We start from the raw sequence: 72,089 nt of genomic DNA, 5'->3' as shown, positions 1-72,089 counted from the left end.
GGTGGTCACAAGGTGAGAACTGTGAATAAACTGACTCTTTTCTGAATGCTAACCCTCTAGCAATTAGCTAACTTTTAGGGAGTAGATCACTCCGGTAGAAAAGAAAGGTTATTAAAAATTCTAATTCTAATTCTAATTGGCACCGCCACAAAAGATAGAAGAGTACAATTTTGAAACGTTGACAATGTCACCTATCTGGGATCGAAAACCACAACTGATGGCAGTTATGACGACAATGCCTACTTTAGCTTACAAGAACTGTTCCGCTTGAAGCGCTTCACCATAGGATCAAAGATCCTACTCCTTGGACTCTTAACAAGAAAAATTACCAACTCTTAGCTGTGTTAAAGAGAAAATCCAACGACTGATTTCTAGTCCCCTATGGATGAACGATTCCCTAGTCTATATAACGATGAAATTGATGACCGTTTGAAATCCAGCTCAGTAGGATGCGACGACGTATATTAGTGAGGATAATCCAGCCCGGATAGTTTATGAGAGTAATATCTATGGTAGATGAAGAAGACGAGACAAACCCTGGCTCAAATGTGATGTGATGCCATAGGAAAAGATGCTAGACAGTTTCAAAGGGTATCGAATTTTTGGAGCTCGGCGCAAAACCGGGATGTTTAGAGTTTCTTAGTAAGGCAAGCCTAGACCGGACATCAGTTCTTATGGTCTTCATAATGATGGTGATAAATATTTGGCATCCAATTTTCCAGTTCTTCGCACCAGATTCTCTGGTACGAGCACCTCTCCTAGAGTCTCCTCTAGGATCTTCCTTTCCTCCACAAACCTTGAACAGTGGAAGAATACATGCTCTGGGTCTCTGGGACTCCATCGCAGTTTGGATAATCGGGTGAGGTATCTAGTTTAAACCTGAACAGATACTGGCGATATCCTCCATGCCCCGTGAGAAACTGAGTAAGATTATAATTAATCTCACCGTGCCATCTCTTCAACCACTCCTGGATGGCAGGGATGATCCTGTGTGTCCACCGACCCTTTCCCGAGCGTTCCCAATGCTCTTGCCATCTATTTAGCGATCTCTCCCTTTCGGCGTTCTTCGTCTGTGATAAAGGAGAGATAGACTTCGCATTATATATATTCGTCATCTCATCTCCCAAGATGCCAATCATTCCAGAAATGACGAATGCTGCACCATCTGAGACAGTCCTGAATGCCGAGCACACCCTTAGAGCTGTTCTTCTGTAGACTGAACTCAGTTTGTTAGCGTTAAATGTAACCTGCAATACCTTTCCCCAAACTGGAGCTGCATAGAGCAGGATCGAACTCACTACCCTAGCTATAAGCAACCCGGAAGCATGCCGTGGCCCTCCCACGTTCGACATCATTCTTGCCAAGGTCACACTCGCAGTGGATGCTTTGCCATAGACATACTGCACGTGTGGCTTATAGCTAAGCTTCCCATCTATCATCGCTTCCAAGTATTTGATCGCAGGCTTAGAAGTGATGATATGATTCCCAATTTGAATACGGGCAATATTTCTTTTACGCCGCATGGTGATGAGGACCGCTTCCGTTTTTCCTCCGCAAGTGTCAGACCAGAACTCTCTAGCCAACCCTTAGCACTGATCGCTTCGCATGAGCATAAGTCAGCATCTTCGAGATGCTTTGCGACAACAACCAGCGCTATATCATCGGCGTAGCCCACCACCGTGGCTTCCTCCGGAAGGGGAAGATTAAGAACATCGTTGTACAAGATGTTCCACAGCAGTGGGCCCAGTACGGACCCCTGTGGGACACCCGCGGAGACAACGTACTCTTGGGCTCCGTCGTCGGTGTCATATCAAAGCCTCCGTTCTTGTAAATAGCTGTTGACAATAGCTACAAGATAAGCGGGAATACCAATCTTCGCCAGAGATTCCCGTATTAGGTTCCAATAAGCCGAATTGAATGCATTTATCACATCCAGGGTGACTAATTTTTGCTAGTACTGCCCTTTCCGTGGATTGCACCTTTGGCCAAGCCAGTAACCATTTTGATGGCATCAATGGTTGGTCTGGCTTTACGGAACCCATACTGCCGATCTGAAAGACTTCCCTGGCTCTCAACAACCGAGAGTAATCTATTATAGATTACTCGCTCTAGCATTTTGCCCAAAAGGCAAATAGGTCTGTAGGAGGTTGGCTCACCTTAAAGTTTGCCAACCTTAGGCAGTAGCACCAACTTTTGTCGTTTCCATGATGCAGGAAATATCCCCTCGGACATGCACACTTCGAACAACTCAGCGAACATGTCTGGTCTGGATTTCACGGCAAGCCTAAGGGCCTTATTCGGCACGTCATCCAGACCCAGAGCTTTGTTATCTCCTATCCTAGTGCAGATCTCCAGTAGCTCGTCACTGGTGACTGGCGGTATTGCCGTGTCGTTCAGAGGTCGCTGAAAGCTGTCTATGCCCTCCTCTTGCTGAGGGAATAACACTTGAATAATTTTTAACAAGAGTGAAGGGCACGTGATCTGCGGAGATGATCGGACTCTGAATCGCCCCATCACGATTCTATAGGCGCTCCCCCACGGGTTTACGTCCGCTTCTAAACAGAGCTCCTTAGAGCATTCCCTCTTGCTACGTTGGATGACGAGCTTGAGGGTTTTGCGAGCTTCCTTATAGGCCCTTAGTCGATTCTGCCTACCACTCTTTGAGCCGCTCTTCTGGCTCAGTGATAGGCTGATCGAAGGCTGGCCAGTTCAGCATTCCACCAGTAGTTTGGTCTTCTACTGGGGAATGAGCACCTCCTCGGCATGGACGCGTCACACGCTTTGGCGATGCATTGGACCCCATGGGCAGCTCTTTCCGTAGAGGCGCCTGCTTTATTAGGTTGAAGGTCTACTCATCCAGAGCTTTAGCAGACCAGCCTGACATCTTTCTCGGTTTCGAGCATGATGATCTTATGCCCGGTGACTTCACCCATAGCCCAAAGAAGATTGCCTGGTGAACGCTGTGGGTGTAGTGCTTGCTGACGCACCAAGACATACCACGTGCCTGTGCAGGGCTGACAAAAGTCTACGATTGAGGTAGCCCCCCCTTTCTGAAAGGTGTTTGCATATCCTTCGTTCGCCAAAACGACATCCAACTGTGGGAAAGCGTCTAATAGACTGCGGCCCCTTGTCTCTCTGCTACCCCACACACGGGCCCAAGCATTGAAGTCACCAGCAATCACTCTGGGACTAAGACCCCTTGCGTCGAGAAAAGGACTGTCAAGAATTTCCTCGAATTCGGGCAGTGTCAGGCTTGGTGAGGCATACCAGCTGTACACATATACCCCGTTTATTTTCACCCACACAAATCCGCTGTATGTCTGATTCCCAGTACAGTGTATAGCTTGTCGACCGCATCCCCATATTGCCGCTCCACCAGTCGAATCTATAACCCACACGCCACCGTGACGACAACTACCGCTACTGGTTCTGCAGATATGCAGACGTGTGTTGTTCATCCATATGAACAATGCCTCTTCCGCTGCAAGGCCATTGTTCAATCATAATTGCATTTTAAGGAGTTGCTTTTGGTAAGCGCGCATCAATCCAAGTAACAATTACAATATTTTACGTGCAAAATAAGTTAAATAAAAGTCTTCCAGTTATAGTAGTAGTTATAGTATTCCAAATGCCTCCCCGATTGTAAGCCAAGTTGGTTGCGTCTTAAATAAAATATCAAGCAAAATAGTCAGCGATTCTGATAACCGTGAGAACGTCTTTGGGTCAAATTCAGAACGCATTCGCTCTCATCCTATTTAACGTTAACAACCAACTGGAAGGAACAGGACACATACTGAGATCCAAACAAAAGATACGACCGTATCTACTGCTCATTCAACCGTTGCTCCTCAGCAGTGGAGCACATGAAACTATTCATCGACGAATTCCGTGTGGATTTCCATAGTTGCAGGCAATCAACTTAATTGCCCCCAAACTGTTTTGGTTCAGCATTATACACTCCTCGGGCTAATTAGGTGAAGCAGGTGAGAAGAACACCCACTGCGCCCGACCGAAATAGAAAGTGTAAATAAGTCAAATCAATTTCAAGGTGATATATCGGTTAATCGTTCCAAGAAGGATATTTTTAGAATCCTCTCATAAGGACGTGACTCCCCCGTTGTCAATGTGAATGCATGTCCAGAAGTGAAATAGCCAAACATGACTTCAATGACCATTGAATGGCAAGGAATCGTTTAAGGGTTTGGGATGATGACAAGGAAACACAGTAAAGATATTCTCTCAATTGCTTCATAGGAAGTGAGAGTATGTGGAATCTTGAAAAATAGATAAATTGAGATACATTCGCAGTGACCACAGGTAATTTTCTGTAAAGAGGAAATAATATTCTATCGTTAATGATACATTCACCTCATAGGGATTAGAAAAGAGGAAAGGAACGATTCTGCAAAAGTGTTAACCCAGTGTTTTCTTAAGAAGGGCGGAGAAGTAGGTGTTTCCCCATCATTACCTTCTTGCTTGAAAACGATAAAAATCCTGAGGTACACAAGTCGTACAAACAATTCTTGAAGTAGCTAAAATAATGTCCTTCATTGAAGGCTAGCGAACGTAAACAAAATAGTTTTTATTTAGACCATTCGATTATACAGGTCCGAGGAGATTCAATCAGTTGTAGTATAGAATATAGTATTTTGCCTATGCTACTTGCTATGTTTGGAACCTTTCATGTTGTGTTCGCACTTTGGACGTAAACATGAAGAAGCATAAATAAGTGGTACGCGAAATCAATTCAATAGTATTAAGATCGTACGCCAGTTGCAATTTATAGACGACGTAAGTTTCGGATATTGAAGGAGTATAATGATGGCTTTCCTATTAGCACTGAGTAACGACCACGACGAGCATCAGCCTTTGCCAGACTCATCACTACCTGTTCTCGACAATGGTGTTGGAATCTCTAAGACAATTCTCAAGAAACCCACACTCCTTAACTCTTTCGAACTATTTAGAAAAAGCTCTGCTCTCTCAAATTTAACTAATCCCAAGACAAGCACAACCTGCACCTAACTGTCAACAATATGCTGAGAGTCATCAGGATAATAATAATAATACCGCCGAAGCCGGACTCAAGCCCGGTTGTGAAAGGAGGAGGGATGGATAGCTTCAGTCTGAATGGCCACCGCAGCGTCTCAGGGGGTAGGTGAGGAAAATGCAGAAACTTTGCAGTGTTGCAGATTACTGACAGAGGAAGCTATCCCCACACCTGGCAGTTAGGTATAAAATGCAAATCCATCCAATGAGAAGACGGAGAAATTTGAGGTCCGGTACGGATAACCGGCGGCAGTCGTCTGACTTGGTGACTGGGTCGGGTTCCCGTAATGGACAGCACGGCGTCGAAACCGCTAGTCGTGGGGCGGTTCGACGTCTAGGCGCCACGACGACCAGGAGCACAACTCCGCCTACTGCAGCTGTTTCACCACAATCTGTGGTGACCACTTCAGCAGGTTCGCGTAGGCAGCGGATGAAATGGACTGAAGAAATAAACCTCTTCACCATCCGCTCCTACTACGAAATAACGACGGGGCGAGTACATCTTTCCGCCCCTTGTTGCACCAGAGATTCGTCGAGCGTTTCCCGCAATTCGCGCACGTGACTGTGCAGCGAGTCGCAGACCAGTACCACTCTATTACTCACAGCGATACAATCCCGGCCACCATCAGGGAACGTGTTCGACTTGAGGTCATCGGGGAAACTGGTGACCGAGAGTCGATGGGGGCAGAGGCGGCGGCATCAACAACACCACGCCGCACTGCAGGCAACAGGTTCAGTACTCGCCGAAGCACTCTTCTCCACCGTCCAGCTGAGTTTCCGCTGAGGTTCGGGATGAATTCCAAAGAGCGTGTATAGAATTCTCGGATATGGATCCTTTGCATAGACCAGATATTCCCAGGCTCTATGCATCTCCAGTAACTCCGGAAATTCTATCTCAAATCAAGGATTAGATTGCATCTCGACTGTGTGCTGATATGTCCTTGCTGGAACTACAATCACTTGTGTATTGTGGTGCAGTTGCGGCTATCAGATTGCACGGTCAGAAGATTCACTTTCCTATTATTGGTTTGAGTGACCAAAGAGGTCCACCATGGAAAATTCGTCTGGAACGTCGGTGGAACTCACTAAGGCAGGACATTGCTAGACTGATTCAAATCAGCACTGGCAATGCCAGCAGACGGGTGAAAAATAAAGTGCAGAGGGTTTACCGGAACTATGCCATCCCCAGTGAGAAACCCGTAGTTGAAATTCTGGGCACACTAAAACAGAAACTTTTTGTCATATGCAGTCGGTTACGACGGTGTGGCGAAAGTCATTCCAAACGTGTCCAGAATGCAATATACGCGAGGAACCAACGGAACTTTTTCAGATCTCTCAACGAATCCCAACAGAGCGTCCAGACTATACAGTTATCGGTGACGGAAGCGAAAGGGTATTGGGGCGGACTTTGGGGGTTACCCGCCCAGCATGCTGAGTGGATCACCGCCGAAGGCACCCGCCATATCAATACGCCTGGCATGATTTTTGCGGATGTTACCGAAGAGAAAATTCGACGGGCCATAAACAGCTCGAAGAACTGGAGAGGCCCAGGTCTGGATCGGGTGCAGAATTTCTGGTATAAGAAATTTACCAGCGTACACAGTCGGTTGGCACGCAGTATAAATGAGGTCATGAGTCGGCCGGAGGAATTTCCACCTTTCCTCACTGCGGGGATTACCTACCTTATCCCTAAGAAGGACACGGTGCAGGACCCTGCAGACACAAGACCGATTACTTGCTTGCCAACCTCTACAAATTCATCACGTCCATTCTTAGTGGAAGGGCCAATACGCACCTGGAGACCAACAACATTCTCTCCGAGGTGCAGAAGGGCTGCCGAGTTGGGTCAAGGGGTTGCAAAGAGCAACTCATTAATTACCCGGTAGTTGTAGGACAAGCAACTAGAGGTCAGAGAAACCTCTTTATCGATTATGCCAGGGCTTTTGATAGCGTTCCGCATACCTAGCTAATTGATATCCTTCATCTGTATCGCATTGATCCGAAACTAATAAAGTTTTTGGCGACAGTCATGGAAAGGTGGCATACCGCCTTATCGGTGCGTACATCAGAGGGTGCTAATACGTCAGAGTCCATCCGTATACGGAGAGGCATCTTCCAGGGGGATTCGTTGAGTCCCCTTTGGTTTTGTATGGCACTGAACCCCCTTTCATGGCTGCTGAATGAAGCTAGAGGGCATGATTTTGCAATAAAGTATGGCCTACGTGCTAAGTGCAAACTGATACACTTGATGTGCTTAGATGACATCAAGCTGTATGCTGGGACTGACAACCATGTTAGAAGTCTATTGCGAATAATAGATATGTTCAGCCGTGATATTCGGACGGAGTTTGGATTAGACAAGTGTCGAATCCAAACCATCCGCAAAGGTCATCACAAGCCGCATGCCGGACATAGCATTGGTGACTTCCACATCGAAGCTATGACCAAGACAGATTTCTAAAAGTTCCTAGGAATTCTGCAAGGAACCCATGCTCGAGTTGGTGATCGGAAGGATGCTCTGCTGTCCGAATTCCTGCGACGTGTAAAGCTGGTGCTGAAACGTCCAGCGGCGGATACAGACAACTATGTCCAAAATCCGAATGCATCATCCAAAGTCTGCCGTGGAGCGGATGAACGTGCCTCGTGACATCGGAGGTAGGGGCGTGGTTGACGTGGCGGCACAACATCATCGCCAAGTCGACTCGCTGCGCGCTTATTTTTACAGCAAAGAACAAGCGAGTCTCTTGCACGCGGCTGTCTGTAAGGCAGACTGTGGGCTGACTTGACAGATCGATCTTTCAATCCTCTGAATTGTCTTTGGCAGCCATTTGTCAATTTGCATTTGTCGAACAGATGGCTGTGTGCTGGGGAGCTCTTCGCTGAGACGAAGGGGTTCATGTGTGCCATTCAGGATGGCATGGTCGCCACTCGAGCTTATAAAGAGCTCATCATGAAAGAACGGGTGGAGAACGACCAGTGCAGAATGTGTGGTTCGCCGTTAGAGACGTTGGACCATCTCATTTCTGGCTGTACTGTTATGGCACCGGTGCAATACATCACCAGGCATAATGCTGTATGTAAGGTTATCCATCAAAACCTTGCATACAAGCATGGGCTGATCACGATATCAGCCGCAAGAAGTACTTGATAGTTCTGCTTACAGCAGCCATTGGCTCGGGAAATCAAAGAAATTTGGCATCTCGAGCGGGTGGTTGTAGTTCCCGTAATATTGTCAGCTACAGGTATTGTACCTAAATCCCTCACGGCTTCCCTTGTTGTCCTGGGACTTTCAGTAACAGACTGTTACCCACCGTAGGGAGGGCAATGTCCTGCCGGAGCCCTAGTATGTGTTTTGCCGCAGCCACTCTATGGTGGATACAGTAAGCACGGTGATGAATCTGGTGGCTGCTGAGCCGTGGTGGCAATGGATGTCGAGAGCATTTAACTCCGCAAACTGGATCAGAATTAAAAGCGTATTGGCTGACATATATGTTCCTAGATATTTGGCGAGTCAAAGGACTCTCTGGTACGAAACGGATAAGGGTTCCAAAGAGTACATCGTCACAGGACTCAGTACTAGGTCCCCCGCAATGGAATATCATGTATAATTGAATACTTTTGCTTCCCGTCCAAAGGGAGGCACCGATTGTTACTTTTGCCAATAACCTGGCTGTAGTTATTCTAGCAGCAGAGTGGCGAGAGAAGGGAGCGGTAGCTGGAGGATCAGATTAGCACTGATGAGGAGGCAAATGAGTCTGAACAAGAAGGCACAGTCGATAATGTGGATCTGCGGGGGGCTATCAGGGGAAACGTTACTAAAGCCACACGGATTAAGAAAAATAATGGCGGAACGAGGAAGAGTGGGAAAAGCGGACACTCATCTGATGGTGGAAAGATCGCTGAAAGTGATAGCTCTGGAAAGGGTGAACCCGCTCCAATTATGCGAAAAGTGAAGGACGTGGAAAAGCGAAAGCATAATGAGATGGCGAGGGTAGCAAGTTATTCTACTGACGAGTGATGTTTCATCAGAAGTAATTGGCGAAGTTACCAGAGAGGCTATCTTGAAATTCAGTTGCAGAATAGCCGAAGAGATTACTATGCTTAATAGCAAATGGTCTTCAAAGTTGAAACAGGTGGTGATGGAGGTGGATTGGTGGACGCCACCCCGCCGGTTGTTCCGAAACTGGCTAAAACAGTAGTCGGCCCCGCACTGGGAGTCAGTATTCACACTATGAACTACGGACGGTTTAAGAAAAAGGCAAATATTGTTAATCACCCTATAAGATCGGGTCCAGAGGCAGTCAGCAATGCTGTCGTTGAGGGCACATGTCGAGATAGACAAGCTAACGTCCCCGAAAGGGTGTACGTCAGGTTAATTAGTTATAGGTTCAGGTCCAAGGACCTGCTTCCTGCCTGCTTTAGATGTTTAGGGTTTCGATCACAGGCTAAGAACCATGTCCACGTTCATTGTTCGCAGATTGACCACATGGCTTCTTTTCGCAGCCAGGCGGTGCACTGCTGGAACTGTACCTTCCGCCCACTTCCGGCCGGGCATATGCTAAAATCAATGCTGTGCACTATTTACGCCACAAGGGCAACTAAGCACTATGTGTGATAGAGTAATGGCTATAGCGGCTGTGGTGCACAGCCACCAGTTCCGTGTGGCTTATGTTTGTGTTGTCTTGTGACCTTTCGTGCGTTGTATTCTACGCAAAGCGGTGAAAAGGTTTCGTTGTGGTTCTCCGCATCGAGGCTAAATCCCGTCAACCTGTTGGGGAGTGCCATCCCCGCGTATTCGAGGAAGGCGATCAGATCCAAGTCTGCAATCAGACTCCCTTGCCACGAATGCTCACCGGAGGTTGTCTGATACCATAGGAACCGGGGTAGTCTTCTGAGAGCATATGCATGTTCCAGGAGAATTCCTGTGGAATATATTCCCGACCCGATTATTTACGTTTGGTACCCTTGTGGGAGTTACATGGTGCCTCAGGGCTAGTCAGAGATCCTTAATGTGTTGCTTACGATACGGGGAGGAGCGTCAACGTGCAAGTAATCCCCCTACTTGGCATCATACTTATGTCCGATAAATTCTCTCAGTGTATGAGAAGCCATCCCCTTCGGGACCTTGGTAAGATAATGTGTATTGGACCCATATTAATAGACTGCGTTGCCCCAAGCGAGCGCTTATCCGTCCATGAATTGCGGGATCAGCTTAACGTCGTTCACCCTTCAGGGAACTGGGGTAAGAGTTTTCTCCCCGAGGATATACCCGTTAGTAATGGGCCGCGCGGCCCGCTCCCTTGCACATGCTGCGGCTATAAAAACTTTTATAGAAATCAAAAACTACAAAATTAAGGTAACAATAGGGATGGCGAAAGAGGCTGTGTTTTTTCGCAACACGAAACTTAGGGATGCGGAAAGACAATTAAAAAAGAAGACTCGCAAAGTGATGCGGCACTCGGGCACGAGACGGCAACTGCTGCTGACGGCTGCTGTTCTCAAACGAGGCACAGAAGAAGTCGCTGAAACTGGGCAGATGTCTTTGGCAATAAACCCAGTAATAGCGCAGTCGACTGTGTAATATCAACAAAGGTGTCAAAAACCGACCTCGTGGATCACATTTCCTTTTGCACGCGGACGTGAGGCGCGGAAGAAGAGTCAACCGCACTTCCTGCTTAGAGCAGAAAGAAGAAGGACAAGAGACATGAATTGTGGAGCACCAAAAAAAGATGGGGAGACGAAGAGAAACTAGATCGCCAGCGCTACTTATTAAGGACAAGGAAAGCAAGACCTTTGCGGAAGTCCTCAGTGAGATCCGTTATAAGATCAAGCCCGAAGTCAGTGGTGCAGAAGTATCTTCCATTCAGAAAACGAAGGGTGGTGGGATCCTCGACGAATTAGGTCTGTAGATAACAAAGCTATGTTCTGTGAAGCGATCATAAGACTACTTGGGGGGAAGGTGTTGGTTTCTAGCCTGGAACTAAAGTACTCTCTAAAAATCTCAGATTTTGACTGACCCACAGAAGAGCCCAAGTAGGAGAGACTATCAAACGCGAATGTCTGGAGGTAACCAATGTCCGGATTTGTATCATCTCTCTTGTTTACATATTTTTTCGTATCCTGATCATATTCCAATCGTCATAAATTTTCTAAACAGGAGGAATTTTGATAATGGTGTGCAGGTCTCAGTAACTTTAATGAATATTTTAGGGACAGCGGAAGAACCTCGAGAAAAGGAGCGGATTGGATGCTTACCGGAAAACTGACAAACATATGTATGTAACAATGACCAATATCCGTATAACTACGAAATGAATTGTTGTTTAAAAATATATTGTTTTACAACAAAGACTCAAGCAAAAATATTCGCTTTATTCCTATAAAATGCATCATAAAACTCGCCAAAAGTCGCATGGCTAATGCTTGGCTTTGATAAAGTGGGAATTTAAATTAAACTTACTTTGCAATGGCTGCCTACATAGTCGAATAAAAGCATTTGTGCTGTTGTTAGATGAGATAGAACTTAAAAACTCAAACCTCATCCTCTGCCATTTACAAATCATTTCACTTCCGGATTAAATTTGCGTCATTATAACCAAAGAGACAAATTCAGACTAAAGTCATTCTCGTTATAGGTAATCCGATCTTCCCCTAGTAAATACTAGATAGAGGGAGATTTGTGTATTTCCGGTCGACATAAATTTTGAATTTCAAAAGGGAATCTACCGGTCAATTTATTCAAACTGAAATAACGAAGATTGTCGACGCTATTCTCCGCAAGGTGGCTCTTTCGTTAAAAACGATTTCCAAGCTAGCCCTAAAATCGCTTTGTTTGTTTGCAAAAAAATATGGCGGACGTTGTATATGTTGTCGCTTCATGAACTAGAGTTTCGCGAAAATACAGTGAATTTACCCCATAAAAAGTGTATCTTGTGCAATTATCATATCTAGCAAGCAAAGAATCATTCAGTTTCCATATCCTTATTGACTTGTGCGGGTAATGCCGAGAAATTTCGCGATTTGACTTAATCGCAGAGAAATGTCATCGTCGGGTGGCAGAGACTCAAGCAGTGGCACGGCGAACGCCACCGCCACTAATGGGGTCGCCGGTGGCGCCGCTGCCGCTTCATCGCCAGGATCCGCGAACGGTACCAAGTCGCGGGGGCGTCCCGCGAAAAAGCCCGCGCTTTGTACATGGTGCAATGAGGGCAAAACGCCCCTGCAATATGTCCTTCCCACTCAGAACGGCAAAAAGGAATTCTGCTCGGAGTCGTGTATCGTGGAATTTCGCAAAGCTTACCGCAAGGGCGTCTGCATACATTGCGATAATGTAATACGCGGGACTACGCCGCACAAGGAGTTTTGCTCGAACGTTTGCATGACGAAGCATCAGAAGAAGAACGGGACCAACTCCCGCCACAATAACAACAACAGCCACCGCGAGCAGGAGCGGAACTCGTCGAGGATCAGCCCGGCCCCAACGCCAACTGGACCGTTCCAGTACGAGAGCTTCCACGTTTTCGACTGGGACGACTACTTGAAGGTAATTGAATTGCGCGAATTTGTTTATGTAAAGCGAATCGAATGGTTACAAGGTTGGAATTGATTCGCCTTCGGTCGTCTCTGCTTCCGTCCCGATGGATTCTCAGCGGCATTTGCTTCCCAATGGGGACACAAATGTAGTCGTTAGGGGCCTGCATTAGCGCTAGATGCTCTGAGGGACGTGTGGGAGGCAAGCGGAGTCACGTAGAATCGAATTCTAATGATGAATCGATTTTTCCGTGAACTTGGGGTTGGAAATTTATTTCTAATTTAGCGCGAGATTATGGAGAATGGAAATTGAAATTCAGGTTTACACGAGAAACCTATTTTAGAGATAATTCTGACTTACCTGCGAACAGTGGGGTGAATGTGGAAGCCACCACGTTTGTCCTTCGAGGGAATTAGCACCAATTACCCAACTATCTAGGCATGTTAGCATGAAGCTCCGCTTATTCATCGCGGTCTGTGATTCAATATAATAAAACCGTGTTCTCCCTCGTCCTTTTTATCTGAGTCGGGAGTCATCTTGATCAAACGTTGACCCCTCAATGAAAGGTTGCGTTTAAGTAAGGACCATAGGCTATGCACATCCTATTGGAATGTATAAATCATGCCCTGGTAACGAAGGGGAGTCACCACAAGGAAGCCAGAAGAACATATGAATGCTATGCTACCCGTTGTAAGAGCACCAGATTCCACTTCCTCGTTGCAGGATGGGCAATGCGATCTAAAAATATGTCCAGCTGGTGAATTATGGCCCGTCCGAATGCCCGCAATATTGCTTCATATCTTGCCGCTTTTCTTGGTTTGGTTTGTTTGATCATGATCCATGACTGCTATGCCTAGGGCAGCGAAATCCAGCTTGTATCTTTAGAACCAGCATGTAATGTTTCCTTGGGAGAACTTCTTCCCATCCTGCAAACAGGTTTTTCTTTGAGGTCTTCAAAGAATTATTTACCTAGGGTCTCCAGCATGTCCCTGGTTAGAGGTGGGCAATTAGAAAGAAATTGCCTGAGGTTTTCACCCAACTCTTCTCAACTCTTTCTGTATGCCGCGTTTGGTGGCAGTAATCTGTGCAAAACTCCACAATCTACAACGAGCCGGCTCCACTTTTGCAGGTGATAGAGGCTGCAAAAGAAAGAATGCAGGCTGAATCCACTCAACTTAGAAGATCGATCTTCAAATCTTATGAAGGGTGGGTGTGTTGCCAGAAAAAGAGCGCTGAAAGAGGTAAAAAAAATCACAATTTTTTTATGGATAGAGGTAGAAGAGATTCTTCTGCGCCAAATTGGAATGCTGTGTGGGATTCCCATTCCCTAAAACCACCGACATTTCTCCGGCGGCACAAAGGGCTCTGGTCTACACTAGCGTCATTAAATCCTATCCCCGTCCTGCTCCCTTAGGCAAAATCCAGTTCCTGGAGTTTGTTTAGTATCGTGGCTATTGTTTCGTTTGCGGCGTTATAATTTTAATCCCACTACAGAATCCATGAGATAATGTGGCCTCCCTTTTTTTCATCGACGTGTCTCGATCATGAGAACATAACGTGTTCCGGTTCCTCAGATGTAGCGACTCAGTTCATCTCTTTAACACACGGAATCAGTAGATCAATCCAGCGATGCTTGTCCTAATCTTTCCATCGTCGCTACAATCTCATGTACAGTTCTTCTCTAGTGTCTTTACGCCCTTCTCCTTTAATAAGGATCTAAGGGGATCATTCCCTCGAGCACTAGCAGCTTTCCGCGATCCTATCCTATACGCACTGCATACCCTAAAGAGATTATGCTGCACTTCACAGTGCTTCTTGTGGATTGTGCACTTGCTTTGTTCCTGCGTAAATTTCGACGTTTCGAATGAGCAAACAGCTGACCTGTGAGTGCCCTAATTGGATCTTCGGAATTTGGCATATAAATTCCAATATGCATTGTGCAGAAAACACGATTACTCACCTGCTTTGTTCGCTTGCCTTATAATGACCTAGTTGCGCGCTCTTCGCATACACCAATCCCAAAAAGGTTCAGAGTCCATCCGTTGAATTGGATTTCAAAATCGAATCCCGGAATTCAAGTGCCCGCCTTCGACCCCGCGTCAAAAGACCAGGCGGAAAATTGGGTTCGGTCCGCAGTCAACGACGACGAGAAGACAACGGCTGCATCGTGTACTTTGTTTCAGCATAGTTACAGTTTTAATTTCATCATCGCAAGAGTCGGCGCGACCTTTTTCTTTTGATCGGGTTCGTGTTTTTGCGTTCACTCTATTTCAGGTTGCTCCGCTGTAGTATTCCGCGATATAAGATAATGTCGCGCGAGAGACGAGGATATTACACGTTCCTTCTGCGGCCCTAATCGTCGTTTTGGCGGCGGAACCCGGAGATGTGATTCCTCCAGTTGGAGGCACAACCACGTGTTGGTCGGCCAGGATAAGAAATTCTTCGTACTCATCGCCAACTTGTTGAGCGAGTGCTTGCTTCTACGTCCTACTGAAGGACCAACTCATCAAGCTTCTTTCGTTAAGTGAGATAGCCAAGCTGAATCACTCACTGGCGGATCTAACGCTTAACGACCGCATACCCAACCACTTACTTCAGGAAATGAAGCAGCTGAGTGGGGACAAAGTTGGCTCGTAACTCCTAAACTCCTTGTGGTTCAGCGGCTACCAGAGAGTACGCATGCCTGTGCCGACGTCGGTTCTCTAGAGGTTCTGGCCGCAAATGCGATAAGATACACGAGGTACATTCGCCCTGTGATCGTGGGGGTGTGTCGCGGGTCCATCGACTATACGGAATTGAGGAGGCAATTGGCCGCGCTTACGATCAGTGTGGCCACACTGACGGCTGCGGTGAATGCTTTTTATTCGAGAGAGTAGTCGCGAACTCTTTCGACGGGCACCTCGAGAAATGGACGAAGGGAGTTGTTAGTTCAGGAAACCCCTTACCGTCCGGTTCATCCGCCGGTCGAGCTAAATATTCTTCGTAACAAGAAAAGCCCGAACATAATGCTGTTGACGAAAGAAGTCCCACTTTTCATCAACATCATCATCATCAACGGCGCAACAACCGGTATCCGGTCTAGGCCTGCTTTAATAAGGAACTCCAGACATCCCGGTTTTGCGCCGAGGTCCACCAATTCGATATCCCCAAAAACTGTCTGGCGTCCTGGCCTACGTCATCGCTCCATCTTAGGCAGGGTCTGCCTCGTCATCTTTTTCGACCGGTTCGAGATATTGCTATTATAGACTTTCCGGGCTGGATCATCCTCATCCATACGAACGAAGTGACCCGCCCACCGCAACCTGTTGAGCCGGATTATATCAACAACCTGACGGTCATGGTATCGCTCATAGATGTCGCCGTTATGTAGGCTACGGAATCGTCCATCCTCATGTAGGGGGCCAAAAATTCTTCGGAGGATTCTTCTCTCGAACGTGGCCAAGAGTTCGCAATTCTTCTTGCGAAGAACCCAAGTCTCCGAGGATTACATGAGGACTGGCAAGATCATTGTCTTGTACAGTGAGAGCTTTGACCCTATGGTGAGACGTTTCGAGCGGAACAGTTTTTGTAAGTTGAAATAGGCTCTATTGGCAGCCAGCAACCGTGCGCGGATTTCATCGTCATAACTGTTATCGGTTGTGATTTTCAACCCTAGATAGGAGAAATTATCAACGATCATAAAGTTGTAGTCTCCTATCTTCATTATTTTCCATTGGTTTTGGTTTTGGCGCTGACGTTGCCACCAAGTACACATGTACACATTAATGTGCAGCCCAAGATCTGGATGAGAGTAAACTGTTCATATCGGTTTGTTCTTCCCATGATGTCAAGATCGTCAGCGTAGGCCAATAGTTAGGTGGATTTGAAGAGGATGGTTCCTCTCCCATTTACATCGACATCACGAATCACTCTGTCCACGGCCAAGTTAAAGAGGACGCATGAAAGAGCATCCCCCGGTCTTAGACCGTTGTTGATTCGTCTCGAGAGTGATCCTGCTGCTTTTATCTGGCCTCACACATTGGTCATGGTCAGCCCAATCAGTCTTATCAATTTCGTTGGGATACCGAATTCTCGCATGCCGATGTACAGTTTTACTCTGGCTATGCTGTCATAGGCGGCTTTAAATTCGATGAAAAGATGGTGCAACTGATGTCCATATTCCAAAAGTTTTTCCATGGCTTGCCGCAGAGGAAAATCTGATCTGGTGCTAATTTGCCTGAAATGAAGCTTCTTTGGTATGTGCCAATGATGTTCTGACGTATGAAGCTATCCAGCCTAACAAGATAGCGGAGAATATCTTATAGATGGTACTCAGCAACGTGATACCTCTATAATTGCTGCACTGTATGATATCCGGAATGTCTGGAGTTCCTTATTAAGACAGGCCTAGATCGGATACTGGTTATTGCGTCATTGATGATGATGATGATGATATCTCCCTTTTTATGTATGAGACAGATAATGCCTCGTTGCTAGTCGTCAGGCATTGATTCGCTGTCCCGTTCTTTGAGCATCAGTTGATGAACGGCTTCGTGTAATTGGTCGCCTTCATATTTAACCAATTCGGCTGTAATTCCATAGGCTCTTGGCGACTTATGGTTTTTAAGCCAGTGAATTGCACGGACTGTTTCTTCTATGCTTGGTGGTGGCAGCATTTGTCCGTCGTCTTCAGTTGGCGGGACCTCCAACTCGCCGATGTTCTGGTTGTTTAGTAGTTCATCAAAGTACTCAACCCATCGCTCAAATATGCCCATTCTGTTGGAAATCAAATTTCCCTCTATTTCTCGGCAGGATGATCATCGAGGTGTATAAGGCTTCATCCTACTGACTTGTTAATAAAACTTCCGCGTCTGGTACGGATGCTCCCTGTACTTTTCGAGTTCCCAGACCTGTTCTCTGGGGTTTCCTTTTTTCGTCTGTGAAGTCGCTTCTCCGCTCGCCGGAGTTCGTGATAAGTCTCTAATGCAACAATACTCGGTATGCAGCATTCTTCCGTTCCGTTGCTAGCTTACATTCATCGTCAAATCTGCCGTTCCAAATCTTTTTCAGCTGAAGTCAAGTATGTTTGTGGTCGTATTTATGATAACGTTCTTCAGATGATTGTGAAGATCATTTGTCGATGCTTCACTGCTTCTCTGTTGACTGCGGCTGTTGCAGCATCCATTTCCCTCTCATAGGTGTTGTGGATGGCTTCAGTATTAACTCTCACCTGATTGTCAGAGGGGATGTTATCCGAGCTCGGAGCATTATGCCAACGAGATAATGATCCGAGTCTATATTGCCCCCCTATATATTCTGACATTCATCAAGGCTGAGAGATGACGGCGTTCGATCAGCACGTGGTCAATTTGCTTGAAAGTGGTCCGGGCTGGAGAGGCCCACGTATGTTTGTGGATCGCTTTCCGCGCAAACCAGGTACTTCCAACAACCATTTCGTGTGACACTGCTAATTGAATAATCCGCAGTCCGTTATCATTTGTATTTTCGTGTAAGCTATGGGAACCAACGTATCACCAGAATACGGGCTCCGTCCCTACTTGGCTGTTAAAATCCCCAAGTATGATTTTGATATCATATCTGGGACAGGCTTCAAGGGTTCGTTCTACTGCCTCGTAGAAGGTACCCTTCTCCGACTATGCAGTCCCCTATGTAGGGGCGTGAACGTTTATTAGGCTTATATTTCTAAATTTGCCACGGAAGCGCAAAGTGCATAGCCGTTCGCTTATGTTTTCAAAGCCGATAACAGATTTCATTTTTTGGATGGCTAAGAAACCTACCCCGAGCACATGGTTTACTGGATGGCCGCTATAATATATGGTGTAGCGACTCTTCTCCAGGAAACCGGTCCCTGTCCAAGGGATCTCCTGTAGCGCTGTTACATCAGCCCTATATTGGAACAGGGTATCAGCTAGCTGCTTGGCAGCTCCATCTCTGTAGAGGGAGCGCACGTTCCATGAGAAAATGCGCAAATCATTATTTCGTTATCGTTGCCGGGTTCGTCGTTGTATTATCAGTCCAGTCCAAGGCTTCTGTTGTCACTTCGTAACAAGTTGTTTTCCGTGTAGGGAGCACCAGTTGGTACAATTTGTCCCGTTTTTAGGCACAGGAGACACGCCTTCATCCTTCTCTGTCTGCAGCTTTTCGTTAAGAAACAGCTCCCAGCGGTCACCAAATTGAGGTGGAGACAGGGTTTGGTAGTAGAACTGTTGGTTTTGGTTCAGCAGGCGTTTCCCAAGTTTTATGCTCCTTTGTGGGTACCAATTCACGTTTCGCCGCGCTAGCTAGACTACCCTTTGACCACCCTAAATATTCTTCGTAACTAGAAAAGCCCGAACATAATACTGTTGACGAAAGATGTCCCAGGATAGAAAAAGGTGCACCCAGGTGTACTACTTCGATCTCTGTTGTGCAACCGTTTGAATACTTCCAAGTCAAACTTATTGACTGTTAGTGTTTCTGACACAAATTCACTGTGAATCATACTTTTTCCTACCTACATATGTCAAAGTCTAATTCCGATGTACTTCCTAGTCTCAAAGAATGCTACTTTTCTCACCATTCGCACTTCGGTCACAGTATAGTGAAAGGGTAGCATGGCTTGGTAAAACTTCGATCTACTGCTTTAAACTTTCTCATCGTTATCAACTTCGTTTTTGACTGCTTTAATTCGCCGCAGGAAGTACACGCTATTTACACCGGTTTTTCTCAAGTCTTTGATGCGTTAGCCACAATATTCACCTCTCAAAACTCTCTGCTCAACGTACCCTCCTCAATCATCTCATGGCTTTTCTGCCTTCCAAATTGTTCCTGCAATGTTTTCTAGGGTCAATCACCCCGTCCCTTCTCATGTTTACCTTGCACAGAGACCTTAAATTATCTGCCTCTGCTTCTTCTCCTGTTTGTGCTCTCTTACAATCTAATCGATCTATTCTGGTGCGTTGCGGGTTGATTAACAAGTTGACACTAATAGTCAGCAACTGTCACTGGAAGTGCTACTCAATTAAACCCCCGCCCACATCCTTTCCCTCTCATTGCTGATCTGGGTGCAATCTTCAATGACAAACTTCGTTTCAATTCCCACAGTCCCGCTTCCAAAATGGCTGGCAGTATCCTACGTTCCTCTTCAGATTTTACTACTGAACCCTCCTTAACACTTTTCAACTCTCTCGTTAGAAACATCCTTGAATGTTGCTCTCCCCTCCGCAGCTATGATTGTCGTGTTTTTAAAGCTGTACAGTTAAAATTCAGTCGGTCCTTACTTGCTTCTCCTTCTGAGGACACCTACTTCTTCCACTAACTCGTATGCCCTGGGAATTTGAGATATGTCCCAGTGAATGGTAGAAGGGAAGGATCGTAAAAATTCCGAAAAATGTACTTGAATTGAATACCACAATAGGGAAGGTGCTTACATCGTCGTAAAGATTGTAGCTAACATCATCCTGGAACGCATCAAGGAGCACCTCGAATGCTTGATCGAGAGAGCAGACTGGGTTCCTCTTCGGATTCTCCTGATCATTGCTGATTCATTTTGAGACAGTATTCATAGTTCAGAACTCAGCTTCATCAATTTCGAGAGATTTTTCGATAAAGTAATTAAGAAGTGTATTCGTAATGGTCTACACAGGCGCTGCATTCCGGAGAAGCTAATAGCTATTATAAGACCGACAAATAATGGCGCAAAATGTAATTGAAATTCAAAGCGGAATCTGAAAAGGTTGCATTCTATTGCCAATAATGTTTCTTTTTGTCATCAGTGACGTTCTTCATGCTGTTTTATTTAGGAGACCTGGACATCAAACATCTCGACTACGCTAATGACATCTGTTTGCTCTATCACTGGACCTTTTTTTTCCAATTGGAGGGAGGGGCATAGGTGAATAAGTTTCTTAGAAAATCCTGAGTATAATGCTAGCTCTTTCTGGGAAAATCTTGAATTCCTTCGTTTTCTGAGTTCATTGGGTTTCATGTAATTTTATTTTCATTTAAATACAACTCATTTCGATAAACAAGACTTTTCTCCACTCTATTACTTAAAAACTGATCATCATCATCATCAACGGCGCAATAACCGGTATCCGGTCTAGGCCTGCCTTAATAAGGAACTCCAGACATCCCGGTTTTGCTTCGAAGTCCACCAATTCGATATCCCTAAAAGCTGTCTGGCGTCCTGACCTACGCCATCGCTCCATCTTAGGCAGGGTCTGCCTCGTCTTCTTTTTTTATCATAGATATTGCCCTTATAGACTTTCCGGGTGGGATAATCCTCATCCATACGGATTAAGTGACCCGCCCACCGTAACCTATTGAGCCGGATTTTATCCACAACCGGACGGTCATGGTATCGCTCATAGATTTCGTCATTGTGTAGGCTACGGAATCGTCCATCCTCATGTAGGGGGTCAAAAATTCTTCGGAGGATTCTTCTCTCGAACGCGTCCAAGAGTTCGCAATTTTTCGTGCTAAGAACCCAAGTTGAAAACTGATATTCCACTAAAAAAACAATTCATTTTTTTCTAAGTTTGTCATTTTTATCATGGCCTGCTCCGCGTCGATATGAGACGCAGGGTCTATTCTTTTTTTAGTCAAGAAGAATACTTTGGGGTTTCTAGTACAAGGTTGAAACCATGGAAAGTCATCCATCCACTTATCCGGCACATCATTATGCCAAGTTTGCTTTGCGCTTGTTCGAAACTGCATCCAGCAACAAGCGCTGGAAATCATTTGCATAACCGACTGCGACTTGTTGAATCTAAGCTGACTATCATAAGAAGCGTTTCAGAGGTCCGGCCCTAGGATTAATTTTCGCGCTACCCCCGACGTGACTCCATTCTCTGACTCTGTAGCATCTCATAGAACAGGAAGCGGTTCTTCAGATAATCCCTCAAAATTTGAAGGAGATAGTTGGGCACGTGAAAAATGTTTTCTTCTCGAGCCCTTTCCCGGCTGTGTCAAGCATACAAAGTGGTCGGTAGGAAGACGACAGCTCAGGGTCGCCTTTCCTTATGCTGATCAGCGCAAGCTTCGCCACCTTCCAACGAGATGGGAAAATGCCCTCTTTGAAGCAAGCGTTGAATGCGCCGAGGAGTGACTCTGGTCGTTGTAGGAGCACCAGTTTGTATACCTCTGTTGGGATACCATCGGGTCCTGCTGCTTTCTTGTTTTTCATAGAGAGGACTGCCTCTTCCAACTGTTTTATAGAGAAAAGTACGCAGTCCTCAGCGTACTCCGCGCTGCTGTCATCCCATACGGGGTCCGCAGAGAGTAGTGCCCGTACAATGTTGTCCATCTGTTCGGCTATAAGTGAACAGGATTTCCACAGGGCCCCGGTTTTTCGGGTTACCACATTGGAACCGAGTCTTCACCGGTCCCCATTCACCTCATCAACCAGGTCCTGCCAACGAGCTTTAATCCTGTTTATTGCGCTGCGGAGTCTCCTTTTGGCTGATCTGCACTCTATTATTATGATACATGCCTCCTCCCGGCCGTTTAAACATTGTATCAAGCGGTGGAGTTTGTGACAGTCCTTCCGGGGTTCCTACAATTTCCGCAGGTCTTTGTTATCCGCTTTATATCTGAATTTACGGCAGTCCTACCTATTCTAAGAGTTTCTGCAAACCTCCCGGTGTTTACCTTCGCAACACTTCACGCACAGAAAGAGCGCCGGATAGCGCACATCGAGATTTTCTGTCAACCGCTTCAAAGCCAATGCATTGATGATTGCTTGCGGAGAAGTCTTCCAAAACTCGCCACTCGTCCACCGGTGATTCTGACGCGAAGGTTACTTCGGGAATGCTTCCCTCACAACCTGGGCGCTAGAACGTTAGGGTGGATCTGGTGTTTAAAACTATCCTCCTGTCTCCTGTTCTCGCCGCCATTTCGAGAATTTGTTTCTCTCTGGAGTCTAGGTATACCACATTCAAGTATCCTGACATTGAAGTTATTCCGACCAGGATCCGTCCCTTCGTGCTTAAGATATCGTCCTCCAAAGCCTGCGTTAAAAGTTCGGCAGGTTGCAGACATGTGCCCTTAATTGAAACATCTGTAACATTTGGTAGGGCGGCTCGGATTCGCATCCTACATATTACCCAACCAATTCTGATTTTCTAACTGTTAAGAAATTCCACCACGACGATTTTTGGTCCCAGGAACTCGCAGAAGCGATACCAATCCGGACATTAGTTACCTTCGGAGTTTCGTGCTTGATGGCCTCTTCTACTTCGTTATTTTCTGTGAGGCAGTCAAACCTCGGATTTCCACAGAACGTACCTTTGTCTGTTTTTCTCGGGCCTAATTTGACCAGAACTCCATCACCCTTCGTTTTCCAAATGGAAGACACTTCCGCTCCGCTATTTGCGGGCTTAATCGATAACAGAATTCAACGAGGACTTCCGCAAAGGTCTTGCCTTTCGGCTTAATAAGCAACGCTGGCGGCCTAGTCCTCATTCGTCTACCTGAAGTTTTACCAGCGTATCGTGTGCAAGGGAGCGGGCCGCAAGACAGGAATAGGTATGCCCTCGTGGACAAAGCCCCTACCCCAGTTCTCTGAGGTCTGACCTACGCTTATTAGATCTCGGAACTCACGGACGGATCAGCACTCGCTCGAGGTAACGAGGTCTACTAATATCGGTTTAATGCACACTACCCGACCAGGGTTCCGAAGTGGCTGGTTCCTGATACACGCTACAACGACCCCCTTGGCAGAGCTAGGCTCATATTACCCCATCAACGTTGATAGAGTTGTCCACGGCTTCGGGGATTCCCAGTGTATATTGGTCATTAGCAGTTCGCTCTTCACCGAGAAATTTCCTCCAGGCTACTACCTAGGACCATGGACCTTGGGCACCTGATTCTGGAGTTGGAAAGAGAAATAGAGTCGAAGATAAACACTAAAAAAATCCAGGTTCTTACTCTGGTTGGTGGACGCACTCTTCCTATCTGCATTATCGGGTAAAAATCGAGGGTGTCCATCAGTTTGCCTATTTTGGTAGCGTTATTTCTGCCGTCGGCGACACCTTGCTTTATGTCATCCACCGCATTAACACTGTTGCATCCGCCTTTACTGTTTTGTTTAAAATCTGGAAATGCGGATACCCCAGTATCAAAATCAAGATGAGATTGTTTAGGGCTTATATTCTCTCCATGGTCTTATCTGAGTTCAGCACATTGAAAATGACCACCCCCATTACTAAAATTCCCCAAATCTTCATTAATACCTGCTTCCACCATGTCATTGGTGTACTCTGGCCTGAGAAAATCTCGAACAATGAGCTGAGTCGGCGTACGTCCCAAGTATCGGTAGATGCGTTAATTACGGGGAAGAAGGGGCAGTGGATAATAGGTAACACTTTAAGAATAACCGATAATTGCCTTGGTGACTATGCCACGCAATGGAATCCAATCACGGAGTGACCGAAGAGATCGTAGATCAGAAGATGAGGAATGTAGGCTTTTCGAGAAGACTTGGAGAGGGCTAAAGCACTTTTATTCGATCGGGGAACAATGACGGGTAGGCATAGTGGATGCGCTACGTTAAATTTAGAAGATATTGGCCACCATTTAAAGGACAACTTCAGACCCATACAGTATAGTATTCAGAATTCAAATTCTGTAGATTTTTGCAAATCTTTACTATTAGGGGAATCCCCTAATGTGCAGTTGATGTTATTGATTATCTCGCCAGTTGGATGTGCCTCCGTGGCGCAATTGGTTAGCGCGTTCGGCTGTTAACCGAAAGGTTGGTGGTTCGAGCCCACCCGGGGGCGACTTTTTGCCTGCAAACTAAATTTATGAAAACAACGAAAGCATTTAAATCTCTAATCGCTTAATTTTGCAGATCGTCAAGACAACAGTTACCCTAGACGTCTTTTTCAACCCAACCTATCTATCTTGAACGGCACATGACTTATTATTCAAAATTCTTTTCAGATAAAAGGTTGCGAAGCAGCCCCGGCAGAATGTTTCAAACAAGCTCGCGATCCACCGCCGAACAATTTCAAAATCGGCATGAAATTGGAAGCTTTAGATCCCAGAAATGTCACCTCTACCTGCATTGCAACCGTTGTTGGAGTATTAGGATCCCGTCTAAGACTTAGGCTTGACGGTAGTGATAGTCAAAATGATTTTTGGCGTCTTGTTGATTCAAATGAAATTCACCCAATCGGACATTGTGAGAAGAACGGCGGAATGTTGCAGCCACCACTTGGTTTTCGAATGAATGCAAGCAGCTGGCCTACGTTTCTATGTAAAACTTTGAATGGGGCGCAAATGGCTCCGCCGGAAATATTCCAACCCGAACCAAAGGGTCCAGGCAAAAATCTATTTCAAGTTGGACAAAAATTGGAGGCTGTTGATAAGAAAAATCCACAATTAATATGCTGTGCTAGTGTGGATGCCGTTAAGGATGATCAGATCTATGTAACGTTTGATGGTTGGCGAGGTGCATTTGATTACTGGTGCAGTTATGACTCAAGAGACATATTCCCAGTGGGCTGGTGTGCTCGAAGTTGTCACCCGATGCAGCCTCCCGGACAGAAAAACAGACCAGACTCGAGTTCTAGCAAACAAAGACACTCACGAACGTCGTACACTTTGGTTGAAGAGCCTACGAATCCTGTTACAGCCCATTTTCATACGAAATGTAAAGGTGGTCCACTGATAAACAGCTCGAAGCTACCGTCGATGGTTACAGCACCAACTCACCAAACTCTAGCTAAGCTTTGCCTACAGGAAGTTCTCGCTGCAAGTACAGATACATCGCAATTGTCGCCGTTTCTATTTAGACTTGATGGCGATGTTCATATCGTCACGGCAGCAGGGAAGAATTTTACGGTATATTTCCAGATCTTCTCCATTATCGTAAACATATGAATACTAACGGATTGTTTCAGGTTAAAATACCGTCCTCACTTCGATCGGACACTGCAATGTCCGACTTTCTCGAAACATTATGCACATCATGTCAAACTTGTCCTAATCTCATTACAATTGAACCTGGTCCGGACCAATGTGAAAAGTGTGCCTCACAAAGTCTAAAACGTGCGATAAAAACAGAACCGCAATCACCTCCTCCTGCCGCGCAAAAGAAAAAGCCTAACGTTGAGCCGGTTGCGGCATCTTCTACTACAAACAATATTAATGAGGCTCAATTACCCACATCATCCACCTCATCATCACCGCCGACACCACCTGGTAAGCTTCTCAGTGTTATTTCAATGAAAATGGCTCCTAATAGAGAATTTTCTTCACTTTTTTGCAGAAGCATCTCAAATTGTAACGGTCACAACAACAACGACCACACAAACTATAAAAAATCCCAGTCCTCAACCTCCCATACGGGGACAAACTATTGATTGGACAATCGAAGAAGTCATTCAGTATATTGCATCGAACGACCCCACTCTGGCTGTACATGCGGATCTATTCAGGAAGCATGTGAGTAATTGGATTTTATATGAACCATTTTCCATTAGAATGGATGTAGAACAAAATGATATTCAAAGGAAAAGTTGGAAAAGACTTTACCGAGGCAAGGATGCTTTTAATAGCAGCAAAAATATGTACAGGATGTTCACCTGTGTTGTATGTTGATTTATGTTGTGATTGATATTCGCATTTCAAAAGATAGAGTTCCACGAAAAGGCACTTTACAATTTCCTGTTAAAGTAAAGAAGTATCGAGAATGAGACAGACGAATCAAATTGCTTTTCGATAGTATTGGAGGGAGGTGCAATATAAGGGAAGACTAAACTGGAAAAGTCAATTTATGTCTCGATTATTAAATGTTAAAAATTGCATGCATTATTTCAGATCAGTTTCGAAAATTTAGTTGTTTCGTGATCCCCACCACTCATCTATGAATAGTTGACCAAAACGTAATCGAGTATTGCGATCTTGAATTCAATTATTCCGGAGAAACTGAAAAGAAACGATTTATAATACAACTTATCCGTTACTCTTCGCTGATATACTAAATACATGCTATGTCGTATCGTACCATTCAAGTGGATTTGTAATTGTAGGTTTAGTTATATCCTTATAATCAGGATATTTGCAAGTCACCAATCAATTGTAGAAAATGCGTCTTTACCATGAATGATCTAAAATAAATTGCGCATTAAACACATAATATTTTCCACATATTTTCTGTTTAGACTTTGCCAGTAACTGAGTCAGCTCGTCTGGATCGAATGCCCCATTTTCCCCGGTCATGTGCTTGGCCCGGGTAGAGTCGTGAGGCTTTCAAATCACCATCGAGCGTTTCAAACCATGGTTATTTCCTCCGTGAGTTCGCTATTTTCCTTCTATGTTCCTATGATCGGAAACTCAGAGGATGGTGGCTTTGAGCCAGCCGCCAAGACTATTCAATGTGTCCCTGCATTGTCTCATCATCCTGGAGGTTGTCGCTGTGTGTGTGTGTGTGATCGTGGGGGAGAAGCTACAGCTTCTGAGCACTCAGCCCGTGTTGGCCCATTGTACTCACCTCTCCCGTCTAACGGAATATTCCGGATTCGTTAACGTATCGCAGGATTTCCGTTAGTGGATGTGATGCTACCCGTCGCAATTGGAGAACATCGGCACCAAAGATCTGATGCCTGATGCGTCCATAGGCGGGGCATTCACATAGGAAATGCTCCGTGGATTCCGCTTCCTCATTACAGGAGGGACACGTATCATCTTCGGTAATCCCTATTCTGAACATATGCCCAGCTAGTGAATTATGGCCTGTCAGAATGCCCACAATATACCTGCAAGTCCTCCTGCTTTTCGACAGGATAAACTTTGCGGTACGTATGTTCGGTTCTGGCAGGAAAAGTTTGGTGTGTCGAGCAGTATTTAGGCTCTGCCACCTGTCATTATGGGAAACTTGTTCCCAGTTTTTGAAAACAAATTTAGCCAATGCTACTGATACTCCAATTGCTGGCTCCGGTCCCGGCATAGGGGAGATTGATCCTTCTTTCGCTAAAGCGTCCGAGATTTCATTTCCCTCTATGCCACAATGACCAGGTACCCAGAGTAGTTCCACCGTATTGAATCTAGACATAGAGTGCAAACGGTTTCTGCATTCCTGAACGATTTTCGAGGTGATCAAAGGACTGCTCAATGCCCTCAGCGCAGCTTGACTGTCACTGCAGATTGCGATGCGCCTGCCCTTCAACCGCTCGTCAATCACCCAGTTTGCCACCCTTAGGATCGCATAAACTTCGGCTTGGAAAATCGTTGCATATTGTCCCAAAGGAAAAGCCCACTTCTCGTTTTTTATTCGAGAGGTAGACTCCGGCTCCAGAACCCTCTTCTTGGAGTTTGGTTCTTATCGGCAAGTTTCCAGTATCTCCAGTACTTCCGCTTGGAGTTCACTGGTGAATCCTGGGAGATCATACAACTTGGCTACGCTGTGTGTATCCGAAAATAAATCCTCACAGACCATCTTTGAATGCTGTATAATAACCTTTTAACACGTCGCCGGTCCTCCACTCTTCCCTGGTTGTAAAGTGCACAGCAAAATTCATCGTAAAGGCCATACGTCTTCGCTGTCCAACATCCAGATATTTAATGTAGAGATCCAAGATTAGGATTAGGAGGTATACCTTGAGGGCATCTCCCGGGCAGGCGTTCTATTGTACTTCTTGCTCGGCGACGGCCACCACATAATAAAACCGTTCGTTATGATGGGACCAACCACGGCTGTGTACATCCAGAGATTTTTATCGACTCTTCCTTATAAAGTGTGCAAGCGTAGAAAACCTGATCGGCCGTAAGCTATGTAAGCCAAGGAGGTACGTTCTCTGTTCTCGCCTGTTCAAGTTTAACTATGGTTAGTTCGCTGGAAATCAGGTTTAGACACAGAATTGCTCCAAGTTTATTCCGACGAGGGTCTCTTCTGCTGTGAAATAAATTGTAATGTTTACTTTGGTATCCTTTGATGGTTCGACCTCCTTCGATCGGGAACTTCTGTATTGATGGGACCTCGATGTCTTCCTGTAAGACCAGTAGCTGAAGTTCACTTCCAGTGATACAGATTTGTCTGTAATATTGTCAGCATGATCTAGCTGCGTAGGGGATTCATCAGCCCCCGTCGATCTTCATCTCTTCCAACAGCTCGTTGACGGCCTCGACTGGATATAGGTAGTTGTTCAGTTTCGCAGGACGGAGCACTTTGCGTTCCTGATTGCGAATCGCACTTTATAGTCTGCCTTTTCAAGCGCCTCCATGCACTCTCTGTTTATGCGGAGCAGAAAAAGTTGGCTGTTTACCAGGGGTTTTGAAGACGCAACGATTGGACGAGCTTATCCTTATCTATGTGGATCTCAGCAAACAGATGCGACCGACCAGTTTTCTGGGAATCCACCGGATGGGACGATCGTGAGCTTTACGCCCTCCCAGGCGTCGCGGGTCATAGCGATTCAAAGCAGGAGATGCCACTTGTTTTTTGGGGAACCGCCGACGTCAAAGGTTTCGAGTTAGGGGTACTATAGCTGGTACTTGCTCCCGGAGCTTGTTGAATTCAGCGCAGCAGGGCTTCGGCTGACACCGACTGTACTCGATGGCTACTGTTGCACCAGTACTCCGTGAAAACTGTCCACTCTGGTTAGTCCGGCATCAAAGCAATAGTTCTACTCGAAAGTGCAGGTGGCCAAGATATTAGAAGCCCGCAGACTAGACTACTAGACGTGTCCGGATAGCTGAGTGATTAGAGCACAAGGCCGTCGTACGGAATTTGCATCGTGATTTAACGTCGAATACCAGTCGACTTAGCTGTGAATGAGTACCTGAGTCAAATCAGGGTGATAATCTCGAGCGAGCGTAATGCTGACCACATTGCCTCCTAGAGTGTTGTATAGTATACCGTTACGGTCTTGAATGAAGGGCTCTAACACACTTCAAGGCCCTGATCCAGTATGGATCATTGTGCCAAAGATTCTTTTTCTTCAGCCTTTGTCCCGTTCACAAGCGGGGTCGGCTCGTCGTGATCGGCTTCGCCATTTACCTCTATCTCAATCCGATCATCATGTTTGTAACGACATTCTATGCATTTTCTTGGTCGACCTGTCGCGGGGCCTGTCACCAAGAGAGATCAGGTAGGATTTAGCATAGTAGAATAACTCCAACTATACTCTATTTATCTCTTTCCCTGATCTCAGCATTTTATTTTTGTTTTACTGAGGATAGTACAGAGTACGTTGCCTCAAACCCTCCTCCTTTACCTGGGCTTGGGACCAGCATACTATGTTAATAGCATGGCGGATTATTATTATTATACTAGACAACAAGCTCCCCATTGTCTGGGCTGTTGCTCGGGTTCGTCTCTCGCCAGATCCGCTTCGGGTAACGTCACGGATGAAATTTTTGTAGGCTGAAGAACAACCGCGATCGTTAAGTGGACATTTTCGGACGTTGTGTGCACCCAATGGGACGCAGTGACTTCGAACATTTCTATTGAAAATGCAAATTAGAAGCGATTACCGGACCATTTCCTTCAATGGAAACGGAGGGTGGTTAGTAATCCTTTCAATTGATTTTGGATTTGTTGGATAATTCCTTTGGCCACACCGCATGATGGGATAGAAGAATTGTGGCATCGACAATTGCTCTATGCTCGGCCCGTTCGTATGGCCCAGCTGAATAAATTCTTACATGAATGCGGCATACTGGGCTTTAACTTCAGGCGACTCGTTCAGTCTTATTTCCAGGAAAATGAACCTTTTTTGAGTGCCATGTCGAAATAGTCTCCCAGTTCTGTTGTCTTGCCCGTGAATGGCAAATGGACTGTGACTTGTCCTAGTTTATCTCATTCTATAATTTACAAAAAATGTGATTTTCAGCGACCGTTGGGGGTGTTGCTTGTGTCGAAATTTTTAAGCGCCCAGAGCTAGAATTGCTAATTCAATGAGTGTTCCTCTATATGAATGTCATATGCCAGCTCTTGATCGGAGGCTTCAAACTTCCAGCCGAGTTAGGTCGTTTGAAGTATCGGTGAGGTGGCTGGTTGGATCGGCCTCGCGAATAGTTCCAGCTATTGGCCAATCAGCGGCGTCCACGACAATAGTGGCCAGTGTCATTATATATCCCTTGAATGACTTGAATTTATGCAGGGTCAATAACTTTTTGGAATCAACTCCGCTGTTCAAGTTTACCCTTTGATCCGTTTCAGTCTGAGGCTGGTGGTTACGCCCTCTGAAACCAAGTTCACCTGAGAACTGGAATCAAGCAAGTCTCCGCAAAGGAAAACTTCCCCATTAGGAGCAATGGTAGGTATCTGGCCGTGAACAATTTGCCTGAACAAGTCAAGGAACTGAGTAGATGTATCCTACTCCCACAACTCTTATAATTTCGTTAAGGTTTTTTTTTTAAGAAAGTTAGTGGCGCGCCGCTGAAGAGCTGATTTTCTGAAGTTGATTAGTGAAGAAATGAACCGTGCAATCGTCTGAGATTATCGCTCGACTTATTTAATGACGTCACGGAAATAATCAGAGATGGCAATGGCAACACCATGCTGATTGCTTAGACCACCAAAATAGAGGAGTTTCCAGCTATTTTTACCGTGTTCGTGTTCTACTTCGCAACTTTGAGTACCGCACCATCGAGTTTCTCTCGGACGTCACAACTGATAACGATTTCAAACCCGTTTATAGTATTACGGAAGAACTTGAAAGTGGTGAAAATGTTTCGATGGTCCAGGCGTTGATGAGCAGTTGAGAAGCTGGAAGGACCGCTTCATCACAATTCTCAACCATATAACATCAACCCACGGTAACATGTGGAAATTTGAAATTTGCTCAATGCCCTTATGCGGAGTAAAACCGTGGGCCTTACCAATCGCTCAGCGAACTCTTTCATCCCAGCTCCTATAGGTTCTGCAGAGCTGATAGTCGCAATTATACAGAAATCCCTGAGAATCCGAATTATTTCTCAATTGCTGCCGCAAAGATAGTAGCTTAAGCAATCCTGCAACGCACCAAAGGACTTTTTAAGGTTTGGTCGACAGAGAGCAAGTTGCCTTCTTTATCAGTGTTGTTCTTCATGATATGTTGGCTGGAGCACGTAGAGGGATTCAATTCACTATGTCATCTTTCCCCAAACGCCTCATCTATGTTGATCTGCTTGCTTTCTTGCTGAATCATGGACCCTGGTCAGTCAAAGGGCTCTGGATTTGAAGGAAACCAGAAAAGTCGGACTGAAAATAAATGGCAAAAGGTGCAATGTCCTTAGTTTGACGAGGCTTCGTACTATTCTTGCTTGCGGAAACGATACTTTTGCCCACGGTGGCACCGAACTGAATAGCCAATTCCGCCTTCGCTATGTTGTCCAAAATCTTGAAATGCGGTTCCATGCCTTTTTTGGGACTGTCAGAGAGAAAGAGAGAATTGTAGGCCTCTTTAAAATATTGTTTAAAAATTTAAATAATGTTTGATATGGATACATTTCGAATTGAATTGAGAAAGAATCTGATTTTCAAATCATCACATTCATTATGCTGCGAATAAGAGATTTTGCAGTTGATAAGGTTTAAAGTATCTTCCATAAAATTATTCTTGGAGCAAAAAATCGCCCCCGGGTGGGCTCGAACCACCAACCTTTCGGTTAACAGCCGAACGCGCTAGCCAATTGCGCCACGGAGGCACATATCAGGGCATAGATAATCAATAACATCAACTGCACATTAGGGGATTCCCCTGCTTGTTTATTTTATATGATTTCGATCTTCAAAGCAAGTCAACCCACACCTGATTAATGACTCTAGAAAGTTCAAGCTAGCCTAATGGTGAACTAAAGTAAGCGGAACTGATGACGATACGGCATGACACGGACTTCAAATTTAGCTAACAATTAAAGACACTAGAGGGACACCTTTTTGAAATGGCTCTCAGACTAATGTTACAACTGCCTCATCCCGAAAACAATTTTATTAAGTTGGCAGTGCAAGTGAGGTTGAAAAGAATTACTTAGCATCTGACCCTAACTCTGAACAATAACTCTCATAAGGATCTGTATCATGCTTGCATAGATTATCCGCGAAGATAGCTGCTTGCAACTGGGTCCCATGAATTCAGTGATAACAACAATAAAAGTAACGACACAATCGGCAAAATTTGTAATCACGCGCAACTAAAATTGTGGAGCAAGAAATAGAAAAATTAGTAGGGGGAGGGAGAATAGCCGAATAGTGATAGATCTGGGGGCCAAAAAGTAGAAATGCCTTCGAATCTGACTTCCAAAAATGGACTGCGATAAAAGATGGTGATATCTGAGCCACATGGTATGCAATGATTGGTGGGATTAGAAAATGCTCAAAAGCCATCGATGTTGGTTAAATCGACCATAAGGGGAAAAGAAACTGGATAATGGGAAACAATGTCGGGGTCCCAACAAAAACTACGATGAGTGACATGCCTGGCTCGTCCTGTTCGTCATGGTCACACATATCGACCAAATGGGCAAAATAGGCGGGCTGTCGCTAAGTCCGTAAAAGTTATAATTATAAAATCCATTGTCGCCCCTGTCGCATAAATGTGAAGCACAAGTTGAGGAAGGCAACTATTATGTTGCCCTATACCCTGGATGCCTGTTCAGGCTCGAAGACTAAAGAACAAGAGTAAGTCAATTTCGCCCGAACCAATCCTTCAACTCGTGAAGCAAAATAGACGTTCGTCGTTCTTGCATCCTACATGAAAAGATATACCCAATCTACAGGGTGCTTCTACGCGGGCTCATTAATCGTAACGTGCTCAATTGGACAGAAATATAGGGAACTTCTGGGAAGCTCGGACCTTCAAGCGTATACCCGCAAAGTCCGGTAAATTTAGAGAATCCCGGATGGTAATCACCTATGAGGCGGCCAGTCCAAAGACGTACATAAGAAACGATAAACTTTTAAGGCATGCTGCCAACGAAAGGGTACGGAACTCTACAAGTTGGAATGGGAAAGCGAGGCGTATGAACCCGTCTTCCGGGGAAAAACATGTAACTCACTCAACACTCAAACAAAATCAAGTGCACGTAGAGACTAGCCCGGAACAAGTTGAGAAACTCTTGTTTCTCAATCCGACACCAAAACGAAGTAGAGAGTCCGGAAAACACATCTTCCATCGATTTAATTAGATTGAACCCTACCAAGATTTCGCCTTGAACTTAACGAATGTTGGACTCCACTTTACGTACAGCTTTTAACGACTTAATCTGATTTAGTGATGGTTCAGCTATCGCATAAACCTAGAAATAATGACGAAATTGATCACAGATGTCCGCTAACAAACACTGAAGCTCCATTGAATCGTCCTGTCAACACTCGCTTGAAAGCTTCTATGCCAGCTAGGTTCGAGAATAGAGGGCCCTCTGCCCCCGACCACCAAGGATGGCATTTTGATCATCCATCAATCTCAGGCTTTTCCTATCTTCATCAATGGGAGGAACGTTGAAGGTTGCGTATGCTTTGCATATCTAAATAGCGTTGTTTTTGCCAACGCGGCACTGAACTTGCTTTGCTTTTTATATCAATAGCGGTAAATTACTCTCGTTGTTTTGTTCTCATTTTGAAAATAGCAACAAGTTGAGACTGTTCCCTGGCAATGTTTTCTGCGTCCTACTATATGGAGGATAGCTGAGTGGTTAGAGTACAAGGCTGTCGTACGGAATTTGCATCGTGATTTAACGTCGAATACCAGTCGACTTGGCTCTGAATGAGTACCTGAGTCAAATCAGGGTAATAATCTCAGGCGAGCGCAATGCTGACCACAATGCCTCCTACAGTGTACTGTAGTGTACCGTTACGGTCTTGAATGAAGGGCTCTAACACACTTTAAGGCCCTGATCCAATTGGATTGTTGCGCCAACGATTATTATTATTAGTATTCTGATGACTCTGAACATATTGTTGACAGCTAGGTGCAGGTTGTGTTTGTCTTGGGATTAGTTATTCTATTACGTATTATATCATACAATGGCACCCACTGCTCCCAGAAAGGCCGCGAAGTAGATGTCGTTTCAGAAAAAGTGGTACAGAAAAGTCGAGATGGGCTGGAAGCTTCTCGGAAAGTCATAAGAGAGAGTGAAGCGCGTTGCCACAAAGCGACAGCCATGGTGCTTAACGCACTGTCTCACATAGTGGCTTATGGCAATCGTGTGTTGAAAAAAAAATCTAAATTTCATCATGTCAACGATATTTTCCTTTATGCCACTTTTAGAAATTACAAAAGAACTCTTCGGTGCAAATAAAGATCCCAGAGTTATGAACTATGATGGCGATCTATTGATATACCAAGGACTTCATAGCGCGCCAATTTATTACTGTTGTATCTTTGAAAAAAGTCTCCGTTATTCAACATTCATATTTTTGTATTCACTACCGCGGCCAGAATAATTTTTCTAACTGCTCAGTTGTTACGATTCGCCATTAATAGAGAGGTAACAATGCAAGTTCAAATTACTTACTTTCCCTCTTGTGCTTTTGCACTTTGGAAAGCTAAGCGGTTTCAGATGTGAATCCAGTTTCATGTTGTTTCTGACAGTTACCGCAAGCCGCCCTTTCTTAATCTGGAAGCCGGTCTCTGGCAGACTTTTGATTGTAAGGTTCCGGTTCCTGGTTAAGGAGCATCACAATTGTATAGTACTACCATATGCATTAAAGGAGTTTTCCAATATAATGGAAAATGATGTTTTCTGCCGACAATTACATGCAGTTCAGGAGAGGCTTCCTAAAGGTGACATTGTGATCGTGATCGGTGATCTGAATGCCAGGGTGGGTTCTGATAACAACTTCTTCCGACATTTGATGGAGAAACACGATTCTGGCACCCGTAACGATATTGGCGAGAGGTTTGTAGACCGTCACCTTCCACCGCCTCGTCATTGGTGGGACATTGTTCAAGGGTAGAGCTTGTCATAAGGTCAGTTGAATTTCAACATAACGACACTGTACGAGCAGTTAAATTGACCACTTTGCGATCAGCCATAGATTTAGGAGTTGCCTCCGGATGTGCGTAACAAGAGAGGCGCTGATATCGAACTCGAAACAGATCACCATCTGATTATGATCGCTTACATTCGTGCGTGTTATGTCCGCCATTTGTCGCTAAGTTGGAGAGCTGCAATCCTCCCAAATTCAATAATGACCGACAGGGGGGAGGTATCTTGTTGATACACTGAGTAACCTACCTGCGAATATCAATTGGAATTGGGCCACTTCATAAATGCTCTTTCCTCGGGTGCTACGCAGGTCGTTGACCACGCCACGAAGGGGCGTCATAAGATCTGACTGACTACGGAATCATGGTATCGGATCGCCTAACGGGAGTTATTGTAGGCTATCTCTACCGTTGTAAATGATGACGATCGTGACGCGCTCGAACTTCTTGACTAGATGGAATTTGCTATTGCGCTAGTCCAGAACTTGCACATGGTTGCAAATCTTTCGATTATCCTTGAAAGACGTTAACGGTCGACATCTCATTCGCGATAAAAAGCAACTGAAGAGGTGGAAAAACATTTTACCACGGTTTTTAATCGTATTACATTCGGTGAAATTCCTCTTCCTCGCCACTGGGCTCGACGGTCGCAGAGTTATTAGGTTGTTGCAAATGAAATGGCCGATTTGGTACTAAAATTTGAAACGACTGTAAAGCTTACAAACATTTATTTATTTAATCAAAATAGGTTCCAGTCGATTCAAAACACTTCTCTAAGCGAGATACAAGGGCATGTATGCCAGTTTCGTAGAAGTCCAACTGTCGGGTGTTGATAAATTCGTCAAAAGCAATTTTGACAGCCTCTTCGTTCCTAAGTTGTTTTTCTGCCAAAAAATGATCCAAATGCTTAAAAAAGTGGTAGTCGGTTGGCGAAAGGTCCGGTGAATATGGTGGATGAGGCAGAGTCTCATACTGCAATTCGTTCAATTTTTGAACCGTTGTTCTGGAAACATGAGGTCGTGCATTGTCATGATGGAATATCGCACCGTCTTTGTTGACTAATCTCGGCCGTTGAATACTCCATTTTAGGTGCATTTCCTCGAGTTGAACACAGTATTTCTGTGCATTTATCGTTTCTCCAGGCGCCAAAAAAGAATAGTGGATAACTCCAGCTGTAGACCACCAAACAGTCGCCATTAGCTTCTTCGGATGGAGGCTCGGTTTCGGCATATGCTTCGGTGGCTCATCAGCATCTAGCCATTGTGCTAATCGGCGACAATTGTCGTATAATATCCACTTTTCATCACATGTCACTATTCTGTGCAAAAAGGGATCGCTTCTGTTGCGGGAGAGTAAAGAACTGCAAATTTCCATTCGAAGCGCCATGTTTTTTTCCGTAAGGGCATGCGCAACCCACTTGTCGAGCTTTTTCACCTTTCCAAGTTATTGCAAATGCCGGGAAGCTATCGAATAGTATACGCCCAGTTTCTCTGCAATATCTCTCACAGATTGGCGTGTGTCGGATTCGGCTAGCAAACGCAGCTCGTCGTTGTCAATCGATGGTCCTGGATGTCCACGTGGTTCACTTTGAAAGTCTACGTCGGCTGGCCGGAATTTTTCGAACCACTGCCGTGTGGTTCGTTCGCTTACCGTATTAGTTCCAAATGCGCGGTTAATATTCCTGGCCGCCTCCGCTGCTTTATGACCGAGTTTGAATTCATACAGAAAAAGTATACGTTCTTGGCTCTTTTCCATTCTTTTTTCCTTTTTATTCACTGTTATCACAACGATGATCAAAACTGAAATGACTCCTTGATTAAATGTAGGAGTGTTTATACTTTATTATCCGACACCAACAGTGGCAACTGGTGGTGGTTTGATACAGCAAAATCGCAACTAACTTCACTTGATTGCCAAATCGGCCATTTCATGTGCAACAACCTAATATTTATCGCTGCAACTGGAGTTTCCGCAAATCTGCTGCTTCCACTCGTACGGAAATCCTTGGAATGCGAGACCTTTCTTAGAGAGTGGAAGAAGGGGTTGATCGTTAAGATGCCAAACAAGAGCACCCGTTTTGAGTGTAACAATTGGAGGGGTATCTGTTTGCTCCCTGCTGCCCTACCCAGAGAGTATGCAAGAGTTAAATTGACCATGATAACTTTTCTCAAACATCTCAACTACTTTGATGATATCTGTTTGCTCTTTCACCGAGTCGTGGAACTTGACCAAATGTTTTTGAATTTGGAAAGAAAGGTAAGTAGGGTCACAATGAAGATAAATATCAACAAAATCAAGTTTCACAGTCTGACGAGTCCTTGGTCTCTCCCTATCTGCAATAATGGGCAGAGCATCGAAGGTGTCGATCAATTTGTAAATCTAGGAAGCGTGGTTTCTGCCGACGGTGGCACCGAACTGGATGTCGCTCGACGCATTAACAACGGTAGATCCGCTTTCGCTGTTCTGTCTAAAAGCTGGAAATGCAGTTATCTCAACAGTAAAACAAGTTGAGACTGTTTTGTGTTAGTATTCTTTCTGTGCTGTTATATTGGAGTAGCATGTGGAAAGTAACCCCCATTGTTACCCAAAAGCTCTAGACTCTGTCTACGTCGTATCATCGAAGTGCGCTGGTCTGATACTATTACAAATGAAGAACTTGGTTGGCGCACAGCCCCGTCACCCGTACGCGTGATCGGAATACGGAAGTCGAAATTAAAACATTGAGGGGAGCTGAAGCGCATTTCAGTGAACCGCGAACAATGGCGCGTGGGTGTGGTGGATGCATTATATTCCACAAGGGGTAGTAAAATGGTAAGCTTATGTGTTTTTTTCATAAGACTTGAAAAATTCTACAATGTATTATGCTGAGATTCTCCCGGAACCATAGCATATTATTCGTACGTCAATGTGGCTATGAACCTCGGTAGTGGATTTCGAACGAATTATGAAATCCTCTGTTTTGATGACGTTATTTCTTGTACATTCATAACCTGCCTACATCCTAAGCCGCGTAAAATCTTATTAGTGCCTGCCAAAAGACAACGTTGGATTTAAACCATTGGAAACTCTATGAGCTATGAATGAAAGTGTGTAATACATGGAATTGCGTGATTTGTAAATAGAATGGAACGTTTGAGTTGGTATTTTTTGTTGACTTAGAGGTTTGCAAGGTCTGTTATTTTTACGTTTGGTGTTTATCGTTTCTATCTATTTCATATTTGCATCTTTTATCTTCAGGAGATCGACGGTAAAGCGCTGCTGCTGCTAAACTCCGACATGATGATGAAATACATGGGTCTCAAGCTTGGACCAGCCTTAAAAATCTGCAATCTAGTAACACTATTAAGTAAAACAAAAGGGCGGAAAAGTACGCATCTGTAAAATATATTGCCGGCAAAAACAGTGGAAATTGTACATTTAGCTACAGATATCCTACAATTCTGTAAATATTAATATATACACATATATATAGAAACTATATATTTTTAAAGAAAAAACTAAGAAAAAAATTATCAAAAAAGTGGAGAAATATTGTAGTAATTAGTTTTGTTATGTAATTGTGATGACTTTTATTTCCTTTACTTCACCTACACAAACCTTTGTTCTCAAGTCCAATATTTCACTAGAAAACCTCGAGTATGTGAACTCCTTATATTTTTAAGAACTCTTTTGTTATCTCGGATTGTATATTCAACAACAAATCCATCCTTCACTGAAGTAAACGAAAACGAAATACAAACTCAAAATACAAGAAACAATGTTATTATTAAATTATGGCACTTATAAGTATCTGTACAAACGTGAATATATCGTAAGATCAAACGGTTATAAGTTGAAAATTTGCTCGGGAATTTGGACTGATCGAGGGTCCAATATTTCTGGAGTGTATTGTGAAAATCTGTTTTGTTTCCCGATCTTACGACTTATCTATAGGAAATCTGGAAATAGAAAAATTTAGGTGGAATATCAAATAAATCAACATTACACTTATATGAATGCATTAAACTCAAATTATTTAATGGAACACGAGGTATATCTTTGCACCTGTCAATATGTATCTGCGCTGGAAAAGTACATTTTCGTCACACACGTATTTTCCTTCTTTCGTCAATCTGTGTAGAGACTTAAATCGATAAATGCATACAACAATCAGTCAACCTTTGAAAACATACACATTTACACTCCGCATATAGCACAGGTTACTTCCTTTTCATTTATCATATGTGAAAATACATTTATGGGTATCTATGGATAGCATCGAAATCAAATGTCATAGACGTACTATAAATGAGAATCTGATAGTTTAGCTAGATAGAAGTATAATAACGACAATGGCAGTATGGTAAACTATTTAATACGATATGAAAGAAACATGTATTGAAATTTAGGTTTTGTTAATTTTTAATTTCTAATTTAAAATCATCCAATACAATAAATGAACACAAAAATGAAAGTTGCGTCACTACGTTTACACAATGAAGATTCATGAACGAAACGAATTATTAGAAAGTGAAAAATGTTATGCTTGTTATGAATTGAATTTAGTAAGTAAAACTACATAATTTCTTTTTTTCTTCGTTTTGAAAGGAAAACTGAAAATAAAGGCGTTATAGGATTATAATCGTGTTTTTAATTGATTCTGGTAATCTTTTTGTAATATTTCATCTCGCAGAGAGTTGGACTTCCAACATCACGTTTCAGCATATACCATTCTCTTCACGTCTTCGGGTCATCTCACTCACCTTGCTTCTGAGCACTATCAGTCACCCGAAAAAATGACAGTTGATTTTCCCTACAGTTTTAGTGGCATCTAAGCTTTCATCAATTGCTCTTTCCTGATTTAATGAAGCAACAATATGCGCTGTCGTTCATAGCTGAACCCTCGCAACCCTCGCCTTTCCAAACAGTCTAGCTCAATCAATTTTGGTCCAGTCCATCCCTCCCTCTGCTGTGAGGGATCCATCAGTGTACCAGGTAATCAGTTGTTGGTTTAAACCTTTCTTATCAAAATGGAACCCCGTTGCCATGTGATCCCTTGGTGTCAGTAATTCGGGATGCCGCCTTGGAAAAATGTCAATTTTTCTTCGAATCAGGCAATTCTCCTCCTCACTGAAACTCCCGGACAATCTAAAGATCGTTCTCCCAGCTTGCATCTCTGTGTGTAGATGCAGTTAATCCCAGAAGAACCTCCAGGGTTGCCATTGGGCATGGCCCGACCGATACTCACGCAAGCCAGTCTTTGAAGTTTGCGTAACTATATTCATAGTAGTATCTTCGGGGTGCAAATTCATTTTTAAGGTTTTGTTTGTAAAACAAAACCTTATTAAAATCGGTTCCATGTCTGTCTGTCTTTTTTTTCGGCGTTGGAAGGTGGAAAGGTTCAAAACCTACTGCAGGCTCTTGTCACGCAGTTATGTGAGACTTCCACTCACTAAAACCACCTCCTTCTCATTCCAGTCTCCCCACGAAACTCCTATAAAGTATTGCGTCGCGGGGCTGGATCAGCTTTTAACTGCGGCTCATTATGATTCTCTCCCTTCCTTATCTCGTCGTAGTTCTTCCTGCCTAAGTTGTTGGTGAATAGCTGGCAGTTCCCTTACAACCTGATTCCAGGCATTCGTTGACTCCAGCATGAACTCCACAATGTTTTCGGGTGTTAAATGCCTGTCGGCGACCGCTTCCATTCTTGTTCGGTGCGCGGTGAACCTGGGGCAATCAAATATGACATGCTCCACATTCTCAGCCACGTTACCACATCTTGGGCAGCATGGTGATTCGTCGTGGCCAAATCGATGTAAATAAGCATGATAACCTCCATGTCCACTTAAGAATTGTGTTAACTCGGGCTTAATTTCCCATGGCTTCATTCAAACCATCTCCGAATATCCGGAATGATGGGGTATGTCCAACGACCAGTTTGTGACTCGTCCCATCGCTTTTGCCACCCTTCGATAGATTCCCACCGTGCCAGTTGCCGTCGAAATGCGCTACACTCTCCAGCTGCATACATTTTATCGTAGAGTCGCCGGCCTTCATTCGCCAAGATGTTTATGGGGAGCATCCCTGCTAGTACATATGCTGCTGCTCCTGATGTCCGATACGCACTGCATACCCGGAGTGCACTTAGCCCATACGCCATTCCTAATTTTCGGCAGTTCACTTTGTTATTCAGAACAATTGCCCAGACTAGAGCTGCGTAGAGTAGCACGGAGCTGACTGCCCTAGAGAGCAGAAGACGTCGGCTTCGTCTTGGCCCACCAATGTTCGGTAGTATCCTCGAGATCGTTGCAGCGATAGAAGACGCTTTAGTTGCGGCGTACTCATTGTGTCTTTTGAAGTTGAGTCTTCTGTCAACAATTTCTCCCAAGTATTTGTGCGATGGTTGGGAGTAAATTGTTTTTTCGCCAACTTTGATTTTCATAGTTGTATTCTTTCTTCTCTTGCTAATGAGAACTACTTCTGTTTTATGTTCAGCAAGTGAAAGGCCAGAATTTCTCATCCCATATCGCTTCATTTGCATAGATCTCGATCTCGTCTTGGTGCTTTGCAACCACTGTTACTCCGATATCATCGGCGAAGCCAATAGTTGTCACGTTGTCCGGTAGGCTTAGGGTCAACACTCCATCATACATAACTAACCACAGCAAAGGACCCAGGACAGAATCCTGTGGCACTCCGCAAGTTGTCGGGAATAGTTTTAGTCCATCGTCCGATTCGCAGTAAAGTCTTCTCTCAAGGCGAAACTCAACCACAATGTGTACAATGTACTTCGGGGCCTGTATCTTGTCGAGTGCCTCGATGATTTTTTCCATTTTGCACTATTGAACGCATTTTTTACGCCAAGGGTTATTACTGCGCAGCATTTTCCTTCTTCTATTGCAGCCTGAGCCAAGCCGGTCAGCATGCTGATTGCGTCGACAGTTGATTTTACCTTACGAAATCCGAATTGTTTGTCGGAAAGGCCTCCTTCCTTTTCCGCAACAGCGAGCAGTCTGTTATATATTACTCGTTCAAATAGTTTGCCAATGGTATTGACCAGACATATCGGTCTATAAGAGGAGGGGTCACCCAATGGTTTACCTACCTTCGTAATGAGTATTAGCTTTTGTAGCTTCTATCTGTCTGTCTGTCTGTCTGTCGCAGGCACTTTTCTCAGAAACGGCTATACCGATTGACACAAAATTTTGTGAGAAGGTGGTAACTGTGGACCCCCAGATATGCAGTGAGTAATATCCTTTTACGCTGTAAAAGAGGGGTGTAAACATTTTTTCACCAAATATAGTCATGTGGGGTATCAAATGAAAGGTCATAATTAGTACTTTTCGAAGCTATATTTCTATATGCCTACCCGCTAACATTCTGCCCTTGCAGATCAGGGCATCTTCTATCTCTATGTGTGATGTGTTATCGGAGGCTCCTTTAATGTTCAAAAACCGATACAATGCTATTTCTTTTCTTTTCTATAGCATTCCGTAATACGTTAGTCAGCTGATACAGGGCAATTTCGGTTAACGGTCCTGCCCGGTAAGCGTGTTGATACCGATGTTAGAGATTGCGCATTAGAACGTTAGTCCTAATATAGTTTTATATGAGGTAAGAGCAATGTTAGGTAAATTGAGGCTTCTTTTTACCCGCTTTTGGAATGAAGACCCCTTTGCCCACATTCATACTCTTGGTATATATCCCGAGTTTCGCATCTCATCCCTTGTACATTTGCTTGACGACAAAGTCTTCAATAATTTCTTATTCACTCGGCAGTTTAACCAGTCGTATGCTCTTGACTAGCTAGCTGCCTGGACCTCTGACCAACTCGGGATTTTCCCCCTCTTGATTTCAGGTCTGAGTTTCTTAAGAGCATTCAACTCATGTGGTTTAATCTCCGCTAGTCCTCCCTTGTCCTGGCTCCGATAATGAAAGCTTAGGTCTACCCTAAGCTCCGATCTCCTTCCTGATCTGCCTGTCTGATATACAATACCTGAATCAGACGCGCTTTTGCTTGATCCTGCTTTTTGAGCAGTAGCCTTTGTTGGTTATGGTCTTCGCAGTAGGCCAATCATGAGGCTGAGATTCTCCGTTTTTGGATATGTCCCTCCACCTAGAGCGCCAGTTTGTGTGTGCTATGGGTCCCACTCATTTTTCTTTCTGTGTTTAAATAGCTCGTTCATTTGATTCCCACGAGTATGGAGGTTAGCAGGTCCACTGTGTTATAATCCGCCGTAGCACAGTAAGATCAAACTTACTAAGGTGACCAGGTATCTGTAAGGCTCTGCTCGAATACATTGCATTCAATGTGCAAGGCTCGCATAACACCCTGGATCGGGGGAGGTGTGCGTCGCTATATTCGTAGCGTTCTGTTAATAGTAGGGTCAGCTCGTGTAGGATGTGAATATTCATCACCCACTAACCATCTTGGTAGACGGATCCTGGAAAGCCACTTATCATCCTCGAAGAAAGATAGGCTGGCTCCCAACCATATATCATCATCAAAGAGAGAAAAGTTGCCTTTCGCATCAGTCTATTTTGCAGTCTGGTATTTGACCCCGTGGGACTTCTTACTCGCGGCTAAAGTTAAAAAGTTCTCGCAATTTATCCAAACAATTTAAAATACAAGATCCTCCATCGCCATCAACCGGACAGTCAGTCCTAGGGGGTTTAACGTGAGTACCTGTCATGGAGACTTGAGACTCTCTGTTCGCTTGAACGTAACCACAACCCCCATGAAGCTCCCACTTGGGGGCCAACCGCAAACAACCGAGCTGTACTTACATACAACAGGAACAGAAGTGTTCGATATCTTATGTACGTTCGTTACGGCTTTTAGCAAGTCGGTACAGATCTCTCTTGCCATCCCGAATGTCCAGTTTATCGTAAAGATTATTGTAATGGTTCGCTCGGGTGACAGCGACCGCTTTCTTTGCTTCCCGGTTGGCTTTCTTATAAATTTACCAATTAGCAGGCGCTTTATCGTCGAAAAATTTGTGGTAGAGGCGTTTTTTCACGGACCTTCATTTCAACATCATCATTCCAAAGCCAAGTATCTCGGTTGCGGTACCGCTTACCCGGCTTGGTGACCCCGAGGGTTGCAGAGGCTGCTTTGTGGATCGTGTCTTTCATTTGGTTCCATGATTCTTCCACGTTCGTAATGGTCGCCAGTCGTATGAGTGAAATCGTTTCTTCTTTCTTCTCACCAAATCGCCACCATTTAATGCGCCGCGGGCCAGTGCATTCCTCAGACTGTTTTATCGGTGGCTTAATTCGTAGGTCGGCAATCAACGGCCGATGTTGAAGTGCGATGGTCTCGTATTGAACGACTTTGCAATCAGTGACAGTGGTAAAGTGTTAGTGTCTTATGAGAATATAGTCGATTTGCGTTTTACTGTTCCCACTATAAAATCTAGGAAGATGAGACAATCGTTTGATGAACCATGTATTCATAAGTACAAGGTCATGAGTGTCCGCAAAATTGATTATACGCTCGCTACCCTCATTGCGCACTCCGAACCGCTTTCCCCCATGGCACCTGTTACCGTCTGCCTTTTCACCTACATGACCATTAAGATCGCTGGCAATGATAATATAGTCGTCAGCAGGCACATGACAAGTCTTTTCATCGAGAAGTTGCCAGAAGGCATTTTTCTGGGCATCAGGTCGACCTGTCTGTGGTGCGTACGCAATCAAGAAATGAATAGTGCGATCAGCTGATATAATGGTGAGCTTCATCAGCCGATCATCAAATCCTTCGACTTCTTTAATGCCATCACGGAAACCCTCTGAGATGGCAATGCCAACAACATATTGAGTGTGTGGACTATCAAAATAGAGAAGTTTATAACCATTTTTACCGCTTTCGCGTTCAATGTCGCAGCTTTTGGCACCAGACCATCGGGTTTCTTGCAGAGCGCAGATATCAATGCGCCTTTTCCGAAGGGATCTTGCGAATTCCTCGGTCTTTCCAGTTAGGATCCTAACATTTAGCGTGTTTTGTTCGGACTAACTTGCTTACGTTCTGACGTCGTTCGTAAGTCAAGCACCCTTGCCCATTTCTCGACAAGACCGGGGTCCGTCCTGCTGCGTCGACTAAGGTGGACGCCCTAGCATTTCTCCGAGGCTTGTAACTCAATCATCATGTTTGTAACGACATTGTATGCATTTTCTTGGTCGGCCTGTCGCGAGACCTGTCACCAGCATACTATGTTAATAGCATGACGGAGTTCTTAGATTCCCTAAATTATGTGCAGTTATTTATAACGCCAGCTATTATTGCCAATAATTCCTCCGTCTTCTTTTCTTCTTAACAACAGCTATTGTCGAACTTTATTTTTCCACATAGGCTGTCACCATTTGTCTTGATTGAATGAAACAAAAAGGATGCGCTCTTGACTCCGTCTTTTTATCGCCTTTTCAAACAGTCTAGCTTCATCTATTTTCCCCTGGATACACGTCCATTCGTCGAATGTGACCGACCCACTCGAGTTTCGCAACTTTATCGTGATAACACTTCTGACACCCTGCTGTATCTAAAGTTAAATAATTCTCGCTATTTATTCATAAAATAAAAAATACAAGATCCACCCTAGATAGGAGAAATTCTCAATGACTTCAAAATTGCGATCTCCTATCTTTATGGTTTTCAGCTGACAGTGCTATTTGATGTTGTTTCTTTCATTTTTGGTGATGACGTTGCCACCATGTATTTAGCTTTCCCTGTATTAATGTGCAACCTGATCGACCTGGATGAAGGCAGGTAGTAAATATCAGGACGTTTCTCCCATTGTGTCAATATTTGTCGCACAGAGTTGAGTGAACTTGGAGAGGAAAGTACCTCTAGCATTTACATCAGTGTGATAATCCTTTTTCACTCACTATACTTCTAAACCACCACTTTGCAATATTAAGTATATATAATGCTTTCTTACTTTTCGTTAACTTTCTTGAACATTAACTTCACTTGCTCTTATGACGTTTTTATTATAACTAAACTTACAAGCATTATTTATGACTTAAGCTTAGGCTACCTTCCTCTCCCACACGCCCCAAGTCGCGCTCAATGGGTCAATATTACAATTCAGAGCTCTTCACATGTCACATGATGATGGATGTCGTCGATACTCGACGCTTTGCCCACCTAATATGACTCGTCTCATAGATAATGCTATCACCTCTCGTTATATGGTGACTGTAGGAGTGGGCAACGGAAAAGGTAATGGAGCCAGTGTTTTTATTGGACAGTTAATTAGCAAGCTGACAGTTAAAAGTTGTGCCTCCTTTCGTGGTACATCATTTTCTCGGATACCTTTTCAGATTATCCATCATCATCATCAACAACCCAACAGCCGGTATCCGGTCTAGGCCTGCCTTAAGAAGGAACTCCAGACACTCCAGTTTTGCGCCGAGGTCCACCAATTCGATATCCCTAAAAACTGTCTGGCGTCCTAACCTACGCCATCGCTCCATCTCAGCAGAGTCTGCCTCGTCTTCTTTTTCTACCATAGATATTGCCCTTACAGACTTTCCGGGCTGGATCATTCTCATCCATACGGCCCACCGTAACCTATTGAACCGGATTTTATCCACAATGTTACGGTCATGGTATCGCTCATAGCTTTCGTCGTTATGTAGGCTACGGAATCGTCCATCCTCATGTAGGGGGGCAAAAATTCCTCGAAGGATTCTTCTCTCAAACGCGGCTACGAGTTCGCAGTTCGTTTTGCTAACAATCCAAGTCTCCGAGGAATACATAAGGACTGGCAAGATCATAGTCTTGTACAGTAAGAGCTTTGACCCTATGGTGAGACGTTTCGAGCGGAACAGTCTTTGTAAGCTGAAATATGCTCTGTTGACTGCCAACAAGCATGCGCGGGGGTTCATCATCGTAGTTGTTATCGGTTGTGATTTTCGACCCTAGATAGGAGAAATTTTCAACGGTCTCAAAGTTGTAGTCTCCTATCTTCATTGTTTTCCTTTGACCAGTACGATTCGATGTTGTCCGTTCTTTTGGATTTGGCGCTGACGTTGGCACCATGCACTTCGTCTTGTCTTCATTAAAGTGTGGCCCAAGATCTCGCGCCGCATGCTCGATCTGGATGAAGGTAGACTGTACATCTCGGGTGGTTCTTCCCATGATATCGATATCGTCAGCGTAGACCAGTAGATGGACGTCAAAAGGATGGTGCCTCCCGCATTTACATCAGCATCGCGAATCATTTTCTCCAGGGCCAGGTTGAAGAGGACACATGAAAGGGCATCCACTTGCCTTAGACGGTTATTGATGTTGAATGGTCTCTAGAGTGATCCTGCTGCTTTTATCTGGCCTCGCACATTGGTCAGAGTCAGTATTATCAATTTCGTTGGGATACCGAATTCTCTGTGTGTACAGTTTTACTCTGGCTATGCTGTCATAGGCGGCATTAAAGTCGATGAAAAGATGGCCATATTCCAGCAGTTTTTCCTTCGCTTGCCGCAGAGAGAAAATCTGATATAGATGGTACTCAGCAACGTGATACCTCTATTATTGCTGCACTGAGTGATATCTCTCTTTTTATGTATGAGACAGATCAGGCATTGATTCGCTGTCCCATACTTTGAGCGTCAGTTGATGAACCACTTGGTGTAATTGGTTGCCTTCATATTTAACCATTTCCATCGGCTCCTGACGATTTATGATTGTTAAGTCGATGAATTGCACAGACTGTTTCTTCTATACTTGGTGGTGGCAGTATTTGTCCGTCTTCAGTTGGCGGGACCTCCAACTCACCGATGTTTTGATTGTTCAGTAGTTCATCAAAGTACTCAACTCATCGCTCCAATATGCCTATTCTGTCGGAAATCAGATTTCCCTCTTTGTCTCGGCAGGATGAGCATCGAGGTGTATAAGACTTCATCCTGCTGACTTGTTGGTTGGCCTGGTGCGGTTGCTCCCTGTACTTTTCGAGTTCACAGACCTGTTGGTTCTCCCAGGCTTCCCTTTTCCGTCTGTGAAGTCGCTTCTCCGCTCGACGAAGTTCGTGATAAGTCTCTGCGCGTACCCGCGTCCTTTGAGAATGCAACATTACTCCTTACTTATTCTTCCGTTCTATTGCTAGTTTACATTCATCGGCAAACCAGCCGTTCCAACTCTTTTTGCGGCTGGGGCCAAGTATCTTTGTGGCCGTATTTATGATAACGTTGTTCAGGCGATTGTGAAGATCATTTGTTGATGCTTCATCTCCAAGTCCTCTGTTGACTGCAGTTATTGCGGCATCTATTTCGCTCTTATAGGTGTCGCAGAGGGCTGTATTATGGATGGCTTCAGTGTTCACTCTCAACTGATTGTCAGAGGGGATTCTAGGTGGTGTTGTTATTCGAGCTTGGAGCACCATGCCAACGTGATAGTGATCCGAGTCCATATTGGCCCCCCTATATGTTCTGACATTCATCAAGGCTGAGAGGTGGCGGCGTTCGATGAGTACGTGGTCAATTTGGTTGAAAGTGGTCCCATTTGGAAAGGTCCACGTTTGTTTGTGGACTGCTTTCCGCGCAAACCAACAACCATTTCGTGTGACACTGCTAATTGAATAATCCGCAGTTCGTTATCATTTGTATTTTGATGTAAGCTATGGGAGCCGACGTATGGCCTGACTTCGGGCTCGTTCCCTACTTGGCTGTTAAAATTCCCAAGTCTAATTTTGATATCATATCTGCGGCAGGCTTCGAGGGTTCGTTCTACTGCCTCGTAGAAGGTATCCTTCTCCGACCGTACAGTCTCCTTTGTAGGGGCGTGAACGTTTATGAAGCTTATATTTTTGAATTTGCCTCGCAAGCGCATAGTGCATAGGCGTTCGCTTATGTTTTCGAAGCCGATAACAGCAGGTTTCATTTTTTGACTGACTAAGAAATCTACCGGAAGCTGAGTGGTTAGAGCACAAGGTGATCATACTTAAGGTCGCGGTTCAAATCTCACTGGTGGCAGTGGGATTTGTATCGTGATTTGACGTCGGATACCAGTCGACTCAACTGTGAATGAGTACCTGAGTGAAGTCAGGGTAATAATCTCGGGCGAGCGCAATGGTGACCACATTGTTTCCTACAGTGTACTGTAGTGTACCGTTACGGTCTTGAATGAAGTGCTCTAACACACTTCAAGGCCCTGATCCAATATGGATTGTTGCGCCAACTATTATTATTATTATTATACGTCAGCCATCTTAGAAAAGAGAATTACATTGCGTAGCATAACCCGAAATGGAGTTGTCACTCTTTTCTGATGTGTGATCGTCAACAGACATGAAGGCTTTCCCACCGCGAATTTCACGACACAGGCAGACATGGATCGACGAAAGCTTGGGGCTTCTGAAGAATAGTTGCGGTCACTGCCCCCATGGCCAACTCCCATATATTAGCACGATGGAGTCATTGGCACGGAGCAGTCTCTTGCCCATTAATCTATTTGAGGATAGATGATATGGTCCATTGAACCATCCATGTCCTTCTGCCAAGAGGGTATGAAAAATATCGCAGATAACGTGGGAAAAAAACTATCGGAGACAGGATGCAACTCTGCCGGACTCGGCTTTTGAATTTTTCTGAGATTTTACCATGATGTGTCTCTCTAATAATAACTATTTATTTTTCCGGAGTATTCCTCCTGTGTAGAGCATTCCAGGTACACTCGCTGTTCATGCTATCGAAAGCTTTCTCGGAGAGCGAAACGAACTGTGATCTAAACTGCGTAAGGTATTCTACAATGATTCAAAGGATTCAGAGCCCCCTTAACTACCCCATTCCTTGTCGATCCAACTTCTGAGGTATTCCATGATGCATTCCAGGATAACTCTGCCTAATATCTTCACGAGAGCGCAATGGTTGCACCCAAGATGGGTGCATTTTTCGGAATCATGACGATCGAGCCCTTCCACTAATTGAAAAAGATCTCAGATTTTCAGGTTTAACGAAAGAATGTAATAAAGAAGACCGTCAAAGACGACAGCTGTACTCAATTTGAGTGCATTAATTGCACAGATAATTTCACTTCTATTTGAAGGAGGAGTACCTAACAGCATTTTTCGGTGGCTTGGCATATCATCCTTAAGAGAAGGCAACTTCACCGGACATTATGTGATTCAGGATCGAGGTGAAATGGCCCTTCAACTTCTTCAGCTGCTCATCATCACAGATGAGACGCCTACCCTTAACGTCCCTCACAGGACCATCGAAAGGCTTTGCCTACGTCGTTGCTATTGTCCCTACAGTGCACTTTTCGTACTTTGTCAGAGCGGGTTCCTGCGGTCATCCCCAGCACATGTCCACGGTTATGCTTCTTTCCAACCTGGCAAGTTAGGGACTATTGTTCTAAACTATTCCACTGTGTCCTCCGTCAAGCAGTCTACTCGAAGCAGACCTGTCGTCGAACACAAGCTCCCTGGAATACAAGTTAAGAGCTCTGTGAGTTGGAATTTCCTTGCTTGTCGTAAGAAGCGACAAGAAGAGATAGAAATTTCTGGGCTAACAACCTACAAATTTTTAAATTTTACTGCTAGCGATAGGAACTGACTTCAGGGCTACGACCTTTTATTATCGAAACGTACTATGATTGGTTTTTATAATGCATGCACGTTCTTCGAAAACAACAGCGAGGGTTTTCAGCATGTAAAGTGGTGGGACTTTGGAGAAGACTCCTCTCCCTCTTGCAGCAATGTGCTTCTGCACTCTAGAGAGCCAAGCAAAATTGAGATTCAAGTCAACAGTTGTACAATGATATGCACCAACAAGCAATTACACGCAATTCAGGAGAGGTTTCCTATGGGGAAGCACGGTCTTGGCGACTGTAATGAGAATGATCGAACGTGTATGGATTTCTGCAACTTTCGCCTCGTCATTGAAGGCACATTGTTCGACCACAAAGCTTGCCATAAGGTCAGTTGCGTTTTAACTGGCCGACATCGTACGAACAATCAAATTGACCATTCAACTCAGCTGTGAATGAATGCCTGGGTCAAGTCAAGGTTATAATCATCGGCAAGCGGAATGCTGATCACATTGCTTCCTACAGTGTACTGTTGTACGCCGTAACGGCCTTGGATGAAGTGCTCCAACACGCTTAAAGGCCCTGATCAAGCGGCATCAAAAATGCTCTTTTATTGGGTACTGTGCAGGTTGTCGGCCAAGTCCCGAAGGGAACGTCATACGATCTGAATCACTGCGGAATTGTGGAAACGGAACGTTGGTCTGGCTTGTCAATATCCTACGGAGTCCGCCAGAGTTGCATATTGTCACGATATTATTTCTTCTTATTATCTGTAATATTCTTCATGCTGCCTCGTCCGGAGGTCGTAGAGGAGTTCAATGGATGATTACATATTTCCTCAAACACCTCGACTGTGCTGATGACATCTGCTTACTCTTTCACCTTTTGTCAAATGTAGTGGTCTCTAGATAAAAGTGGGCACCTAAATTAAAAAAAAAAATAAGGTGGACTTTGATAATCAGACAACTCACAAAAGTTTTTAATACAATTATTTTTATTAAATTATGAAAACGATATTGATTAAAAAATGTGTTAATGATAATTGTTTGCTTTTTTTGAATATATAAAATTGCCTTAATCGATAAAGTTAACTTAAATCACAGTTTTTTCTTCGTTTTCGCAAATTTTTTGTCTAAACAATATTGTAGCTGTTTTGTTTATAAATTTAGTTTTCCTAGTCTAAATACTTAATTACAAAATGTCTGCAATTGGATAAAGCTAGTTATTTGCATGATGAAATTAGATTCTAGACATGAACTTCAGGACACTCTTCGTCTTTTATTGTTGTGTAATGGACCTTTTTGGAGACATTATCCAAAACGGGCGTCATAACGTGCTTGATCTTTTCTCGGCTCATATAAGCAAGGACCACAAGCAATGCGAGCAAGATGAAGCTGAGAACAATGAGTAGGAAAACTAAAATTGCGGTGTGGGTGGCACTTGCTACTTCTTCCACTGTTGGAAGCGCCTTTACGTCACATACGGGGGCTTCCAGGTCAATTATCCGGTCGTTGCTCTGCGAGCACATTAGAGATTCCTTATTTCGAACTGTTACCAGCGTATGGAGAAGCCATTTTTGGAAAGGCACAATATTGCAATCGCAAACAAATGGATTCAGACCGAAATCTACGACGAGTAGGTCAGTCCGACCGGGCCGCCTTTCTAGCGCATCCAGTAAGGCCATATCTTTTACCTTGACGTTATCGAACTTATTCCGTTCAAAATCCAAAAATCTCAGATTTTTCATACAAGTCACGTTAAAATTGATTTCCTTTAAAAGATTGTCACCCAAATGAAGGTCACGCAAACTAGGAAGGTCACAAAACACCTTCCTGTCCTGAAAATGTGAAATTTCGTTTTGCTCTAAATGCAGTTTCTGCAACTTCGTTAAATTACTGTTCATGAAGATATCATGCAAATCTTCACTCAGTTCAGCTGAAGTATTATCTGCAAATGCATTCGTTAAATGCAACGATTCCAAGTTGATGAAATTAGAGAAAACCCGTGGGTGATGATGATTCACTTCATCGTCATCTCTGGATATGCTCAAGTTATTGTGATTCAAAATCAGCCTGCGGACATTCTGCACGTGATGATAGGATTTCCCTCTTATCTCACGTATATGATTATTGCTCATGTCTACTATTGTAAGCGTACTATAGTCGTTGATCGATCCAAACACGTTCCATGGTAACTCGGGGATGAAATTGCCAGTGAAAATTAAAACTTGTGTTTCCTCAGGCATAAACTCTAAAACGCTCGTGTCTCGGAATCCTGTATTTGTGCAGTTCACGACGTACTGTTTGTGTCCTTCGTAGTCAACTTCACCGCAAGAACATTTGTTTTGAAATTTCGGTCCACAACTTCCATCTGGTGAGGCTCCAAAAACACAAGAGTATATTAGCAGCAACCATAGTCCTGGGTAGAACAATTTCTGAAAATGGAAAAAAGGAATAATTATTCATTTATTCATTATGATTTGAAGTAACGGCAAACTAGGAAAGAGTTCTTACGTCTACAAGGTACCCGTGTTTACTTTCCTCCAGTGCATTAATTTGCAAAGCTCTTTCGTTTTTAGAGAAAAAACAGTATATCATCACCTCCTTTCTAGGGAAGGATACCCAGAACGTAAAACTAGTGAAGACGTGAGAAAGAGGAAACTTACGGCGCAGGGTCGTCAACATCCCTCAACGCAATGCCCCGGTGGTGAACAACTTGGCCACCGTGGCATCTAATGCTACAAGTATTTGAGATTTTGAAAAGGAAGTGTTCAAGCGAAGATAAAACGGAGGGATGGTCAATGAATGTCAAATGTGACGGACTATTTAAAAGTAGTAATCCGGTTAGAACTCATGGAGAACAGAGCCCTGAAACAGAGGAGTTACCCTTCACATAGCTTGGTGCAAATATAGTTGAGCTGTCTGAGTTCATTCTGGACAAGCACAACGTGCACCAAGCCATAAAAAATGTGGTGAGAGCTATTAGAGTGCTCTACAACAAATCGCAGCAGAAGGAACGAAATTCCAAAGGCAAGTCGAAATATGTTGCCCCAACGGTGTCACAGGCGATCCAAGTGACACCTAATCGTATTGCAATCAACCTGTCACCAAACAAGAGAGTACGGGAAAAAGATGTGGATCCTCTGGGAAATCAGCAGGCGCCTAAGAGGAAAAAGGCCATACAAATAGTTCCGAAAAACGGAACTAAAAGCAAAGAGAAAGCAGGTCCCCTAAGTGCGAGCTTCGGCAATCGAATCGGCAAAATCCAAGCGGAATGAAAGGTTAATAAAAAGGAGAAGAAAAAGGCGAAAGTGCGAATTCGCCAAGAAGCAATTGTGATCTCCAGCAATGGAAGCTTATCCTACGTGGAGATACTGAAAAAGGTCAAAGCTGACCTCGACCTAAAAGATCTAGGCGGAAATGTCAACAAAATTTGAAGGATCCAGAAGGGTGACCGCATCTTTGAGTTGAAAAAAAAAACAGCTTCAGGAAAACTGATGGCTTCCAAACTCAGGTTAAGAACTTGTGGAGAATGTCACAGGACGGACCCAAAAACATAAGGTCAATATATAGTGCAAGGATCTCGATGAAGTGACATCCAAAGGAGAAATTTTCACAGCCTTGATGGAACAGTTCAAGTTGGAGAACTTGCCAGTTGGATATAATTCTGGCCAACGAAGGTTATGTAAACACCTTTCAGAAAAGGCGGTCTGCCTCAATCGTAGACCTAACTTTTGTCAGCGTTGTACTGGCACGTGGTATGTCCTGGTGCGTCAGCAAGGACTACACCCATAGCGGAGTGGAGTAACCAGACAGAAGACCATCATGCCCGAAACCAAGAAAGATGTCAGGCTGGTCTGCTAAAACTCTGGATGAGCAGACCTTCATCGAGGTGTGGTTAGACCAACCTAATAAAGCAGGCGCCTCTCCGGAAAGAGCTGTCCATGTGGCCCAATGCATCGCCAAAGCGTATAACGCGTCCATGCCTAGGAGGTGCTCATTCCTCAGTAGAAGACCAAACTACTAGTGGAATACTGAACTGGCCAGCCTTCGATCAGCCTGTCACCGAACCAGATCAACCATTGATGCCATCAAAATGTTTACTGGCTTGGCCGAAGATGCAATCAACGGAAAGGGTACTACCAAATATTGCGCGGTGGTGACCCTGGATGTGAGAAATGCGTTTAATTCGGCCAATTGGAACCTAACGCGGGAATCTCTGACGAAGATTGATATTCCCGCTTATCTTGCAGCTATTATCAACAGCTATTTACAGGAACGGAGGCTTTGGTATGACACTGATGATGGACCCCAGGAGTACGTTGTCTCTGCGGGTGGCCTACAGAGCTCCGTACTGGGTCATCATGTACGCCGACGATATAGCGCTGGTTGTGACCGCAAAGCACCTCGAAGATACTGCGTTATAGTCATGCGAAGCGATCAGTGCTGTTAAGGGTTCTAAGGGAAGGAAAAAGCGGAAGCGGTCCTCATCACCAAACGCCGTAAAAAAAATTTTGCCCGTATTAAAATTGGGAATCATATCATCACTACTAAGCCTGCCATCAAATACTTGGGAGTGATGATAGACGAGAAGCTTAGCTATAAGCAACACGTGCAGTATGCTTATGACAAAGCATCCACTGCAAGTGTGGCCCTGGCAAAGATGATGCTGAACATGGGAGGGCCACGGCATGCTTCCAGGTTGCTTATAGCTAGGGTAGTGGGTTCGATCCTGCTCTATGCAGCTCCAGTTTGGGGAAAGCCATTGCAGGTTACATTTAAGCTAAAAATGTCATCATCTCTAGAATGATGCCCATTGACATCTTGGCAGATGAGATGACGAATATATACAATGCGAAGTCTATCTCTCCTTTATCGCAAACGAAGAACGCCGAAAGGGAGAGATCTCTAAATAGATGGCAAGAGCGTTGGGGACGCTCGCGAAAGGATCGGTGGATACACAGACTCATCCCTGCCATCGAGGAGTGCTTGGAGAGACGGCACAGTGAGATTAATTATAAACTTACCCAGTTTCTTACGAGGTATGGAGGATATCGCCAGCACCTGTTCAGGTTTAAACTAGATATTTCACCCGATTGTCCAAACTGCAATGGAGTCCCAGAGGATCCAGAGCATGTATTCTTCCACTGTCCAAAATTTGTGGAGGAAAAAGAGAACCTAGAGGAGACTCTAAGAGAGGTACTCGTACCAAAAAATCTCATGTGAAGAATGTTAGTATGTCAGAAAGACTGGGATGCGATCAACTCCATGGTCGCATCTATCCAGAGCAAACTGCGAAAGGCAGGGGAGACTAGAAAAGCGCAGTTACGTACGCCGCGTAGAGACGAAAGAGGACCAAGCTAAAATGAGCTGACTCCGCCTCCTGATGTAACACCGTATGTTGGTTCCACTGGGTTTGGGAGGAGTCGGGGGTGGTTCTAGTGGGTAAGAATCCCACATACTTGCGTGTCCAGGCCAGTGTCTTTTGAAGATTTCCAAGCGAAACCACAAGTCTGCGAAGAACTTGAAATCTAACAGCAGACAGACAGATGCCTCTGTACTAAAGAATTGGAATGCTCCTAGGTTTGAGCAGGTTTTAGCATTCGCATTTGAAAAGAAGATTCACTGACACAACACTCTGCTTGACGTTAAGGACGATTAAGTAGACGGGGTAGGATGATTGGTTCATAAATAGTAAACACGAGCCACATTCCTAGATAAAGAACGGGCTTTAAGCAATGCATATGTAAGATACAATGGAATAAGGAGGTTATCTAGAAAACTTTAATAATTATAGGTTTGAAAAGGTGTCTCACTCATTGGATAGCATTTATGCTACGGACCAGGATACTTATGGAATAGTCAGCAAAGAAACGCCCCAAGCTGGAGCCACTCCTCGATACTGTCATCATCTAGTTATTAGTAGATGAAATCTTAACTAAAGTATGCAGGGGCACTCCAATTGTGAGAATCTGGCTGCTGGACACTCAAGTTATGTGGATACAGCAATATCCTGGAACTATTGCTTAGAGAACTCAGAACCACTCCAACTGACAATAATACATGAGCTTTGTCAAGTCTTGACTTGCTGGCACTGATGGAGGGAACAAGTGGTTCCCGAAATATCGGTATTTGCCACACTAACGAATTTCCCGAAATATCGGTTTTTATCCACACTAACGAAAAAGAAACAACAAGTTTTTTATTATTCCAGACTCATTTCATCTTTATTTGTTCCAAAGAAGCTTCTTGTCTAGAATAACTTCCAGATATTTCACTTGTTGGGAGAGGTGAAGGGTTGTACCCCTCCCCACCAGAAGGTAGTTTTATTTGGATTTACTGATGACTGGAGCATCAACTGTCAATTAATCAACGGTGCGTTGTATATTTTTTCACACCGTTCCAAGATCTCGACCAACAGCCAGCACAGCTACGTCATTCCCATAAGCTTGAATATGTATTGGCAAATTTTGCAGTTCGCATAGTAGTGAGTCGATCAGCATACTCCACAGAAGTGACGATAGCATATCTCCTTGAAGGCAACCTTCCCCCTTCTGTTCTTAGGTAGCGATCAACATCCACTTCAGCATACAGCAATCTCTGCGTTAGCATAACGTAGATCCACTTCCATTAACACCATGCTCTCTGGTGGCATCACAGAGATTTTGGAAGGGCACACACTCAAACGTCCCTTCAATTTTCACGAACACCCTCATCGCATACTCGCCTTCCAGAGTTGCGTCCTCTATCTTTGAAACGAAAAAATGAAGAGCAGATTCACAGGACTTTCCACGCTGGTAAGCACGTTGGTTTTCATTAAGTGGGTGCGACCTTAGCGCCTTCTCGCGAATGTGAACCTCTCCAGACATTTCAACGAAAATGATGTTAAGCTGATTTGTCTGAAGTTCTTTCGATTTGAATAGTCATTTTTCCCAGGATTAGGTATGAAGACTACCTTCACCTTATGCCAAGAGGAAGGCACGTAACCCAGAGCAAGACATCCTCGAAAAATATTTCTCAGAATTTGCTCTAAGTGCTCTATACCCTCCTTTAGCATCGCTGGGTAGATGTTATCCATACCAGGTGCTTTAAAGTTTTCAAATGATAATATAGCAGTTCTCGCCTTTTCATTTGTAACCTCGCTCTCGCAGTGCCCCAATTCGCCTTGCAACACCTTCGTGTTGAATGGTTTGCAGGATCCGCCAATTATCTTCCTCCTGTCTGTACAGGCTCAACTCTGGAGTTCGTGAAAGTGCCATCTGAATTTCTAAGGGAGTCCAACTTGGCCGACTCATCCTTATTAAGGACTCTACACAGCTTGGAAGCCTCACTTTCACCTTTCAGTTCCTCACGGTATGCTCTAAAGGAATGTCGTTTCGAACATTTTACGAGCCTGTTGTATTCACGCTGTGAGTTCCCGAAGTTTAGCCAGTTTTCATCCTTATTGCTTTTGCAAGCACGATCTAGAAGTCGTCTGGTTGGATATAGGACAAGCCTCTTCAAAGCACTCTGAAAGTATGCGATTCAGAGTTTCCAATTGTTCTTCTATCGCTAAAGGAGTCCTTAGTCACCTAGGGAGATCCACTTTGTCGCCAAGAAGTCCATTGAACTTTAACCAATCCTGCCATGCTTACTGGCAATGCAATTTGTCTTCAATCGTCAGGACCTCCACTTCGCCAATATTCTGGTTAACCATTGGTCCAATATATCTGTACGAACGGAAATCAAATTTCGCGATTTTTATGCGCAGGATAATTATAGAGTTCAACTGGTGGGGTTCGAGTTCATAGATTTATGGGTATTCCCAGACTTCCTTCGTCTGTCTAGGGAATCATTTCTCTGCTTAGTAGAGTTTGCAATAAGTGTCTACCCACGCCCACGTCCTTTAAGGATGCTGCATTCCCCAGTATGTCATTCTTTTGCTTCATTGCTATCGATTTGGTCCTAGGTCAACGGTGATCACAGTCTATGTTGGTCGTCATATGACTTATGCAAGCTATAAATGTCGATGTATCCTGTTGAAAGCATTGAAAACAGTTTCCTTGTTAAAACATCCAAGAGTGGTTTTTGCGTCATACCTAAGGCAGGTTGCGGGGGTTTGTTTTTTGTTTGACTAGGAACCGGTTGCCTAGCATATTTTTTGTAACGCGGCTATATTAGCCTTATTGAGAATCCTATTTCTTTGTCAAATCGGTATTGGAAATTTTTAGCTGTTTATGATTTCTTATCTCCCAGTATTCGCTCTGCTAGACTTTAAAAGAAGTGGTAACCATAGATCCAACTAAAATAAAAAATGCTCGCATCCAGATTAATAGGCTTATTCTATACAAGACAGTAATCGAACTGAATGGAATTGTGTTCTTTACAAAACCGCAAAAACTGCCATTCCTTCTTCGAGTACGATCGATTGTTAAATTTTTTTTATATATAATACTATATTATTTACCTTGTACACTAAAGGCCATCGATTTTAAATAAATTGAAAACATCAATTATCAGAAGCTGACTACCAATAGGCTGTTGCCAATTAAAAAGAACTGCATCTGGTACACCTATCGCAATCATGATAGATAACTATACACAACAAAATTGAAATATGTCGTGATATCAAGAAGATAATGAAAAAGTGAGGGACATTTGGCCACTGTACAGTTTAAGTAATTGAAATTGTTGGTTGTGAAGTTTTTGTGAATAAAGAAACCTAATAACCTAAAAAAACGATTAAACTTTAAATTAGAAAATAGATTAAAAATATGGAAATCTACCTAGTATCGCCCCGCCACGAAGCATCTCTTGATTCTAACAAGTTAAGATTCTACACCAAGCTAAGCTACAGTCTTTGAGTCTAGCGGTTGCTGTTGTCATATAAAATCATAGAACTCAGAACAGGTAGGGCAACCGAGAATCCTTGTGAAAAGATACAGCATTTCAATCAATTTCGCCAAAGATAGTTCTAACCCCGATTGAAAAAAGTAAGAATACAGGCTAAAACTAAGAAACTGTTAAGCACCCACCCCCTCGTATTGTAATTTAATGTAAACTATTCAAATAGACTGAATGCTGAATAATGAATATCCTTGTGAATGGGGATAGGAGATTCTTTTCCTAATAATCATTGGACAAAAGCTACGAGCTCTTCTTGTAAGTTCGCAACAGGCTCGATGCTTTGAACTTGAGTGGAGACTCCCACGTTCTAGCCTACAACTTTCTCAGCCAGTCGTATTTGTACCAGTCAAATTCCTATTTAATAAGCCCATTGTAAAGAGTCGCCTATGCAAGCCCTGCGTGGTTCATAGGCTATTGTGAATCTGCTCCAGGGGCAAAAGTTGCGCAGATTCTTCATTGAAAAAACCTTTCTCAGTCATCTTAATCTAGTGTGTGAAAAGGCCTTCCACTTGTACACAAAATGCAGGGCGTTTCCTCTTTATGACATTGACTACATATGGCCGAGTGCACTGCTACAATTTTTCCATGTGATAGTTTAAAAAGCAGTCTCCCGTTCTTAAGGTACAATTAAAATGCCCTCCTAGAGGTCTCGAGTTCTTTCACATAGATTTCCTGCTACCGTAAACAATTCAACACTCTCCATTCTGTAACCCATTGCAACTTCACCCTTCAGAGTAGACTTGACAGCGGTGTGGTCCCTCCATTAGGCGAGCTCAAGTGCCCTGACACCCACATCAGGAGTGTTCCGCTTAGTCGGCAGCAGCAGCAACTTGTGGCAGCTTCGCAATAATTGGTATAAGTGTTGGTATTTAGTGCTGATAACACTGCTTAACTAGATAGATAGATAGAGTCGAATGGCATGACCCCGACATATTTTGTCGAGATAGTTTTCTGCTTCATAGAAGGTGGCATATATCTTCACTTAGAATATACCCAACTAGTCTGTCGATGAAGGTTTTTAAGTTTGCACTCCCAAAAGACTTGTGTCTATTTGTCGAACATTCTCCTCTTCTGGAAAACATAACAGAGTTTGTCTTCTTAAAGACAAATCTGAAAACCATATCATCAGCGGGTATCAAAGCAGCCTGATGTTTGCCTAAGGATTTCTAGGTCGACGCATAACCGTACAATAGATCGTCTTTCCAAGTGCCAATCCTATCAGGCCTACATGTGTCATTAGTTGCTTGCTGATTTGCCTCCAAATGAATGGGTTGTGGATTTATGTAGCTTAGAGTAGCACAGATATCGTGGTTCTCATGACTCCAGCAATATTTAGGCAATTGAACCTTTGGACCTGTGCTAGCAGCATAGTGCTTTTAAAGTGGAACGACGGGCGAAAAAAGACATGAAAGGGCATCGATACAAGAACATTGTTGTCGAGTTGTCCAGGCTTGGAAAACCCGCTGGCAGCAATGTATTGACACACAAAGATGCAATTTTTAAGGATATTAAGTTACTATAATAAAAGTGTCAATAAATTTCTTGATCTGAAATCACTTCCAAAACTTTTACAATACACCCTGATTGGGCAACTACCCGTAGTTTGGAAGAGGTTTCCTAAAGGTGGCATTGTCATCATGATCTGAAAACATCTTGCTCGGGCATGTGGTAGGGAAGCAAGGTGTTGGTCGGTTGGTAATAATATGGATTTATAGATTTCTGAAACTTCAACCGCCTCGTAGTTGGCGGCACAAGGACAGTTGGGTTTCGATTAATGGGGCCCAATATGGCTGCCATCTAGCCCAAAGTGCAGATTCTTTAAACAACATGCTCGAACATATTGTTGCCTTTTTCTCTGATAAAGGGGCAGTTGTCGGCCCTAGACGTCACCGGTCTTATTGACTGCAGAAATGTTCATCCGAGCCAATGATTGTGAATAGCCTCTTGATATTGTTTGGGGAGACAAAAGAAATTTCTCCATTGCGTTGGCTAGGGAAGTAGAAGCTGACACAAACTATAGAGATTTTTCCACGATATACCGAATCAAGAAAGAGTTTCGAAATGATCATAAGTCATTCGATAAACCTGCGATAGATGTTATTCGTGATGTTGAGACGGAAAAAACATTTAAATCCAAACCTTAATCTTATAATATCTACATCTGATATCAACTATCACGGATGATATGGCAAGCATAATGTCAGGGTGATGTGAATAGAATATACTCTCTTTATTAGGTTACGTGCATTAAAGCTGGCAACCTAACGATCTCTCTGCCAAACCTTGCTTCCACTTATCCTAATCCTGGCAGTTCCAAACTTCCATCAGCTTATGCCTAGATCGTTTTATTAGGGTACTCTTATTCGGCACAATCTCGAACGTGGAACTTGTTCGCCGTACAGACTAAGGAAGCGTTTATGTCATTGTAGTAGAACCCAATATCCAAGGAGTGGGTCGCCCCAGCGCAACAAGCATGACACGGAACAGCAGAGGAAAAATGAAGACTTTTCAGAACATCCTTGGGGGAAGCTGGGTTACCAGAAACAATGATGATGATGAAAATATCCACTTTCAAGTGATATTGACATTCAAAGTCTTGAATTTGCAAAGAAGCGACAATTTTGACCTATTATAACTTTGTTGGTAATAGTGCGATTTCGACATGCTCTATGTTATAGCCTACATTATTGCTGGTTGTAGTGCTAGGATGAACTTAACGGGGGTTTTGCAGCCAATTACTAAAAATTATAGATATATACTATTATTAACTTTATCTGAAAGGATATCGGTATGAAGGGTATTTCGGAGCTTAGGCACTATATAGTGGCAGCCCCTTCATTTATTTCAGATTTTTCGGCTGAGTAGTTTCTAAGAATGGGTTCGCTAATCATTTTCAACCCCCACACTCAAAGCATTTCCAACGACTTCGGAAAGTACTAAGCGAGACCTTTTATTTGATAGCCCACATGACTATATTTGGTGAAAAAAAATGAACACCCCCCTTTTGCATGTACAGGGACCACCGACCCCCCCCCCCCCCCTTAAATTCAATTTAAAAGGATATAACTCACCGGATGCGTTAGCATTCACAGTTCTCAACTTTTTACAAAATTTGCTGTCAATCACTATAACCATCCCCGAGCAAAATGCGTGTGGTAGACAGATAGTAATCCGATTTTAAAATGCATCATTGTGCATTGTAACACTACCAGTTTCTGGCTATGAGTCTGTATATGAGGCGGAGGAGAGGCAAAGCCTCTGGACACTTACATCCTAGTGGTCAATTGTACTCTATTCGCGACCGACATTCCCTTTTAATTCATGAAGATGCGGGAAACATTAACTTAGTGGGGTTTGTGATAACACATCACATTTGAAAAAAACGATATTACCAATTAATATTACAAACATACATCTTTGATCAACCTAATCGTACATTTTATGTTATATCAGCAACATCACATATTACATTAGTACATGTGATGTTATATCACCAACATCACATATTCTCATGATAGTCCCTGCGTTTATCATATTTTTAATGTAAAATGTACCGCAGCGTCAACTAGAAAATGATTTCTCTATAGAAGAAAAAAAAACGACTTTTCTAGAGAAGAAAAAGAAAGAAAGATTTCGGAATACTATTGTAAGATATTTCCATATGCAAAGAACATGGAATTATGATTTCTATGAAACGAATAATTGCCTCAATTTGTGTAATGTACTTCTGTACTAAGGACGGTGTGGTGTATCGATCGCATTACAATGTTATTTGATGATGTGTTGCAATGTGATATCACCCCGGCACCGGTTCTGTTAAACACTTATCACTTATAAATATTTATATTTTCTATTGCTTTGCTAAGCATTATGCGGAGAATTCATTGCCCATGGTTGAACAGCCAATATAGGGCATAATGTTGAATAGATGCCGCAATAACCGCGGCTTACAGAACCCTGAAGATGAAGTATCGACAAATGATCTTCAAAACTACCCGAAGAGCGTTAGTACGGCCACAAACGTTCGACTGGGGTTGAGTGGGCACGCCCAGAGATTTAATACGAACTCTACCCAGTGGATGAGTGATTTCACAAACAGAAAAGGGAATCTCGAAAAAACGAGCAGATCTGTCAACTCGAAAAGTACAGGGAGCAACAGCACTAGGTACGGAATTTTACCAATCGGTAAAGGATCAACCCATATACACTTTGATAACCAATTTTCCAAGACAACCGTATGGACATATTCCACCGATGGGTTGATGACAATCCGAATCTGTGAGTTAGAAGTCCCCCTAACTGGCCGCCACTAAGAATGGAAGAAACAATCTGTTCAGTTCCTCGGGTTAAGCATCATAAGTAGCTAGGAACCAATAGAATTACAGCCCAACAAGTTAAATATGGAGCCGTTCGATCTCTTTAACTTTTTTTCAAGGTTTGCAAAGAGGCATTATCTGTCATCCGTACATAAAAAGTCGGATGTCACGCAGTGCAGCAATTATGGAAGTATCTTGCTGCATCAGATAGCCCCATACATACAGGACACCATGGGCTCATGACAAATAGGCTTTCCCCAGGCAAATCAACAATAGATCACATTTTCTCTCTGCAGCAGTCGATGGAAAAACTGTTAAAATATGGCCCTCAGTTGCACCATGCTTCGTCGACTTTATTGCAGCATAGCATAACCAAGACTGTATTCGGTCATGAGAAAATTCAGTACGCCAGTAAAATGAATAAGGCCGACTAGGTTGACCCTGATCAATATGCGAGGTCAGATAAAAACAAGAAGATCACTCTCGAAGGCTTTCACCAACAACATTGTTTTAAGATAAAAGAATGTCATGCCATGCAATCTTTTTGATTTGCCTAAAAGGCGGATTTTTGACACTGATGTAAATGCGAGAAGTACCATTCTCCTCAATTCCACTCAATTGCTGCAAAAGCCAATATGTACAAATTGCCTCCGTCGAGATCGACCACGCGAGGCGACATCTAGGGTAACACACAATAGATGCTTTTTCAGAATACAAAAACTGTTCCGCCCGAAAAGTGCCACCACGGGGTCAAAACTCTTACTTTACACGATAATGATCTTGGCAGTCCTCACGTATTCCTTGGAAACCTGGATTCTTAGCAAGAAAAATTGCGAACTCTTGGCCGCGTTCGAAAGAAGAATCGCCCGAGGAATTTTGAGTCCTCTACAGGAGGATGGACGATTCCGTAACCTATTTGACGACGAAATTTATGAGTGATAGCACGACCGCCTGGTTCTGGATAAAATTCGGCTCAATGAGTTGCAGGTCTCTTTATCCGTGAAGTGATGAGGATGAGCTAAACGGAAAGGTCTATAAGAGAATATATATGATAGAAAAAGAACACCATTTTTCCAGACCATAGTCAGCTAAGGGAATGGGGAGTCACAACACTAACGAATATGCAAGCGATAGTCGGTATTCGCATTTATACTAGGAAGAATAGTATGATGTATTGAATCGTATTACTAGTACTGTGTTCAAAAAGTAAGGTAAGAAACCTTTTCGTTATAGTTGGCATTTTAATTGGATCAGTTGAAACAAAAGATCATTTAAGGTCCAGAAGAGTCTAATCTCGTTTGGTACTAAAAATAACCAATTTCTTCGAAAAAGAGCGTCGCACACAATATAGATTCCCTAAGTGCCTTATTTACCTGACGTAGATCTGTGTGACCTATGCCTACTTCGTAAACTCAAAAGACCGCTCCGAGAATACCGCTTTGAATTTATTGAAAAAAATCGATATAAATCGCTGTCCGCTTTGAAGGCCATATCGGGAAACTGTTTTTTAGAGGAACAGCAGAAACATTGGCATAAGTGCATTGGATCGCACTGAGATTATTTTGAAGGGGATGGATAAATAAAGGCTTTAGTGATGCTTGTGATCGGCACAAACATTTCAAGCCATTACATACTACACGAGTATTTATTGCTCGTAATAGTTGAATCCCGGTTTAGCCACAATTGCCATAGATTTGAAAAATTTGGTGTAAATCGTGCCACTTTTAACAATGATGTACTAGGTCACATTTGTTTTCAGTTTGGATATCATATGGGTGATATTTTCAAATCAAGACCATCAGATACTACAAACTAGTTCGCAACTGCACCCTTAGGGACATGAATCACAAAAAGACATGCAAATATTTTTTTACGTGAAAAGTTCATAAAACGGTCTTGGTTACTAAGTAAGCTTTTTGTTGAAAAATCCAATCGGACCTGTCAAATCGTTCTATTTGCGACTCTTTTGACCATATAATATAATATGATGCTCAAGGCAAGGATACCTGAATTCAATCTATCACGGCTGAATGAACAAAGATTGGTTCTTTCCTCTAATGTAAAGTATCTGGGTGTAATCCTGGATCCAAAGCTAACTTGGAGATTGAACATAGAACTGAGGGTTAAGAAGGCCTGTATATCTTCTATGCCTGCAAGAGAACCTTTACTAAGAAATGGGGTCTACGGCCGAGGATGGTTCACTGGATGTACACCGCTGTAGTGCGTCCGATCCTAACGTACGGCTCTATTGTATAGTGGCAGGAGGAAAAAATACAATAGGATGAAGCTTAATAGGATTCAAAGAACCGCGTTTGCAGGTGCTACTGGGGCTCTGCAGTCCTGCCCGACAGATGTTCTCAATGTACTGCTACATCTCCCCACTAGACCTCCACATTAAATACATTGCAGCGTGCAGTGCCGTCAGACTACGTGAGTCCGAATGCTGGGCAGCGAAGTCCTACGGCAACAGCAACATCCTAGACGAAGTACCTCGGGAAATCTGGGCATTCCTCATGGACTATGGCACACGCAAGCTGAACTTCACGAGAAATTTTGCTGTGGACTTTCCAACCAGGGCAAAGTGGAAGACTGGCGGCATGTTGCAAGGTTATAACTCAGTATTCTTTACCGACGGATCAACGATGGCCTGTGGAGTCGGCCCGGGGGTTTTCTCGAATACACACAGTGCACCCAAGTCGTATGGTCTCCCAGGTTTCGTCAGTGTATTCCAGGCGGAAGTACTAACGATATTGGAAGTCTGTTGATGGCTGGAGCGAGATGCGAGCCCCAAGTGTAACATAGCCATTCTGACCGACAGCCAAGCGGCCATCAAGGCCTTGTACTCAGCGACGACATCTTCCAGTGGGGCAGTGCAGAGACGCACTGAACCGTCTGGGCGGCACAAGGTCACCCTCCTCTGGTTTGCCGGGCACAGGAACATAGAGAGGAATGATTGGGCTGATGGATTAGCCAGGTCTGCTGCAAATACAGTCGGTGTTCCGCTGGCGGGTGTCGGGGGCTGAGTCTACTCGCACTACCTAGCAGCCGGGGGTCTAAGACGGCTAAGGCTTACGAGCATAGCATAGAATAGCGCGATCACGAGAGCTCTTGTGCCAGACGCGTGCAAATGTATTACGGCGGTCTGCACAGGGCACTGGCCCATAGGGGACCATACCACTAGGCCGGGCATACCCTACAATTGGCATTGCCGAAGCTGCGGAGATGGAAGGGAAATTGCCCAGCTCTAGCTAGAGTCAGGCTACGGACACTGGGTAAACCATTTTTTGGGGACCTCAGAGAGATTTCTAGCTGCAGGGTGGGTGAGCTGCTTTCTTTCGTGAATGCTACGGGCTGGCTCTGAAGATCCGAGCCGGCTAGACTCTGCCTCCCTGCTCGCGTAACAGCAGTCACGGTGTTAGGAGTTTGTGGCATTAAAACTCCGCACCAAAACGCTAATTGGGCTCCTCGGAGCGGCCACTGATACGTACCTACCTACCATGATGCTCAATGCTTCACTCTGGACCATCTACAATGATAACCTCATTTATCCGATAAATGCTAACACCATCCTTAAAGCATTTACTCGTATACATTCTGTGGGAAGAATATTTTATCTTGCTTTCTCACACAGAACATTTACATCCCTTGGGATCCGCCTCTTACCAAAATCAGGAGAAGCCGCGAGTGCATGTTATAGGTTCTGTCCGCGTAACACTTCAGAGTTATCGCATTTTTTTGCAAAGTGCTAAGCTCCAACTTCTAAAACGTAGATAAGTTCGAATAAATCACGGGTTAATGATCGCAGGCAAGGTAATGAACCTGGCACTTACAGGAGCTCAAAGAAATGGTCGAACATTTTCAATCGGGAGTGTAGTATCTTCTCATTCTCTATCCACATTTCGGAAGTTCCTCACATAAAAACGCTGATATTGCTGAAAAATAAATCTTTTTTGTTGCTTGATCACTGATCTTATATGCCGGGGCCGCATACCGCAAAGCTCTCTCTTCCCGGCTTCTCGTGCGACTATGTATCTTTCTGCATACAGACGCACATATTGATCTATAGATTTTTGCGGTTGACTCGTTTTGTAGCTTTTAGCATGCATGTCACACACGTCTGGAAATCATGCGCGTATATAAATGGAAAATGAATTGAATTTTTAATTAACACCTGTATGATGTCATTGTATAAATACACCTAAACGATGACCCACGCCGTATCGCGTTACATTCCTTCGCTAATATTTTACTGCGACACGAGATAAAGACCTTCCCCTGCGTCTTCATATCTTCATTACAATATCTTCATGTAGGCACATATCCATTGCCGTTGGCAGTTGAACAAAAGTTTTAGTCTTTCCGGTTTTCATATTTGTTTGCATTTCTCGAGCCATAGATAAATAAAATTCTTGTTTCTTTCGGCTCGTTCAGGCACCATCGACACAGGTGAGAAGTTGCCATGAAAGTCGCATTATTTTTGTTTATAAAAGACCAACAACTATGTAGATACAGCTCTTGATTATTCCAAATATGTATGTCATATGTGTACATATGCAGAGACGTATGTCGCCGATACATAGGCTCCCAGCTCACATGGAGAGGAGCCATCGCAATTACTGCCTCCCACACGCATTTTCCGATATATCGGTTTCTCGCTACTGAATGGAAGATACTTTCTACAGATTGTCACAGCGCCAGCGGTGGTAAGATATTGGATGGGGTCCTAGCCGAGAGCTACGGCTCCTACAGACTCCGGCCTATCGTTCTGGACTGGATTTTTGCGCTACACTTTGATGTGGAGCCAATGTTTAATTCATATTTATTAGATATCATCTATAAATTAGAATCTAGATAAGCGTGGTTGAATATGGAACCGTCGAGACGGTGCAGTTTATTCAGATTCTCTTAAGACTATACAAATTGCCTGATGGTTCTGTTTGTTACCGAAACTCCGCAATGGGGCTAAAGTTTACCCTGAATGTTTACAGTCGTGCTAATGTTCAAGTACGCACGTTTCTCAGAACGGTAAGTTCATTTGAATACCTGGCTTTACCGTAAAGATAATAAAACCAACACGACTTGAGCATTAAATTACAACCAGTGAACTGATGATATACTTTCCGATTAATCCGGTTGAACTTAGTTCCGAGCAAACTTATGGGAAGATTGCAACACTTAACTCCAGAACGGTATTTTCAAAATTTCACAACCTTAAAACAACTTGAAACTGAACTCATATCTTAGGTATGCCTCTCTGAACAGGTACACAATAGAGATAACATTCACGTAGGAAATCTGATTTTCACACACATCTGTTGAACGAATACTAAATTTTCACATATCTCACATTCCGTTATCAACTTACCATTTTCAAAATCGTACGAATCAAATGGAAAATCTGTAAAATTTTCGCATACGCGAACTTTTTTTCCCCGAAAAACGCAAATATCTGAATTGATTTTCGCGAGAGAGAGCGCAAAGCTTCGCGGATCGCGCACCGCGGCTGATCTAGTTTTGAGCTGCTTAAGTAAAGATATTGAAATGCTCGATCTTAATATCCAAGCAACAAGCCGTATAGCTCGCAATCTAACAACGACATAAAGCCGAGAGAAAATCTGCTTTGTATCTGGATCTAAATGATATGCGAACTGAACTAACTAATAAAACACAGGGAAGCAGTCACAAAAGTATCTATAGCCACAGTCATATAGTCAACAAGCATGGAACCGAGAGTGTTCAGACTAGCAGCAGCCTCTAGCCAGACTTGGAACGAAATCGAGAGACCGGTTATCTTGTGCAGTCTCGGAGCAGTCGCGAAGTCGACGAAGATTGAAGGTGTGGAGACCAATTTTAGATGGCGTCACCATACCCGATCTTGGATTGGAGTCAATTTTAAGATATGTGCACATATAAATATTGCGAATATGTACAGAGAGGACGACAGACTTTGTTGAGGGTGGTATTAGAAGCAAGTGGAACATTCAATCAGTGATTCTAGTGGAAAGAGTGATCTTTGCTTAACCTAAGAAGAGATAAGAGATGTTTTTAAACAATCTTTACTTCGCAAATCTGCAATTGCATGACAATTTTCATTATTCTTCAATGATGAATAGTTTGCCACATTAAACCTAACTTTTGAAAGTTTTGCGTACACCAAAGATGCCTTTCTGTCCACCTTTATGTTTTTTTCAAAGTGATGGAAATACTTAAAAAGCATAACCTAGACATCAGTTTGTGAGATGTTTACCTACTACGTTTCCATTCCGTCCCATGCCCGGCGGTGCCAGCGTAAGGCGTTACACCAGGGGGCGATTGTTAATCATCCTGGCTAGACCTCTTCCTTCTGCTTACACTTCTTATAACCGCACTTTCCTGGTCTTCTCCACAACCATCAATTTACCTTGGATAGATTGGATCATGGAGTTGATCGCATCAAAACTTTGGAGCATGCGAGCATTTCATTTCATGCTTTTAAGTTTCGTCCTTCGTCCACAAATCTCGGACAGTAGAAGGTTACGGGCTAGTACTACTTTGCGATTTCATCCTATGTTTGGTACGTGAGAAACTGGGTGAAATTATAGTTGATCCCTCTATGGTTCCTCCGAATCACTCATTGGTAGCAGAAGCCAGTGTGTGCCCACTGGCCCTTTTTTAGCGTTCCTGTTACCATCTACTTCTATATCATTTATTTTTGACATTCTTCGCGCTTGGGTCTTAGGTTAGAGCCCCCAACATAAATTACGACCATTTATATCCTCCAACTCGTATTGGCATGACAAAAGAGCCGATGTCTCAAAATGTGGAATTGTTGCGTCTACTGTATCTCTAAACCTGTACCGTGAGAATTGTAAAATTATTCTCAAAGCACATGATCACAACGCATCATACCTTTCGACCAGTGTAGATGCTTCCATGAGTGGTCATATCTTGCCCAAATACGACGTGATAAGTTGAAGTCCTTATCGACAGTGCTTCGCTAAATGAAGAGCATGGATAACAATTTAGTATCCCAACCCCTTTGATCAGGACGAAAATATACGCATATCATCATCATCATCGCTCATAGATTTCGTCGTTATGTAGGCTACGGAATCGTCCATCCTTATGTCGGGGGCCAAAAATTCTTCGGAGGATTCTTCTCTCGAACGCGGCCAACAGTTCGCAATTCTTCTTGCTAAGAACTCAAGTCTCCAAGAAATACATGAGGACTGGCAAGATCATTGTCTTGTACAGTTAGAGCTTTGACCCTATGGTGAGACGTTTCGAGCGGAACAGTTTTTGTAAGCTGAAATAGGCTCTGTTGGCTGACAACAACCTTTCGTGGATTTCCTCATCGTAGCTGTTATCGGTTGGGATTTTCGACCCTCGATAGGAGAAATTATCAACGGTCTCAAAGTTGTATTCTCCTATCTTTATTCTTCCCGTTTGACCAGTACAGTTGGGTGTTGTTGGCTGATTGGTTTTCGGTGCTGACGTTGCCACCATATACTTTGTCTTGCTTATCTTACCTTTCGGTCCACCTTTATGTTTTTTTTGAAAGTTATGAAAATATTTGAAAAGCATAACCTAGACATCAGTTTGTGAGATGTTCACCTACTACTTTTCCATTCCATTCCATGCCTGACGATGCCAACGTAAGGCATTACACCAGGGGACCATTGTTAATCATCCTAGCTAGATCTCCTCCCTTCTGCTTGCGTTTTTCGTAGCCACACTTTCCTGGTCTTCTCCACTACCATCAATTTACTTTGGATAGATTGTATCATCATGGAGTTAATCGCATCCCTAACTTCCTAGCATGCGATCATTTCACCAAGAGTTGCCTTGAAGTTTCGTCTCCCCTCCACATCTCGGAAGAATACGGCCTCCTACTTCTCCGCGATTCCATGGCACTTTTGATACGTGAGA

The 72,089-nt window shown here is 43.8% G+C and overlaps 2 protein-coding genes and 2 non-coding genes across 4 annotated transcripts; 2 read left to right on the top strand and 2 right to left on the bottom strand.

Moving 5' to 3' along the window:
- The first annotated feature begins 11,882 nt into the window (after positions 1 to 11,882).
- LOC119659229 (polycomb protein Scm) lies at positions 11,883 to 40,099 on the top strand. The gene is made up of 5 exons (XM_038067203.1): positions 11,883 to 12,592; positions 24,506 to 25,408; positions 25,468 to 25,768; positions 25,836 to 26,011; positions 38,716 to 40,099. Exons 1-5 carry the CDS (start codon positions 12,089 to 12,091, stop codon positions 38,857 to 38,859), a joined length of 2,028 nt encoding a protein of 675 aa, XP_037923131.1. The 5' UTR covers positions 11,883 to 12,088; the 3' UTR covers positions 38,860 to 40,099.
- On the top strand, positions 24,269 to 24,342 carry Trnan-guu. The gene has a single exon. It is a non-coding gene; the product is annotated as a tRNA-Asn (tRNA).
- Positions 32,124 to 32,197, bottom strand: Trnan-guu. The gene has a single exon. It is a non-coding gene; the product is annotated as a tRNA-Asn (tRNA).
- Positions 40,100 to 51,956: 11,857 nt separating the features above from the next.
- LOC119659712 (SLIT and NTRK-like protein 1) lies at positions 51,957 to 69,966 on the bottom strand. Its single transcript, XM_038067966.1, has 2 exons — positions 69,547 to 69,966; positions 51,957 to 53,414 (listed from the first exon to the last, which is right to left on the bottom strand). The coding sequence occupies exons 1-2, from the start codon at positions 69,547 to 69,549 to the stop codon at positions 52,227 to 52,229; spliced, it is 1,191 nt and encodes a 396-aa protein (XP_037923894.1). The 5' UTR covers positions 69,550 to 69,966; the 3' UTR covers positions 51,957 to 52,226.
- Between the last annotated feature and the right edge of the window lie 2,123 nt (positions 69,967 to 72,089).

Source organism: Hermetia illucens, chromosome 6, assembly GCF_905115235.1.
Source record: "Hermetia illucens chromosome 6, iHerIll2.2.curated.20191125, whole genome shotgun sequence".
In the NCBI taxonomy this organism is placed as follows: Eukaryota; Metazoa; Arthropoda; class Insecta; order Diptera; family Stratiomyidae; genus Hermetia; species Hermetia illucens.
This window is presented reverse-complemented; position numbering and strand designations above follow the sequence as displayed.

Bases quoted from the DNA above. Each gene is read 5' to 3' on its own strand.
- LOC119659229 (XM_038067203.1), top strand. From the start codon at position 12,089: ATGTCATCGTCGGGTGGCAGAGACTCAAGCAGTGGCACGGCGAACGCC. The intron at 25,769-25,835 runs GTAAGCTTCTCA...ACTTTTTTGCAG, and splicing joins ATCACCGCCGACACCACCTG to AAGCATCTCAAATTGTAACG. The intron at 26,012-38,715 runs GTGAGTAATTGG...TTTTATCTTCAG, and splicing joins CGGATCTATTCAGGAAGCAT to GAGATCGACGGTAAAGCGCT.